Source organism: Primulina eburnea, chromosome 10 (genome assembly GCF_022965805.1).
Source record: "Primulina eburnea isolate SZY01 chromosome 10, ASM2296580v1, whole genome shotgun sequence".
Taxonomy (NCBI): Eukaryota; Viridiplantae; Streptophyta; class Magnoliopsida; order Lamiales; family Gesneriaceae; genus Primulina; species Primulina eburnea.
The window spans coordinates 10171435-10243523 of NC_133110.1; the positions used below are offsets into that span (position 1 = coordinate 10171435).

The 72089-nt window shown below is 35.7% G+C and overlaps 6 protein-coding genes across 7 annotated transcripts; 5 read left to right on the plus strand and 1 right to left on the minus strand.

Moving 5' to 3' along the window:
- The first annotated feature begins 5425 nt into the window (after positions 1-5425).
- Positions 5426-8403, plus strand: LOC140803085 (G-type lectin S-receptor-like serine/threonine-protein kinase SD3-1). Its single transcript, XM_073158781.1, has one exon. The coding sequence runs from the start codon at positions 5740-5742 to the stop codon at positions 8137-8139; it is 2400 nt and encodes a 799-aa protein (XP_073014882.1). The 5' UTR covers positions 5426-5739; the 3' UTR covers positions 8140-8403.
- A 5061-nt stretch (positions 8404-13464) lies between these two features.
- LOC140842879 (protein FAR1-RELATED SEQUENCE 5-like) lies at positions 13465-14196 on the plus strand. The gene has a single exon (XM_073211081.1). The coding sequence runs from the start codon at positions 13465-13467 to the stop codon at positions 14194-14196; it is 732 nt and encodes a 243-aa protein (XP_073067182.1).
- A 20784-nt stretch (positions 14197-34980) lies between these two features.
- Positions 34981-37221, plus strand: LOC140803086 (uncharacterized). 2 transcript variants are annotated; one of them, XM_073158783.1, is made up of 2 exons: positions 34981-35282; positions 35430-37221. In XM_073158783.1, exon 2 carries the CDS (start codon positions 35442-35444, stop codon positions 37104-37106), a length of 1665 nt encoding a protein of 554 aa, XP_073014884.1. In that variant the 5' UTR covers positions 34981-35282; positions 35430-35441; the 3' UTR covers positions 37107-37221. The 2 variants fall into 2 exon arrangements, with proteins under 2 accessions (XP_073014884.1, XP_073014883.1); XM_073158782.1 differs by having other exon boundaries at positions 34982-35278.
- A 4653-nt stretch (positions 37222-41874) lies between these two features.
- Positions 41875-42738, plus strand: LOC140842880 (protein FAR1-RELATED SEQUENCE 5-like). Its single transcript, XM_073211083.1, has one exon. The coding sequence runs from the start codon at positions 41875-41877 to the stop codon at positions 42736-42738; it is 864 nt and encodes a 287-aa protein (XP_073067184.1).
- A 15-nt stretch (positions 42739-42753) lies between these two features.
- LOC140842881 (protein FAR1-RELATED SEQUENCE 5-like) lies at positions 42754-43814 on the plus strand. Its single transcript, XM_073211084.1, has 2 exons — positions 42754-43287; positions 43404-43814. Exons 1-2 carry the CDS (start codon positions 42754-42756, stop codon positions 43812-43814), a joined length of 945 nt encoding a protein of 314 aa, XP_073067185.1.
- Positions 43815-65614: 21800 nt separating this feature from the next.
- Positions 65615-66277, minus strand: LOC140842882 (uncharacterized). The gene has a single exon (XM_073211085.1). The coding sequence runs from the start codon at positions 66275-66277 to the stop codon at positions 65615-65617; it is 663 nt and encodes a 220-aa protein (XP_073067186.1).
- Positions 66278-72089: the final 5812 nt, after the last annotated feature.

Below are 72089 nucleotides of genomic sequence, written 5' to 3' on the forward strand. Positions count from 1 at the left end.
ACTGATAACACGAAAACAGCAACCAGTTGGGTTTGAGCAGCTGTGGTATTTTGGTCGTATCTCTCATATCGGTTATCGAAACGTAGCGATTCAGTATGCGTTGGAAAGATAAGACGAAGATCTACAAATCATTTTGAGAAGTCAAAGTCTGAATCGAAGCTTACGATGATGATAAATGACGATGAAGCTACTGGTTCTGCACAAATTGAAATCAGCTAGGCTGATTTCAGCACACCAGCTGAAACTGAACCAGCTGCTGACCTACTGACCAACCAACTGAACTGAACCAGCAGTTGACCAACTGAACTGAACCAGTTGTTGACCAGTTGAACTGAACGACCAGTTGAGTTGACCTGTTGACCAGAGTTGACCAGTCGGGAAAATGCCCAGCAAGCTGAATTTGACCGTTGCAATCTCGGAAACAGTACAGAAACTTTTCAAACGGTCATATTCTTGTGTCTAACGTATATATCATTGTTGGGGCTTATAAATACAACATATTGAAGATCAAACAACAGCTTTGAAGTGGATTCAGTGCATGGGCAGTTAGCATGAAGAAATCTGCTAGTTGAGAGCACAAGCTCTTGTGTGAGGATACATTTGAGATGTACACCGTAACTGATAAATTCCTCACACACAATCACTCACACATATACAAGAGAGTTGAACTTCAAAGATTAGTTGAGTGAGTCTTGCACAAAGACAATAAACTTGTGTATGTAGTCTTTGCATATGAGACATTAAACAATATGCTGATTGTGAGGTGCTGCCTACAATCTTGAGTGCTAGGAGTTCTAGTTGGGTGCTGCCCTTCCGGAATGGGTTTGTACAAGTAGTTGTATAAATCAAAGTCTTCTAGTGGATCCTTCCCAAGGGGAAGAAGGGGTGACGTAGGAGTGTTGAAATCTCCGAACATTCATAAACAAATTCATGTCTATTTGTTTATTGCATTTACTTATCATTTTCGTTGTTTTTAAAGGATGCATTGTTGAAGCATTTTATTTGTTCTTTAAATACCAAAATATTGTATACCAAGTGTTTGATAAAATGCTTCAACTGAATATTTTTACTCATTCAACTTGCATATATTTTATATGGTTTACAAAATATTTATTCGGTTTCTACGAAGGATTATTTCGAGTGTTTTCCGCTTGATTTCATATCAAACTTGATTTAATTCATCGGTGTTCAATATTTCAAGAACCGAGCTATTGTAGCTCATCGATTTACTCCCCTAACCTATCCTAACACTAAACGACTTCCTAAATAAAATAACCGAGTTTAGTTGAGAACACGTCGAATGTTGGAATTATTTTGTGGGTTCGCATAATTTAATTAATTGTACATAGAAAAATTATCTAATAAAAGATTAAATAATACAATCTAATTAATTATAAGTTTCCAAAATATTGAATAAGTTGATATGGTCTACTTATAGCTCAATTAAGTCTTTTATGATTGGTCGAAAACTGTTAATTTTATATAAAGTTATGATCACTGAGGCACATAGAACAATATAGAATATATACGACACACATATTTTAGACTACTCTCGGATTCTGGTACGTTTTACTATTATTTATATTTTTTTATTATTCAACATGAATCATTGGGCTGTTTTTATATATGAATTCTATCACATGATTTAAATATTTATATCTAATCTTTAACAATTGGTATCAAAGCCACATTCGTGTTGAATTATGATGATTTTATTTTTTTGATTGATCGAAACACAAAATTAAGTGTTATTATCATATCTGAATCAATTTTCCAGTCTATAATATAAATTTTTGGTTTCATATCTGGTTTTTTTAAGTTTTGTGAATTTTGGATCTGAATAAATTCACCTTTTTGGATCTAATATTTTCAGAGTTTATATCCAAAATTCAGATTTATTTTCGATTTAATAAAAAACCTGCAAATTCGAATCTTTTTTGAATTAGGGGTAGAGTCGCCATATTCAGGGCAATCGGACATCCTCCGGCCACTTTTCAGCGGAGAATGTTTAGGCTTTTTGCTCGCCACACTCCGGTGCCACTACAAGAATAAATGTTTATGATGACATTCATAAATGACAAATGTCATCATATTCAATATTTAGTGACATTTAAGTTTTAGTGACACCTCCAATAAGTGTCATCTATTCCAAAAAAAGGTGAATTTATTCAGATCCAAAATTCATAAAACTTAAAAAAACCAGATCTGAAACCAAAAATTTATATTATAGACTGGAAAATTGATGACCCTGATATTTAAATGTATCACTTAAAATTTTTTATTTTTTTCAATGACTAATTATCAATATTGTGCTAGATATTTTTATGGGCCTACCACCTCCATGCATATATTTTTGTGATTTATTAATTTAAACATATGAATGGACTATAATTTATTGTGCGTTTTTGTTCTATTTTATTATAACATCTTCTATATATAACATTCAAATACTTAATGATTCAAACTTCAAGAAATGAAAAGAACATATCATGAAATAGCGAACAAAAAAAAGTCGAGACAAGTACCACTCTGACTTAACTTTTCTCAATACGATACAACGAGAAAGGGAACATAAGAGATTACATAATGGAAATATCAAATCTTGTGACTCGACTAAAAGCATTCAAGTTGGAATTGTCGATACTCGTGTATTTAGTATTAATCTCTCTGCTGCATAATTTAATCAATTCAAAATAAGTTATAATACCAAGAAGGAAAAGTGGACTTTGAATGAGCTTGTTGTGCAGAGCGTTCAGGAGGAAGAGAGATTAAAATAAGATATGATTGAAAATTCTCGCTTGACATCTAACTATCAAGGTAATTGCATCAATAAGAAAAAGAAATGAATCAATAAGGAAGGAAACTATTGAATTTCACAGCAAATAGAGCAACAAAAATAAGATAAAGTGATCACTTGTTTGTTTTGCAAAAGCACTGATGGGCATGTGAAGAAGAATTGTCCCAAATACGCCAATTGACGTGCAAAGAAAGAGTTGCATACAGAGTTGGTTGCAAACTGATTGTTAAAGAAACATCTAATGGAAAATGACAATAAGATTGTTGGTGTTTTAAAAACTTTATTTAAGAACCTTTTTTTCACCCCCTAATATTTGAATTTGGAAAAACTTTTGTTGGACTGCTTTTTTTATGCAATTTGATTTTAGTATTATGTTTGGACAAATCAAGTTTTTTCTTTTATCCATGTGGTAATAATACTTTTCAATTTTTCGAAATTCAAATATTATTTGTATTGACTCCTTGACTGATAAGCTTTATAAATTGAACATCAATATTTTAAATAACATCGATAGTATGCATGCATGTATTCATGAAATTAAATGCAAATTAATTTTGTTACTGACTTTAGTGTGAGTGAATAAATTGAAAAGTCAACATTGAGAATAATATATTGATGTTTATGTCACATATGTTTTAGTATAAATTTTATCAAGTGATAATCTCACTCAAATTTATAGAGAATACCGTTGGAAATAGTTGGATAATTTATGTGGTACATATATATAGTGAGCTAATGATTTTATGCTCACACATCAGAGATATGATATTTGGAAATAGTTTGATATTTGTACTCTGAATAAAGTTTTCAAGTTTTATCACTGGCAATGATCATTGGTCTAAGAAACCATTAATGATCAATTGGGATAATAAATTCGCTATACTATATTTAAAGAACAATTGAAACTTTTCAAAGTCAATATATATTGATACTAAGATTATAGTTGGAAAGAAATAATTCAGAGTGATTGTGTGTCAATTGAGCATGTTATTGCAAATTCTATAATTGTAGATGCGTTTGTTATGGGTTGGCCACCAAAGATCTATATGGGCATGTGACACACATTAATATTGTCCATATAGATTATATGCATGTACAGTGGGAGTTTGTATTCAGTTTGAGCATTGACTCATCTGACATGATTTAAGTTTTTGTACAAACTAAAATTTATTTGAAATACCCTGAAATAAAATGATGACTTTCATTGCGGTTTAGCATTGGGTGAAAGTCTATTATTGGACTCTTTGAATCATTAGGAGGAGCATTTGAAAATTCAGGTTTTATTCTTGATCACATTTATGTATTTCTATGCTAAACATCTATACTTCATCTGTGTTATTGATTATGCTAATATTGTGATAATTCATGGATCTAGTAATTGATAGACTAGATTGTTAAGGAATATTTTGGTTTAGATAACAAGAGCTTAATCTAATTTTTGCATGTGCAATATACATATAACTTATGTATCCCAAATGGTGGATTGTTGGAATTATTTTGTGGATCCACATAATTTAATTAATTGTAGATGAACAATCTATCTAATAAAAGACTCAATAAGATGATCTAATAAATTTGAGTTTCCAAAGTATTAAATAAATTTGTATGATCTACCTTATGTGTAGAAACCTAGCTTAATTAAATCTCTTTATGATGGATCGAAGATTGTTAATGTTATAAAAGGTTATGGTCCATGAAGTATAGAGAATAACATAAAATATATATGACACATATATTATAGATCTCTTCCATTCTCTCTTTTAAGACAAGAATAAGATGATAGATTCTTTGTTGCTTTGAAATATTCATAATTAACATCAACCCGCGTTTACTGTTATTTATATTTTTTAATAATTCAACATGAATTACTGGTCTATTATGATATATGAATTCAATTTGTAGATTTAATTCGTTAAATCTCCAACATCTAAATGACGGGTCGGGGCAAGTGGTAGGTTGCGGGCTGTCAAAATTGCTAGATCCACCTTGTCACATAAAATAGATGAAAAGCGTTAACAATTTCGTAATAACATATTTACATATAGGGTAATGTTGTACATAATTAAAATCTCTTGTTAGACATGGGTTACATTATTATAATCTTATCACAAATTTACAAGAATTATACGAATATGGTATCTGATTTTCAATATTTTAACTACGATTTAATTAATTTCTAGTAGTTTCCTCCTCAAAGCATCTGAATATGAATTTGAATCCAAAATATCGATGTGGGGTGGGGACTTTCTTGAAAGATCCATAAATTATAGACGACAATTTAATCATATAGTTCTTGCACTTTCACATTTCCACTCGCATAGTCACAGTAGAGACTTCCAGTACAGTAATCGAGTTGCTCATTTTGGCCGATTTAGAAAATTGGTCCCAGCATTTAATTCTCACCCTCCAACGTGCAGTTGTCGTTTTCTTTCTCATGTGACCTTATTTGCAGAGGACGATTAATTATAACATGCGTCGACACATGATAATCCACCTGTAATGATGCCTTAATTCTTGTGTATTTGCATGAGAAAAGAAATCATTTTTAATTCGGAGCATGCTGATGGACTTGCTCGAATCCAAGAAATAAAGGTCACGTGAAAAGTAGAGAAATATCTCATTAGCAGTGTTGACTGTTTTCAGTGGGAGCAAACTCAGCCCACTGAGTGAGAATCTTGGTTCTCTCACATCAAAGATTTTAATCTTGTTTTTCTTTCACACTTTCACACCTTCCATTATTATAGGTTTTGTTTCAAGATTCAATTTTTCTCAACCTTTCTCCTCCCTCTCTCATGAAAAAGGCCATTACCCACAAAGTTTTGCATATTCTCGCTTTCTTTTTATATCTTTAACAATATAATTTTACTCATATTCAATCCTACTCCATACTGTAGACATATTTGTGAGCGCACCCTTTCCTTCAACTGTTCTTGGCGGTTGAAATGTGTGGTTCCTGGGTTATTCCATTACATGGTAAGAGTTGTGAAAGATGTTGTGTTCCTCTTGTGCTCTTGTTCTTGTGTTCTGTTATTTCGGGTATATTTTCAGATGATTTTGGTTTAGTATCCTTGCCTCTCGGTTTCGAGGTTGATGCCTTTGATAGAAATAAGAATTGGGTGTCTGAAAATGGGGTTTTTGCATTTGGTTTCTTGGAGATAGATGGTGGTGGTGATGATGAATTTGTGGTTGGCATCAGGTATAACTTGGAGGATAAAGCTTCAAACCTCCCTGTTTGGACTGTTGGCGGGGGCCTTAGTGTTTCTGTTAATTCTACACTTAGGCTTGACATGGATGGGAGACTAGTATTGATTAACAATCCCAGTAATATTATTCTGTGGAGTAGTAATACCTCTGGTTTGGGTGTTCAAAAAACTACTCTTTTAGACAATGGAAACTTGGTTCTTTTGGGGAGTAAAGATGAAGTGATTTGGGACAGCTTCAGCAGTCCCACAAACACTTTACTTCCTGGACAATCACTTTCTTATCCTCAAAATCTAAGAGCATCTTCTACTAGATCAATTTCTAGCTACTATAATTTGGTGATTAGTCAGTCTGGTGAACTTGCACTTGTTTGGGAGCACAATGTGACATATTGGAGGAGTCACGTTGGCTCCTTTGTGGTTGCCAAGGAATCAAGGTTTGATTCAAATGGCGTTTTAGGTCTATATGATGACGGTGGCAAGGTCATCTGGTCTGTGTCAGCTAGGGATTACGGAGATTCACTGGTTACTCTGAGACACCTTAGGATTGATCGGGATGGAAATTTGAGAATTTACTCATGGGACAATGTGAATCATGCATGGAAAGTAGTGTGGCAAGCTGTCCAAGATCAGTGCAAAGTTTTTGGTTCTTGTGGCTTATATAGTGTTTGTGGGTATAATTCTTCAAGTCCGGTTTGTGATTGTCTGTATTCTGATTCTTTAGAATGGGGAATCGGGGGTTCTATCGGTGATTCAAGTGGTTTGGGCTGCAAGAAAATGGTGGATCTGGGGAATTGTAGGATGCACTCCAGCATGTTGGTGATGAAACAAACATTTCTTTATGGTCTTTATCCACCACACGATGTCGATATGTTGTTAAGTGAGACGGCTTGCAAAGAATATTGCTCGAACGACACTTCTTGTATAGCTGCAACTTCAATAAACAATGGTTCTGGTTTATGCACGATCAAGAGGACGACTTTTATTAGTGGGTACAAGACTCCCAATACCCCAGCTATGTCATTCTTGAAAGTGTGTTCCATTCCACAGGCTGTTGCGACTCAGGGTGTGAACCAGCTTAGTAATTCAGATTCAAATGAACTTAGTGAGAGGATGGGAAGCCGTAAAAAGTTAATTGAAGTTATAGCACTGATAGTTTTGCTGACAATATCTGTAATTTTAGGTATCCAGGTTCTAATTTTCTTGGTCCTTTACCGGAGACGAGAGATTAAGCTGAAAACAAGGATATCCTTTGGAAAGGATGCTCGAACGAACGCACATTACAGCATGCTGATCAGATTATCATTTGAGGAAATTAAGGAAATCACAAAGAATTTTACCAGTCAACTTGGAACTTCTGTTTTTCAAGGTGTGCTTCCAAACAGAACTCCTATAGTTGCCAAAGTTTTGGAGGATGTGGTTGTATCAGAGAAGGAATTTCGAGTTGCTGTTTCTGTACTGAGTGGGACGCATCACCGAAATCTTGCATCGATTAAAGGCTTCTGTTTTGAACCATCAAACAAAATTTTACTATATGAGCATATTCTAAATGGTTCTTTGGACAAGTGGCTTTTTAACCCGAAAGAGAAGTGCGATAGCCAACTGATTTGGCGACAAAGACTTGATATCGCTCTTGGGGTGGCTCGAGCCATAGCCTATCTGCACACGGAGTGTCAAATATGCATAACTCATGGCAATTTGAAGCTTGAAAATATCTTGCTAGATGAAAACTTGGTCCCAAAAGTGACAGATTTTGGACTTAAAAACTTCCTCAAGAAGCAAGAAGTTTCTACAACAGAATCTCCATCAGAGAGAGATATATACATGTTAGGAAAAATTTTCTTACAGCTCGTCACTTGCAAGAGAGATGTCCCGGGAGAAAACATGCAGCAAATACTTCACCAAGTTGATCAAGAGTGTAAATTAATGGGAGATGATAGTATGCAAACTATAGAAAGGATTACTAGAATTTCGTTCTGGTGCATCCAAAGCCAACCGTTTTTGAGACCTTCAATAGGTGAAGTGGTTAAGGTGCTTGAAGGAACTTTGTCGGTCGATCGCCCACCATCAAATTTTACTTTTAGGCATGATGATACGATTGAAACTGAAGTTGAGAGAGATGAGTTGAGAGAATGCTGTTAGTAGGGAGTAAATTCTAACTGTGTCCAGCTCCAAACCTCTACCATTTTATCAAAGGGATGGTGCTTTAAGCTCTTTGAAGAGTTGTAACTTTTCAGATAATAGAACCTTAGAGTGTATCGAATCTTCATATGGCCTTATCATCTAAATGTTCATTTCTCATGCAACATGAAATCTCATTCATGCTCTGGCTAATGCTCGGGATGTAAATTTCTTTGCTGAATATATGCATATCTGCGCAGTGTTTGGCTGCTTTACATGCAACTTTAATTGATCCCATATGTTTTGGTTCATTGATGGATCTCGATATGTTTATTTTACCCTCGAATCCAAAACGAGCGCAAAGTTTCATGAAATGGATAGCTAAAATGTCTTTTAGATTCCCTTTCTAACTAGCAAATATACGACATTTTGCGTTACTCATTGTATGATAAACACTTCTTCCATCAGGGGAAAGACGAAACAGATGAAAGAACGTCGAAGCAATTTGATTTGAAATAAAATTAGTTTCTAATAAATGAAAATCATGATGATTACGTAATTTTCAATAAATGTTAATCATTCATGTCACTTAAAAAAACGTATGATTTTTTTTTTCATTTTAAAATTTTACCACTCAACTTTTTGTCATTTTTTTAAGAGAATACAAATATTTTCTTATCGTATTCAATCTTCTATATTTGTATTTTTATGGTCATCGATGATCTGAACACTTGTATTATTATTATTATTATTATTATTATTATTATTATTTTTGTGATTGTTGACAAAATTCACATTTTGGTAATATTCGACAGTACAATGTCAATCTTTCTTCTTTGTTTATTTTTGCCACGTTTTTTTTGAGACACACATAGTTGTTCATCCAATGTTTCAATGATCACAATAATATCATATTCAGCCCTTTGAGTAGTTTAAAAGGGATCAAATTTATGATTTTTTTTTACACACATCATCGCATATTTGTTTCTCTGCGATTTTGATAATCTACTTGTCAAATTTCACTCTGAATCCTTTATCTTTGTTTTTTCAATAATTTACTAAACACACATTAATTTGAAAAGAATGACACATTTGCAAATAACAATTTACTAAACGCATATTAACTACTAAGATAAATATACATTTAAACTTTCTCAAAAAGAAAATAAAAATTAAAAACAATAATTAATTAATTAATTCGTTAAGAACATCACAAACAAGCAAGAAGTGGCACACAAAATTTAATTTTTTAAATGAAAATAGGATACCGAACAAAAAGACTCACTTAGTCAATTCACCAAGTACAAGTAAAATTATAGCAAGTAACACAAGATGATATCTGAAAGGTTCTGATTTGAACTTGAGAATGTGCTTATGATAATTTCAACAATGCTTTTGAGTTGTAAGAAAATGATCGTGTAAATATATCATGTTGAGGATAAGAAATAGTCTTATATAGATGATCTTCAAACGTTTGGATTTGAAAGACTATAAATTTGTCGAGTTTTGATAATTAATGCACTTGTATAAACTGTTAAATATAATTTGACCTGCTCCAAAAGTAGAATATGATATTAAATACTATGTCGTCAAATCAGTTAGATGTTGTTTTCCTTAAATAGAGTGGTGAGCATTCTGATTGTTCGATCTGATGAATTTATGCTCCATTAGGTACAAGGATAAATAGTATGTTTGTAAAATGACCATTGTCGATATTTAGTAGTGCTTATTCACTTAATTTGATAGACCATATTTTCCGTATCATAAGTGAACGATCGGTCAACTCCATTTTATTGGCTACTGTTGAATTGTATCTTTAGCTGAGTTTTAAGGGGCACGTCATCAAAGCTAAAATGTTCTAACAATTTTCCCTTTTTTGATGATGCCAAAATTCAACAATAAGATTATTCAAATACTTCAATCCATTTATTTAAGAAGCAATCAAGAGTACAGAGCATATTGAAAAATAATTCAATGGTTCTGAATTCATATAAATATCTATGGTAGAATTTGAACTTTTTGCCTTTCCTCATTTTTGGCATCAACTTCCTTAAAAAATAAAAACAATTCAGAAATCTGAGATGTAAAGGAAGCCTGCACAAGATCCATATGAGAAGTAAAAAAGGCCTACAAATGAGCAATTTTATCATATATCTCCTGGTGGCTTTGTTGCTGATTTTCCACTAGCTATTGATAACTCAAATTATGAGATTCAAGCTAAACATTCTGTTTTTCCATAACAGATTCATGAGATTCAATCATGGCTGCCTTGAGTTGAACAAAGGACTTCTAAAGTGATATTAAATCACCTTGATAATGCTCCATGTCCCTTATTACCCTTGTTTTGAAAAGATCAAACCCAGTCTAGTGTCAGTGACACCTTAACGAGTATCCCTGATCATTGTTTCGAGTGATCTGGCCACTGTCTCCTGAAGACGGAGAGCTCTAGATTCTGCTGTGTCATCTTGATGAATGAAAATATCAGTTTCAGTAGAAGGACCATCATTTGGCAGAGATTCTTCGAGAATATTATCAGACTGAGGAACACCGATAAATATAGTCAATGTGTGATCAGTGTTTGAGGTGTCTTTAGCCATATCAATGTCAGTGTTTGGGAGCTACTGATTCATGGCTATTTGAGATTTCAACATTTACTTCTTTTTAGTATCAACTGTTTCTTCTGTAGGTGGAAGCTAGGGGACTATTGGAACATTTGGAACATCATTAGTCTCTAGAGCCTGAACTAAAGTAGGTTTTGGATAAGGAAGTGGAGGTAGTGCAGATACTAGCTCAATTCTAATTTGATCCTGAGGAGGATCAATAGTCGTGCCTTTAGTAAAAATTTCTAATTGAGCAATTGATTTAACCATATTATCCACTGTGGACAAATTCAGATCTCCAACAGATAAAAGAGATGAAGATTTTTGCGGTTACTGAGATTGGACAACATTGATTGGTGAAGACACATGATTAAGTGAGACTCTGATAGTCATATTTGGCTTTAAGAGTACTCAGAGTTTCACTAAGCATGGAGATCTTTAGTTTTTGCAGTAGGCAGTCTCTCTTTGTCATTGCTTTGGCAACAATGTTGGTTTTGGTCTTTGCAAAGACCAATGCTTCCAGTTTGACAGCCTCACTCATCTTCTTTGTGTTCTTCTGAAGAACTGAGTCATCTCGCAGTCCTTATAGTTACCCACTCATCAAAATAAATTACTCATGATCAACAAAACATCAAATCTCCTACATGTGGGGATCAATCTGGATCAGTACAGAGGATCTAGGAACATCTTCATCTTCACTGTCTTCAGCAGTGGGATCAGCTGTTATATTTCCTTTTCCTTTCCACGAAATAAAAGGGTGATCCAACCCTAAATGGAGTGTATTACGGTAAATGACTACTCCTTTTGATCTAGGAGGAAAGATGGGACCAGATGAAGAACTTGCCTTGTGGGGTACTGCTGAAATGGGTTGGGGTAAAACTTGGACTACTGGTACTTTCTCATTAGTGCTAACAGTTGATAGAGAAGCCACAAAAACATTTTTCTTTGATGCTTTATCCTTTGTGGTCCTAAGTTTCTTCTGTAGTAGCAATGAGATTGGTAGTACAATTGCTCCGAGTCACTAGCCAAAACCAGCTTCCTCTTAGATTTCTTCTTGGTGGCTGATGCTTGAGGCTCACCAAGTTCCTTTTGATCTACATAGTAGAAATGAGGGGAATCTTGGGTCGGAGGAGAAGAACATTAGAAACATCCCTCATTTTGGTCTTGCTCTAGTCCTGTGCTGTAAAGACTTGCTAATCTGAAAAGCAAAACTAGTTGCGTGTTTGGTGATCATGTATGCCAAACATTATAGAGAACATTGGACAAGTTGATTCTTTTTCCTGCCGTGCCTGTGGCCATCACCAAAAACCTTTCTTTGGTGCTGGCATTAAAAGATCCAGCCTTTACCAGTAGAGCCTTTGAGATAACGTCCATGAGAACTTGATATTCCATTTTCATCTCCTCTTTATTGCAAGAAATGGAGATGCCAGCATGAGAGAGAGGGAGAACTTGTTCTTCATCTGAGAAATAATTGAAGGAGAAAGCTTGGAGAAGTTTGATAGTCCTTCGGTAGGCAAAGAGAAGGTAGAAGAAAACAAAAACTTCATCAAACATGTACGTCTGCTCAACAAAAAGAGTATGAGATCTGATTTTAAGATGTGACTGATGCATGGGAATAGAAATCCAACAAGGTGGTCTTCATAAATAATAACCGGAAGACTGAAAAATGGACGGATTCCAGTGTTCTCTAGGGTTCTGAAATTTTTTGTCATTGATGCATCTTTTACTCCATAAACGGACTCAAAGTTCACCTGTGATGAATTCATTCTGTATGCTGCATTTCAGTAAATTGATTGAGAGAAAGCTTTGTAAAAATGGGTTCACTCGATACTACCATTACGGGCACACACTGCCCCCATCCAATAATTTTTTGACATGTGTCAGTTATTTTTTTTTTATTCTACCAACATGCTCTGAACCAGGGTTGGGTAATTTCAAACTGTTCAATTCATGTCTCAACAACCGGTGTCTCGTAATTTAAAATTTTTGAAATCTTCTTTTCTGAAGGTTAACCTCATCTCTCCCAGAAGTGAAATCTTCCTCCGTACCTCCACCATGGCGGTTCCGAAATCCACCGTTACGACACTGAAGCCAGGTCCGTGAACAATATTATGTGTTCTATTTTGCTTGTAAATTTTGTAGAACATGAAAATACCCATTGTGTTGTGATGTAGTGTGCGTGTTTATTATTCTTGCAAAGTGAAGTAAAAGTTTGTATAAAGCTTCGAGCTTCAAGTTCCGATCACTCCTCTCCTCCCATTTATTTGTCAAAAAAGTAAGCAATGTGTTTCCTCTACCACGGTTCCACGCCATCAAAATCAAACTGCCCAGCTTAATTACCTCTCTCGACATATTAGCCCATCTCAGATTCTCGTTCACGATCGTACTCACTCGTCTGAACCCCGAGTATATAGAAATGTGTAAAAATTTAGGCTTCTGTATAAATGTGTAATTCATTTAGGCTTCCGTATAAATGTGGAAAATTTTATTTATTAAAAAAATAGTTGATAAGAGTTAAAATACATGAATAAATAAATGACAGATAGAATAGCCCTTCGAGACAGGAGCAATAGTTGACACTAAATATACTTGAATGTGACAAATATCAAATTGTGTACATTGCTCCTTTATTTTTTATTCCCAAATTGATTTCTCATATTTGAATGTGGCAGATATCAAATTGTGTGCATTTCATCTAGTTTGTTTTTTTTTTTTTTAATTGATCCAGTTGTTTTCTGGCTTGAAAATGGAAGATAACATTAAACTATCACATGAAGAGGTGGAAGGACACTACAATGAAGAAGTTGAAAATGTTGAGGTACAAAATGAAAATTCTTTTGTCCATGTTTTGGAGAGTAAATTGGAAGTGGGGCAGGTTGTGAACAGCGTTGAAGATGCTTATTTGTTGTATTGTCAATATATGCATGCTAAGGGATTTAGTGTGAGGAACAGTGATCAACGATATTTTTCTCATACCAATGAACTTCAATCAAAAGAATTTCATTGTTCATGTGAAGGTCTGAAAGATGAGAAATGTTCTAGTAAAAGGATTCCAGTTTATCAAAAGCCGGTCATCAGAACACAATGTAAAGCCAAATTGAAGATTACAAGGGAAAAATGGTATATATGGGGGGTGAGTAGATTTTTTGAAGAGCATAACCATGAGATATTTGCAGCTGATCAAACTCACTTGCTAAGATCGGCACACAATATATCACATGCAAAAAATTCTACTCTAGAAGCTATGGTAAATGCTGGAACATCTGTTTCTAATGATGTCTCTTTTATGGAAAATGAAGCATGTGGGCCACAAAATTTAGATTTTATTATAAATGATGCATATGACCATATGAGTCGGTTGAAAAAACATACCAAAGTTGATAATGATGATGCCACTGCACTTATTCAATATTTTATAAATAAGGCGAATAAGGAGAATTATTTTTACTGGAATGTTCAATTGGATGATGATGGTTGATGAAATTTTTCTTTAGGGATTATAGATACGAGGTTGATTATGAATATTTTGGTGATGTTCTGTCGATTGATACAACATATAGAACAAATAAGTATAATTTAATATGTGCTCTATTTGTTGGTATAAATCACCATATGCAGAATGTATTGTTTGGCTTGGTATTTTATGTTAGATGAAACTCAAAGTATTTTTGAATGATTGTTTGCAACATTTCTTGATTCTATGAATGGACGAAAACCACAAACTATCTTTTCAGACCAATGTCAAGCCATGATGAATGCCATTGAAACAATTTTTCCACTTTCACATCATCGTTTATGTCAATGGCATATAAATCAAAATGCTCCTTCACACTTTGGGAGTTTAAATGGTGATTCTGCTTTTAAAGGATTGTGGTATAAATGCATGAATCATTGTGACTCTGAAGATGAATTTGAGAGCACATGAAAATATATGATTGAAACATATGATTTGGATGGTCATAAATGGTTGAATGAAATGTATAAGCTTAAGGAGAAATTGTGCTTTTATGAATTGAAGGTTTAGTGCGAGACTTTTGGCTACTTCGAGAAGTGAAGTCACGAATATGGTTTTAAAAAAAAGGCAGGTAACAAAATGAGTTCTTAGTATGACTTTGTGCTGAATTATGCAAAGATTCAAAATAACTGGCAGGAAATGGAGAAGACCGAAGATACTCGTTGTCGCCATGGTAATCTTGCACAGATTTTGAAAAACCATCCATTGTTGATTCATGCTACTAATGTTTATATGATGTCTATATACCATCTATGTGAAGTTTAATTGGTTAATTCCTTGAATTGCACATTGGTTGAACCACCATCTTGTTTTGGTAATGATTGGAATTGGATTCAAATCAAAGTAAAATCTCATGATGAAAACTCAAGGGTTGGGCACGTGGTGTTCGATAAGCAGAATCATGAAATAAATTGCAGTTGTCATAAGTTTGAGACAATGGGCATTTTGTGTAAGCATGCTTTGATGGTGTTTAATTGTATGGATGTCATTGTTATACCCAAATGTTATATTTTGAAGAGGTGGGTGAAGAATGTAAGAAATAGAGTTAAATCTAATTTTGACAAAAGTGGCAGGGGTGGTGCTGGTCATGTATCTGAAGTGGTGTTTGTCAACGAAATAATGAGATCAACCTATGATCTATCCCAACGGAGCAAATCTCATGAAGAGGCAAGAAAAATATTATATGGATTGGTTGACATTACAAAAGATGAAATCTCCAATCTTGTATCAAAGTTAAGTGTAGATGATGAGACACAATGCGATGATATTTGAAGTGATGGAATATGCATATGTAACCCACTTACTGCTAAAGCCAAAGGAGTTACTAATGTTAATATTACACGACACTGGGATACTAAGAGCAAAAAAAGAAAAGGAAAAGGAAAGGAGAAAACAGAAGTTTCAAGTAAGTTTTCATATTTTCAATTAAGTGTACACACTGTTTGAATTGTTTTGCTTACTTAATTTCTATATTATACTAAGTTTGTAACTTTGTTTGACTTGCTAGGTGCTAAAGGAGGAAAAAAAGGGACAAAGTTCGCAAAAAAACCACCAACACACGAGAAATGAGCTATGGAATTCATCACAACACTCGAATTTCACATTATCACATTTTCCTTCCATATTTGGAGACACTCAACATTTCTTTTAGTCGCCAAATCAAATGGCAATAATTTTTTTTTTTAAAAAAAATCATTGTTTATAATGTATATTTTTTTTTCTGTTTAAGATACAGGAGGGTAATGCAAACAGCTATTTGGGTGATCAAATGAATTTATTTACTTATTATTTTGGGGATCCTCATTCATCACAAGTAAGTAATTTTGTCTAAATTTGAACTTTTTTATAAATTGTTTCTCATTAATGTTTTAATATTGTTCAGGGACGTGGTAATTGAAGGAAGACCCTTTGTGCTTGCACAACGTTTCAGTAGTGTCATCTTATAATCTCATGTTTTGTTGTTTCTGTAATTTCACAACAAGACAAGACAATAGTTTCCGTAGTACCATGTTGTTTTCTGTATTCTCATGTCTCTGTAATTGCACACCAAGCCAATGTTTCTGAATATTTATGCAGACTTTTGGTGTGTTTTGTATTCTACAAAGTTTATTTATGCTAGTTGTCGAGATTGCTTGTTAGATCATATTTATTTTATTGGGGCATGTTGATTGACTTCTGTTAGCTGCAAAAATTATGTTAGCTGCAAAAATAGTCGTTTTATTTGTTTAAGTTGGTAATTAGATTGCAAAGTGGACAGATTCATGTAATTCTGTTAGACATGTATACCGATCATATTGAATCAATGAATGTCGTTTTCACGCTATGGCAGAACTGTTTGATGCATTTTCTGGAACATCTATGGATAACATTTGATGCATCATGACGTTAGAATTTTATACCAATGTATGGGGTGCTTATTTAATATTTCACCTTTCAGTTTGCACGCATACGAGGGACTAAAACACACATGAATAATATTCTGCTTTCTGTAATATTCACTTGTCAAATATGAATTTGATATTTTAAAAGAAAACTCCATGACTAGCATTGATGCTTGAAAGCGTATCTGCAAATAGTACAACCCAATAAGATATGGCAGAAGGAGACATCTTCTCAAAATTCATCACATAAATCAATATAAGATGAAAGAGAACTAACAAAAATTTATTTAGAAAATAACATCAGGATTTCTCCATACAGTACACAGAAGAAAAATACAACCATACCAGTAGTTGTAAGATGTGAATGGGATAATGCATTGAGAAAAAAATATCTAATGATCACTATTATTTTTCAGAGATTCAATTTTTTTTATCTTCTCTGTCATCTCTACTAAATTTGAAAGAGCAACTTCCAGTTTAACTATCTTTTCAGCTTGAGTGACACTTGCACTTGCACTTGCACTTGCGTTTGCACTTGAACTAAAAAGTGCGTACGACGTTTCTTCAAAACTAGTAGTAGAGGAAGAAAATGCAACTTGATTGTCCATATACGAATGAAAAGCTTTTAATGCATCATCCCTAGAGGAGGATGACCTGTTAGACGCACCGCTAAAGTTATTAATTGTTTTTTGCCTCTTCCCAAGTCTCATATGCACCAGGTTTATGCCCAATGAAAACTACATATGATTTCCGCTATATAACAAAAAAAATAAAAGAACATTAAAAAATTTACACTAAAGAATTAATATAATTAATAGAAAAAATTTAAAAAACAAAGGCGCTCACCATAAACGAAAATAATGGTATACCAAAGTGTTTTTTTTGTTTTACTGCAACAAAAAATTTGAGAGTCACTACAAATAACAAATAATCGCATATAATCGCATTCCAAGTACATGCCTCTTTTACAGTCATCCAATCAAAAATTTTTATTGCATAATTTAAACATCCTGTTTTTCCGTAAAAGGATATCAATGATGTTCCAAGAAAAACACTCGACTTCGTATTCCGATACAAGTATCCATGAACTTGCTTCCCTAAACATAATGCACAAACATAATCCAAATTCTCACAAGCAGAGATGATGCTTACAAATGTAGCCTCATTTGGCCGTAAAAGACCACAAATTACCATCCACCATCATTTTTCTAAAAAAAGGCAATTGCTTCCCTAAAATGATGAATAACATAAGCCCGAGCTTGCATGATCACGAAATTAATATACAATTGATCAAATCTAAATTATCTTAGTGGCCAAATAGTCGAAGAAAGGTAATGAGTAAATATTAATATTCATTTAAGCAAGTGCATAAAATGACACTAACAGCCTAGACAAGAACATAAATTACCCAAAAAACACATAAAACTAAACAAATGTTAAATCAATTTATTTTTTATATGATTCTCGGATTATAGAAGACAAACATCGATTTTTTTATATTTATTATATGATTCTCGGATTATTTTAAATCGATTTAAAATGACCTTTTACGCAAATGTGTAAAATCGAATTATAGAAGACAAAAATAGGAGAGAAAATCTTGTCAACCAGTAGATTAATATAAAAAAAGCATAATATTACAAAGACAAACATAAAATTTGAAGGGAAAGCTAACTCGGATTTTGGAAAGAACTCCCTTTCTTCTCGGGAGGATGAGTATCCGTCGAATTTTTCTGCGCTTGAGTTGGGAAATGGTGAAAATGGACTCTTCAGTTCTTCTGCACTTTTGTTGAGCAAGGGTGAAGATGGAGTCTTCTGTGCTTGCAATGGGGAAAACTTATGCAGACTTGAAAAAAAAAATGAGCTTACCCATCGTTGGGTTTTCAAAAAGTGGCAAATATATTATATTTTAATAAAAATTTAATGCATTTTCTTAAAATATAATATATTTGTCACGTGTCAGCCTTTGGGTGGATGGAGGCAGTGCCCGTGAAGGTAGCATCGACTCAACCGTAAAAATGCAAAGGATGCAGAGAGTACTGTTAACAAGAATTCAAAAGGTTTGAATGAGGTAAAACGAGGAAGTTGATGTGGCGAAAGAATATATGAACAACCAAAAGAGAGGCAGACACGTTTCCACATGTCAATGTGTGAACGATTAAATTCAAATGAGCAAAAAAATAATTTTGAAACAAATTTAAATATTTGGAAAGAAATAATTGATCAGTTGCCCTTACAAATTAATAAATAAATCTGAGAATTCGAACCAGTTACACTATTTGATAAAAACTACTGAAACAAAAGACTGCTGAATATTTTAATAGACGTCTTTGTTCAGAAAACCACTCAATACAAGAAAATATCTCTTCAACAACACTCAAAAGATAACGATTTATTGGAAAACCGTTGTGTTTTTACTTTTAACAACGATTTTAACAAAAATCGTTGTGAATTAGCGTGTTTTTTGGACAAACAAAAACAGTTTTTGTTAAAACCATTGTGGATTAGCGTGTTTGTTTGACAAACGATAATGGTTTTAGAAAACAGTTGTGGATTAACTTGTTTTTTGGACAAACAACAATGGTTTTAGCTAACCGGTGTTTATTGTCATGTTTTTTTTGGAGAAACGACAACGGTTTTAGTGAACCATTGTTAATTAGCGACGGTTTTAGAGAATATTTAACAATGGTTTTTGCTCAAAAACCGTCGCTATTTTAAAAATTGCGACGATTTTATTAAAGTTGTCGTAATTTTTAAAATAATGACGGTTTCATATACAACTATCGCTAATAGCGACGGTTTTACCAAAAACTGTTGCAAATTGTCTATAAATATTCGCGTTTTAGGTCTAATTTCATCTACATCGCTTCACATCTACAATAAAGTTTTCTCTCTTAGATGATTTTAGTTCGATTCAAGGTAAGTTTTTCGTTTCAATTCTTGTTAAATTTCTAAGTATTAGTTAAGATTATGAATATTGTTAGTTTAGTCAGATTGTAAGTTTTTTTGGTAGATTTATTAAATTATAAAAGTAATTTTTTTTATTTTACTGAAAAATTAGCAACGGATTATGTCTATACTGTCGCTAATTAGCGAGGGGTTAGTAAAAAGCCGTCGCTAAAATTAGCGACAGTTTAAATGACCTACGATAACGGATAAAATCCGTTGTCTTTTAATGTTTTTGTGGTAGTGGATTTATTTTATCAGTGGAATCAATAGGGACATTTTCAGCAATTATTTGTGCTAATTGTTGAATACCAAACAAAATTCCACTTATAAATATGCATAAATTTACAGTAAATCAATTAACCTTAAAATATTCTTGAAATAGATAAACTTGGCACGGTAGCGGTTTGGTGAAGATATCAATAGCTTGTTGTTCAGCATACACATTCTACCATGATATCTTTTTCATAATGTGATATTTAATAAAGTGATGACTAATATCAATATACTTGGTATCAGAATGAAATATTGGATTATATGTTATTGCAACTGCACTGGTGTTGTCATATAATATAGGTGAGTCAGAAGTCTGGATTCCATAATATAGTAGCTGATGTTGAATCCATAACATCTGAGAGCAGCAACTTCCAACAGTCAAATATTCTGCTTCTGCAGTTGATGTGGCAATGGAAGTATGCTTTTTGCTAAACTAAGATACTAATCGATCGCCTGAAATTGGAAAGAACAACTTGTACTTTTCCTATCTAATTTGTATCCTACATAATCAACATATGGATATCCAATTAAATTAAATGTGGAATCTTTTGGATACCACAATCCAATATTTTGAGTTCATTTTAAATATTTCAGTATTCGTTTGGAAGCAATGAACTGAGATTGATTGGGGTTAGATTGAAATCTACTACAAATGCATAATACAAAAACTATATATGGTCCATTCGAAATTAAATAAAGTAAAGATCCAATAAGACCTCGATACTGAGTCACTTCTACTGAAATTCACCATTCATCTTTATCAAACTTAGTGGATGAACTTATTGGGGTTGCTGTCGAAGAACATGTTTCCATACCAAACTTTTTGAGCAACTTTTTAGTGTACTTTGCCTGATTGATGAAGTATCATCTTCTAGTTGTTAGACTTGTAAACCAACGAAGAATGGTAGTTCTCTCATCATACTCATCAAATTTTTCCTGCATTAACTTGAAAATTTTTTCGCTTACTTTTGGGTTAATAGATCAAAAAATATTGTCTTCCACATATATTTGCACGAGTAGATAAACTTGGCATCGGGTAGCGGTTTGGTGAAGATATGTAGCTGATGTTGAATCCATAGCATCTGAGAGCAGCAACTTCAAGCAGCCAAATATTCTGCTTCTGCGGTTGATGTGACAATGAAAGTATGTTTTTTGCTAAACTAAGCTATTAATCGATTGCCTGAAATTGGAAAGAACAACTGGTACTTTTCCTGTCTAATTTGTATCCTACATAATCAACATATGAATATCAACATATGAATATCTAATTAAATTAAATTTGGAATCTTTTGGATATCACAATCCAATATTTTGAGTTCATTTTAAATATTTCGGTATCTGTTTGGAAGCAATGAACTGGGATTGATTAGGGTTAGATTGAAATCTACGACAAATGAATACTACAAACACTATATATGGTCCAATCGAAATTAGATAAAGTAAAGATCTAATAAGACCTCGATACTGAGTCACCTCTACTAAAATTCACCATTCATCTTTATCAAGCTTAGTTGATGAACTTATTGGGGTTGTTGTCGAGGAACATGTTTCATACCAAACTTTTTGAGCAACTTTTTAGTGTACTTTTCCTGATTGATGAAGTATCAGCTTCTAGTTTTTAGACTTGTAAACCAACGAAGAATGATAGTTCTCTCATCATACTCATTTCAAATTTTTCCTGCATTAACTTGAAATTTTTTTCGCTTAATTTTCGGTTAATAGATCAAAAAATATTGTTTGCCACATATATTTTCATGAGTAGAATATGACCATTTTTAGAAAATTTGAATAAAGTATTTTTAACTGATCCAATAACAAATTCATGATTGATAAAAAAAATTGATACAAAGTGGCACACCATGCTCTTAGTGCTTGCTTTAAGCCATATAAAGCTTTATGCATCTTGTAAACATGATTAGGCAAAGTACGATAAGTGAATCGTGGAGATTTTTTCAACATGCAACTCTTCTTATGGAATAGCTTATAACCTAGCTACTGATGCAAAAGTTTCATCAAAGTCTATACATTCTTTTTTGTCTAAAACGGCGAACCACTAATCTAGCCTTGTTTTTAATTACTGAACCATCTTCATTTATTTTATTCCTGAATACCGATCTAGTACAGATGATGATAGGGTCTAGAAACTAGATACCAAACTTATTCCTCTTGAGTTGATTTAGTTCATCTTGCATTGCTTCTATCTAACTAGAATTAGTAAGGGACTAATCATTTTTCTTATATTCTAATTTAGAAATATAGGTTGCCTAGATAAACTCATTAATTATTTGTTTTCTTGTTCTAAGAGTTGCTAAGAGATTATCGATTACCAGTTAAGGAGGATGAGTCTTACTCCAACTGTAACTTGTTTAAGAGAATATGTTTTCTTGAGTTGGATGTTTACATTGTAATGGAATTTCTTCAGTTCCCTATGGGATGATTTGATCAATAGTCCCTTGATCATGTCCCATGTGATTATATGTTGTTGGTTGCATCCTAAATTGAACAGATTTTTGAAGAACTTCATCTTCATTGTCTTCCTTTAGCTAAATATTGTCCGTTCTAATGCTCAATTCATTCATGTTTGATTGATCAGTAGTCTTAAACAATTCATCAAAAACTACATGCACATTTTCTTCAACATTTAATGTTTCCTAATTAAACAATCTAAATGGTTTACTGACTGAGAGATAACCAAGAAATATATGAGCATCTGATTTAGAATCCAAAGATATCAAGTGATTCTTCCCATTGTTGCGGATATAACATTTGCATCCAAAGATAAATAAATAGGAAAGATTTGGCTTAATCCCATTCAATATTTCATATAGTGTCTTTTTATTTTCTTGTTAATCATGGTTAGGTTCTAGTATAACAGGCAATGTTTACTGTTTCTTTCCAAAATCTTTATTTGTTCTGCTTCCTTCAGTGTTTTATTTCTTCGTCCAGCAACTCTGTGTTGCTGAGGGGTTTTGGCTGCTGAATACTCGTTTTGAATACCCTATTCTGATCGATACATCTCAAGAGTTTTCTTAGTAAATTCAATACCGCGATCACTTCTGATCTTGATTACTGAAATTGATTTTTTATTTTTTCCACATTTAAAAAACTTAATAAATTTAGAACCTATATGATTCTAACTATTTAGAAATATTACCCATGTAAATCTGTAAAAATCGTCAATAAGGACCAATGTGTGCATAATTCTCCCTAAGCTCATTATGGGTATGGGTCCAAATAAAACCATTGTGTAATAATTCTATGCATCTAGATGTTAGTTTACTAACTTTATTTTTAAATCTATATCTAACACTTTTTCCTAGTTGACATGCAGACGTGATTCTTAACAAATTCTATCTCAGGCAGTCCAATAATCAGATTTAATTTTTGCAAGTTGTTAATCGATCTAAAATTGAAGTGATTCAAGCAATTATGACCGATGCTGCTTATTTATAGCAACTAATAGCACGTCATTTATAACAATATTTCCATGGATAATATTACACTTACCTATGGGTTTACCTTTCGAATTATCACCAAAAATAATATTTGGTAAGCTGCAACTGGTGACTTCGGAAAGTATTATTGCCTAACCAGTCATGTTTTTAGAGCATATACTATCTAGATACCATGTTGACTTCTGGATATCAGTAGTTCACTTGTTTTCATAAAAACACAAGATTTAGTAATTGGCACCCAATTTATTTGGGTCCGAACTAGATTGGTCCCTTAGGAATCCATATTTCTACTACCCTAAAGGATCTTGTACTTTGGATAACTTCTAGGGTGTGTGAAATAGAAGATCTAAGTCCATTATGAACAAACTTTACTCTATTATTTTGTCTTCCCCTATTCTTTTCTACTAACCTATATCTCTTCTAAACATGTTTGAAATTATGATATCGGTAGTGTCTTTCCTTCACTGTCTATGCTACTAAACTTGATATGCTACTGGATCCATTCTACCAATAGGCTTTCCTCTCGGGCTTAACATAACCTAATCCAAAATGCCTACCATTTTTTGTTTGATTTATAGGTCTTTCAACTTGAACAATAACCTAATCCAAATGCCAGTAGTCTTTACTCTCGGTCTGAATCAGCATCGGCCATCAGACACTGAATTTTTTTATCGTCGCTTTCACTAGATTGACTTTTTAAATCGGAGGATTAATATATGGAATCTGCTTGCTTAATTTTTTTTTTCTTCAGAAACCATCCCTTACACTCCTTGTGAGACTTCATATTATTTCTCTTGTGACCTTTCTTCTTGTAATCATCTTTCTTCTGCTTTGGGCAATCAACAATGACATGAGTAGTCTGCCTGCAGTTGAAACATGCCACGTCACTAGATTGTGACTCCTTCTTGTAGTTTCGATAGAGATTCTGGTAATTAATGTGGTTCTTTCTCATAAATTTTGAGAACTTTTTGATAAGCAATGACATAACATCATTGCTCAGTTGTTCAACAGTCTTCTCCTAGAAAGGTTCACTAATGGTGACAACAAGAGCTTTAGCTGGATGATTTGTGGTAGATTCTGTTAGAACATTTCATATTCACAATCTTGATTTTGATGATAACAAAACTTGTTATTTTGTTTCTAATGATTTTACCTAAGTGCGTAGATACTGGAACTGATCAGTTATTAAGCCAAAAAACAGAAGCTATCGAGAAGCAAACTGAAAGTTTCAACTGACTGATCAAACTGAATCAGTCCAACTGATGTATCAAGAGTAGTTCCACTGATTGTTAGTTGATAGGTGATTCAGCAGAAGACCTTCAGAAGCCCGTCCAGCTGATGAAGAGCACAACTGATGATAAGCCCAACTGATCAGTTCAACTGAATCAGTGAAATCATTTCAGCTGACGAGCCAACTGATTTCACAAACTAGTTCAGAGCATCAGTTAAGAACCAATCAGTTGCAGAACTCGACAAGCTTGTTCTATGTAATCCATCTACGTACAAAGGTACAAAACCAACTATACTATCAATAGTACAATACTGGAAGTTGCAGCAAAGCTTAAAGACAAAAAATTCCAGCATAGATGTCGGAAAATTCGAGACACGAATTTCAAGGAATGCATTCAGCTGCAACGGATACAATAATTGAGTGTCACTGTACGTTCAGCCAAACATTTATAAATAGAATCTGAAGATCAATGAAGAAAAATATACATACAATACAAAAAGTGTGTGAAGATACAAAGAAAAGGCGCGCTTATTGCATATCAGCTTACAAGAAGCAATCAGCCCAGAGGGAACACTTCATCGTGTTATCAGCATAGTTTAGAAGCATATTTCCCTCAGAGTGTGAGAACACTTTTGGGTAGTTTTCAGAGATCAGTTCTCACACACACACACCACCACTCAAATATAGTCTTGCACAAAGACAATAAACTTGTGTATGTAATCTTTGACACAGACGATAAACAAGTGTTGACTAGAAGGTGTTGCCTTCAGCCTAGTCTAGAAGTTCAGTTAGGCAGTAGGTAAGTCCTAAGTTGGGTGGGTTATTACACTTGCAGTAATTAATCAAAGTCTTCTAGTGGAACCAACTCGAGGTGGTAGAAGGGGTATCGTAGGAGCAGTTGAAGTTCTCCGAACATCCATAAACATATCTTGTGTACTCTAACTGTTAACACCTAGCTTTAAACTGACTTGATCAGTTCGAGTATCTATCTGTTCAGTTCTTACCATAACTGAACGGATACATGCGAGAACTGATCCCCATTATCTTCAGTTATTCAGTTACAAAGAATATAAAATATATTAATGTTTCTTAACGAATGATTACTTCGAGTATTTTTCACTTGGTTTGTAACCAAACTCGATTTAATTCATCGGTGTATATGTTCTTAGAACACGAGCTATTGTAGTTCATTGATTTATTGTGTTCGAAGCACCTCAAGGTGCCTAGAACGTGATCCATCAATTGGTATCAGAGCTAACTGTTCTAAGAAAGACATTTGAAAACTGACTAAAATTATTTTACTTTAAAATATTTTTAAAAAAATTTAAACGTACATCATATTATTTTCAAAACAATTTGAAAATATTTATCTAACACTCATTGCGAAGAGTTGAGAGAGGTGACTCTGCAACTAACATTGTAGCTACTTCTCTCGAGTCCGAGCTTTGGGGCTTTAATCAGCCTGCAGGGGTATGAGTCCTACATGTTGGCTATTCAACAAAACTGATTGGAAGACAAGGTTTCAGCTGCCAACCTTCCAGTTGAAGCTGATATATAGACGAAGCCCAGCTACATTGAGATGTTTGATGATTAAAGTGGAGCTTAATCATCAGCAATATGCTGCCGCTTAACTACCATATCAGATCAAGTAGATGATCAATTCGGTTCAACATCAGCTGAGTCCAGTTTTAGTCAACCCGACAAGTTTGGCAACACAAAGATCATGTCCAAGGCAGCTAGCTGTTGTCTAGCAAGAAGACTCAAAGTCGTTGCAGCACTTCAATAGTATAAGGCAACCAGTTGTGGGCATATTCAGTTTTGTCATGCATAAACTGATTGATATTTGATGTTTTTTAAAATATGCTATTGCAGTGGCAGTTTTCCCTTATAACCGATGATGTACTTAAATGTTTAATAAAAGATAAATCTATTTGATTAAATAAACATCATGATATCTCCAAATTCTTGCCTAAACTTCTTGAATGATTAAAGCTACTAAATTTTGGCGTAGATAATTATTTTTAAGGAGGAGTTTTCAATTCAGTTAGTGAGAGGGAGTTTTATTTCACATGAACTGAAAAATGTTTTAAACTTGGTTTAACCCGGTTTTAAATTCAGTTATTGAGGGGGAATTTTCTTATCCCTCGAACTGAAATTTGTTTTAATCATTTAAATATTTTCGATTCTCACAAAGGGGGAAAATCGGTTAAATTTTTTTCTTTCTTTTCTTTAAAAATCGCTTTAACTGTTCAAGTTTTGTGATCATAAAAAAGGGAGAGATTGTTGGTACATTTCATGTTCGCAATCTTGATTTTGATGATAACAAAACTTATTATCTTGTTTCTAATGATTTTACCTAACTGTGCAGATACTGGAACTGATCAGGATTCGAACTGATCAGTTATCAAGCCAAAAAAAAAACTGAAGCTATCGAGAAGCAAATTGAAAGTGCCAACTTATTGATCAAACTAAATCAGTCCAACTGATGTATCAAGAGAAATTCCATTTATTGTTCAGTTGATAGGTGATTCAGTAGAAGACCTTCAGAAGCTCGGCCAGCTGATGAAGAGCTCAACTGATGATAAGCTTAACTGATCAGTTCAATTGAATCAGTGAAACCAATTCAGCTGACGAGCCAAATGATTTCACCAAACCAGTTCAAAGCATCTGTTAGGAACCAATCAGTTGCAGAACTCGTGTAAGGACCGTGCATCGTATTATCGTAAATCTCATATGATTATCGATAATTAATGAAATTGTCATGGATTATGTATTTGATGTATATCGTGACAATGAATTGAGAAATGAGATTGAAAAATGAAAATTGGATATGAATTGACGTTGTAAGAGCTCGATTGGAGGCCGGACGCCAAAAATAGTACAAAAATAAAACATTTGTACAGTACGAGTGGCGCCCGGGCGGTAGAAAATTACCGCCCGAGCGCCAGGGCTTATGAAGCGTGTTCTCGGGCAGAACATGCCGCGCCCGAGCGGTAGTTTTTGACCGCTCGAGCGCGGCACAAATGCGATCCGGGGGCAGAATGTCTCGCGCTCGGGCGCGAGAATTCTACCGCCCGAGCGCGAGAGCGGTGGAGATAAGAATGAGTTTCTTTCTTTCGTTTTCTTCATTCTACATTTCAGAGTTTCGAGAATAACCGAGAGATTTCGATTTTCTTTCGCCCGAATCGACTTCGAGACGCTGTCCAAACGCGAAACAAATTATATATTTGTGATCGTCGCGTCGAGGGCTTCTGACTGAGGTAATTTTCTTCTGGTTTCAGCAGCTTTAAATATCAAAGTGCTGGAATAGCATGTATTTGAAGTTGAATTTCTGATATGTAGTAGAATAACCGACAATAAACTCGTATTCGAAGTCGGAATTGAATTATGATATGATTATGATTTGATATGAATTATTGAAGTTTCAAATGATATTTGAAACTCATATTAATGGTTTTGGAGCGTGTTATTGATTGGAATGAGTATGTTATTGATGTAGATCAAGTATTATATCAATATCTTCAGACTACATCAACTGGAACGAAGAATTGAGGTATGTTGCGACCGGGTAACATACGACAGGTATCTGTATTATATGATATATGATTGGATTGATTTGATTGGATTGGATTGGAATACGTGTCTATGTGCCTATTTGATGATTTGATGTGGCATACATGACATGGAGATTGGAGTATCGATGTATAAAATAAATGTTTTGTTAACACACATCATTTTATGCATACATCGATACATGACATGCACGTTGAGCTATGATCCTTGGATACCCTGATATGATTGGATTGGATTCCGGGGTTTGTGAACACAATCGCTATGTCGGTATTATATGACCCGTAAAGCATAGACAATTGTGGCCCCATATGATTGGATATGAGATGTGGGATTGACGACGCTTCGTCGACGTTGTCATATGTGTATTCCCATATCGGCCGGTGTGCCAGCTCGAGCATTGATTTGATTTGATAGCGATTCGATTGATTCTGACATGTGCTCAGTGGATGGGCATTTGACCTGATACCTCCACGACATACATGCATTGCATACCATATATCATTGTTTAGATATCTGTGGTATATATGATTGGTTGTTCCATACGGAGCTTTGCTCACCCCCAAGTGGGGCTATTGTTGTCTTTGTGTGTGGACAATGGCAGGTACTCCAGGATATCAGGAGACCGGAGAGGGTACTTCTGGTGGGAGCCACAGCTTGGGCTGAGGTTTTATGTTTATGTCTGATTCCCAGTATATATGTATATGTATCTATATACTGGGGCATGTCCCGAGGATATAAGATGTTTGTATGTGATTGATTACGTGTGGGCGTGTTTATGATTTGAATTTAGATACTATTTTTAGTATTTAAATATCAGAAGAGATATTTTGGGCTCATTGTAAAGAAATTTTAAACCCGTTTTCCGCTGTGATTACTTAACCCTAATCAAATTGTGTTGTAATAACGATTAGGAGCTAAGGGCCCCACAACTCGACAAGCTTATTCTATGGAATCCAGTTACGCACGAAAGTACAAAAACAACTGTACTATCAATAGTACAATATTGGACGTTGCAGCAAAGATTAAAGACAAAAAGTTCCAGCATAGATGTCGGAAAATTCGAGACACAAATTTCAACGAATGCATTCAAGCTGCAATAGTTACTATAATTGAGTCTCACTGTACGTTCAGCCAAACGCCTATAAATAGAATATGAAGATCAATGAAGAAAAATATACATAAAATACAACAAGTGTGTGAAGATACAGAGAAAGGGCACGCTTATTGTATATCAGCTTATAAGAAGCAATCATCCTAGAAGGAACACTTCATCGTGTTATCAGCTTATATTAGAAGCATATTTCCCTCAGCGTATGAAAACACTTTCGGGTAGTTTTCAGAGATCAGTTATCTCACACACACACACACACACCACCACCATTGAAATGTAGTATTGCATAAAGATAGTAAAATTGTGTATGTAGTCTTTGATACACAGAAGATAAACAAGTATTGATTGGAAGGTGCTGCTTTCAGTCTAGTCTAGGAGTTGAGTTAGGCAGTAGGTAAGTCCTAAGTTACGTGGGTTATTACACTTGTTGTAATTAATCAAATTCTTCTAGTGAAACTTACCCGAGGTGGTAGAAGGGGTGACGTATGAGCAGTTGAAATCTCCGAACATCCATAAATGTATCTTGTGCACTCTAACTATTAACCCCTAGCTTTAAACTGACATGATCAGTTCGAGTATATATCAGTTTAGTTCTCACCATAACCCCTATCTTTGATTGGTATCTTTTGAATACAAAAGTCTCAAGTCTGTCATTCCTCGTAGATAACAGGATATATGTTTAATTCTCTTCCAGTATCTCTTTGTTGGATATGAGATAAATCTTGTCAATATATTTACAGCAAAAGATATATCAAGTCTTGTACAATTTGCAAGATATATAAAGGCACCAATAACACTTAGATATAGTATTTCTGGACCAAAAATAACTTTATCACCTTCATATGGACAGAATAGATCATTTTCTATGTTTAATGATTTAACAACCATTGGAGTACTTAAAGGATTTGATTTATACATATTAAAACGTTTAAGGACCTTTTTTCTGTATAATTTGACTGGTGAAAAAATATCCAACGTTCTTTTTATTCAATTTGCAAACCCAAAAAATATTTTGTTTTTCCAAGATCCTTCATTTCAAATACGACACAACTTCTTGAATTTCCTTATTCGTTCTAATGATGTTTAAATCATCAACATATACAACAATAATTACGCATCCTGATGTTGTTTCCTTAATGAAAATGCAAGGGAATATTGAATTGTTTACATATCTCTTTTTCGTTAAGTGTTCACTTAGTCGATTATACCACATTCGACCGGATTTATTTAACCCATATAATGATCATAGCAATTTCACAGAATAAAATTTCCTGGGTTTTGAACTTTGTGCCTTAGGCATCTTAAATCCTTTAGGGATTTTCACACACACACACACACACACACAGATATATATTTATATATATATATATATATATATATATATATATATATATATATATATATATATATATATATATTCATAAGACGCATTTCTAAATTTTCATATACCGTAATTGCATCCATAACAGGAGAATACGTTTCTTCATAATCAGTTCCAGGCCTTTGAGATACACCTTGTGCAACAAGTCGAGCTTTATATCTTACTATTTCATTTTTCTCATTTTGCTTCCGAATAAAAACTCATTTGTGCCCAACATGCTTTACACCTTCAGGTGTAAGGTTTATTTAGCGAATCCAGTTCAACCTGGATGACGCCTTTCCATTCTATCCAGTCCTGACCATTTTTTCATTCACCAAAAAATTTTTGTTCATGATCTTCATTGTCATTTATGATGTCAAATGTCACATTGTAAGAAAATATCTCATCAATTTCTTTTATATCTTTTTGTTTCCATATTTTTCCAGTATTAATATAATTGATAGAGATTTCACGATTCTCATCAGTTTGTGGTTCTAATAGAACATTTTCATCATCATGTATTTCTGCCGGAATATCATTCTCTATTTTGTGTTCATTGTGTTTCTCTATGCTTTTTCTTTTTCGAAGCTTTTGTCCTTGGAACCGATTGACCTTCCACGCTTCAAGCGTTTTATGACATCATGAGTGTCTTCAATTTGTTTTTTTCGAATTTCAATTCGAGCATGGATATTTACAGCATATATATATGATTTAGTTACCCCTTTTGTGTCTGCAAATGCATCTGATATTTGATTTACTATTCTTTGCAAGTGCACAATTTGTTGTACATCCTTTTCACATTGTTTAGTTCTTGAATACAGATATAACAATGATGATGTATACCATGTAATTTCCTTTTTGATATGTTTTTTTTTTCCCCTCTAACATTGGGAAGATTTCCACATTAAAATGACAATCAGCAAAACGTGTTGTAAACACATCGCCTGTCTCAGGTTCGAGATATCGAATTATTGATGGGCTATCATAACCAACATAAATTCCGATCTTTCTTTGAGGCCCCATTTTTGTTCGTTGAAGCGGTGCAATAGGCATGTATATCATACATCCAAAAATTCTCAGATGAGAAATGTCTGATTCTTTACCAAAGACAAGTATCAAGGGGGAGTATTATGATATGCACTTGGTCTGATGCGAATTAATGTAGCAACATATAAAATTGCATGTCCCCATATAGAAATAGGGAGATTTGTTTTCATAATCATTAATCTAGCAATCAGTTGTGGATATTTAATCAATGACTCAGTTAATCCGTTTTGTGTATGTACATGAGCAACATGATGCTCAACAATGATTCCCATTGACATACAATAATAATTGAAAGTTTGGGAAGTAAATTCACCAGCATTATCAAGTCAAATTTTCTTAGTTGTATGATCGGAAAATTGATTCCGCAATTTTATTATTTGAGCAAGTAATTTTGCAAATGCCACATTTCGAGTTGATAATAAACATGAATGTGATCATCTGCTGGAGGCATCGATCAATACCATAAAATATCTAAATGGTTCAAATGGTTGATGAGTTGGCCCACAAATATCACCCTGAATACTTTCAAGAAACATAAGTGATTCAGTTTGGATTTTAGCTGATGATGGTGTTATAATAAGTTTTCCAAGAGAACATGCTTTGCATAGAAACTTATTATTTTGAAAGATCTTCTGGTCTTTTAGCGGATGACCATGTGTATTTTCTATAATTATCCACATCAATGTTGAACTAGGATGATCTAATCGATCATATCAATTGATTAATATTGAAGAATTATCAAATGTTTGATTCAATTGAACTTATATGTGTATAATGCAATCTAGTAGGAAGCATTGATGGTTTTTCAACTACATATTTCTTTCTTGATTTATATTACTATATTTCTCATTTCTTTCATTTATTGTCTGAGTATCATACCCATGAAAATATGTCATTAAAACTCAACAATTTCTTTTCGATTGTGGTGAAATACAAAGCATCATTTATCAGAAATTTGTACCATTAGTTAACAAAAAAATGTATTTTACCACATCCTTTCATCAAGTCTACATGACCTGATATTGTATTCACCATTGTTTTTGTTGGTTTTAGTTCCAATAAATATCTTTTATCTCGGAGAATAGTGTGTGTTGTACCACTATCAGGTATATAGTTCCTTGTTTAGCTTTATTCATAGCAGTTTTCATATTTGAACTTCAAAAATACGCAATGAAAAAAATTACTGACAATACAAATATAATTTATTGAAAGGCATATCATAATTACAATAAAATGTTAGCATATGAGCACATGAAAAATAAAATATTTTACATTTCAATTCCACTAATATATTGATCATTTTCAGAGAAATCATTCAAAAAATCTACAGTATCAAAATGAGTTGAATCACTCAAACGGCCACTGTATTCAGTGAAGTTGGTCTCTTTTTCTTTTCCCTTTATTGATTCTTTATAGAGCTTACAAAGGTGCTTGGGGGCTCGACAAATATGAGACAAATGTCTTGGAGTGCCACATCTAAAACAAGAACTTTCAAATCGTTTTGAGTTATTTTCATTAACACTCATGTTTTCATGATGTCTTTTCAGTGGGTGATTCGTGGGATCCTTTTGAGATGAGTTATAGAAAATAACTATCTTGATTGTTTTCAAAATCACGGCCGCGACTACGACCATTTCCACGTCCACATCCACGACCACGACCTCGACAGTTTCAGATTTAAATTCATTTTTACTTACAACATTTACTTCTGAAAATGCTTTTGATCCAGTGGGTCGGGACTGATGATTTCTCATTAACAACTCATTGTTCTTTTCCACCATAAGAAGACATGTGATAAGTTCAGAATATCTCACAAATCCATGCACTTTATATTGTTGTTGTAGAGTTATATTTGATGCGTGAAAAGTGGAAAATATTTTCGAGCATTTCCGATTTCGTAACCTCATGCCTACAAAATTTTAATTGCGAGATTATTCGATACATCGCTGAATTGTAATAACTGAATTTATTAAAATTTGGAATCTTAATATATTTCATTCTTCAAGGGCGGTCGAAAGTATAAATTCTCTTATATGTTTAAATATTTCTTTTAATCCTTCCAAAAAGCCATGAAATCTTTTTCAATGAGATATTTACATTTTAATCCTTCCTCAAGATGTCGATGCAAAAATATTATAACTTTTGTTTTTCCTTGTGATGATGAGATATCATTTTCTTTAATGGTCTCACTTAAACCTAATGACTCAATATGTATTTTTACATCGAGAGTTCATGGCATATAATTTTTTCCCGTGATGTCGAGCGCAAGAAATTCGAGCTTTGCCAAATTGGACATGGTGGTACAAGAAAAATAACAGTGTATTTTATTAGAATTTCTAAAATCTATTAATATGACAATAAAAAGTAACGGATAAATTATAAGTACAAATTCTTAAAAATAAAGAAAAAACGCGAGGCGGATATTCTCCGATAAATACAAGACTAATGAGTATAATAACCAAAATAATTATAAAAAATAACCTCGAAAGAATCACATTTTTCTTCTTCGAAAATTTTGATAAAGAAAATTTTTAGGGAGAAAGAGTAAGTTTGGAGTGATTGAATATGTTTGTAAAATCATATTTATAGGGTAAAACTAGCCGTTTATGACCGTTACAAAATCTTAAAAAAATAAATGTATGTATATGTTAATTTTATGGTAATAATATGATGTATATAATGTTAATCATGTTTAAATAATTATGTATATCACATCACAATTTTGTAATGAGGTGTCAGAGACTCATTTTATATAATACTGTGACATTATACAAATATATATATATATATATAATTTTTATATAACACAATAAAAATATATAAACATTAAATAATTACATCATGTTATTATAATAAGGTGTCATAGACTCTTTTTATATAATAACATGATATTATATATTAAATATATATATAAAATAAAAATAAGTAAAAAGTAAAATAAATATTCTTACTTTTGAATATTGTTATTTTTTCTTGTATTTTGGAACTTGGAAAAATATGGAGATTCTTCGAGTATCGTTATAAAAATAAAAATTTACGGTAAAAAGTAAAGATCTCAAACTCACAAAATATATTAAACTACATACTTTATAAAAATTTGTCTATTGAATTGTATTTTTCTTCACAGATTGTGAGACATATTTATAAATTTTTTTGAAAATAATCCAAAAATAAATACATCATTACATACATTATCACATATTAATTTTCAATATTTACAACTCTTATTTTCAACAACTAATAATTTTAACTCTTATTTTCAACCGTTTATGTAATTTAAAATTTTAATAATATTTTCGATTTGCTTAGTTAACAGAGTAATTAAATTCATCAAATCACACATAAAATCCGTCATGAAAAATAAACAGTTTTGTGTGATTGAAGTTGAATAACAACTATCATCAGCTCACCTAATTTGGAAGATTCAATCTTCCTCCGAGCAAATCCAATTTCTTCAACTCTAATCTTCGAACCCTGCCCTTTTCTATGCCTCTCCTCTACGCATTTACTGCTTTACTTTCCTAATTTCGCTTCCAAGATCTGATGTTTTTCGACTATTTTATCCGGCACATTTGAAGGTTTTATCCCAGATCAGTGGCGACTAAAAACACCCTGCGATCCAATTTCTGTTTAACAATCTTCGGCGTGAAGGGTCACTCTCAGATCGTAGGTTATTTCTCTGCTTTTGTGTTTTGATTTCAATGCAGTTGTACAGTTTTTGAGTTCGATTTCGGCATCCCATTTTTAGTGTTGACTTCATAAAGTAGTATTGAATTGATGTTTGTGAATTTGATTGGATTATATATCGGATATTCAGGGCTCTGCGTAAATGAAGGAATCGACAGACCCCATCGGCCAAAATCTGATAAAGTTTATAAGCAATGTGTGTTTCTCGGTTTTCGTATTTTCAGTGCTCATTTTTACTGTAATTGCCATCACATACCAACCCCCTGATCCATGGGAATCCTCCAGAACATTAACTAAGGTTTTCACGGAAGTTGAAAATGCTACTTTTCAAACCGACACCTCTGTCCTAAAAACTGGCGAGGACGTTGCTGCTGCTCCGGTGGCAATGCCTGTGGGATCACTGGCACCTATTACTGAAGCTACTATAGAGAAATCTGAAGAGGGGCTTACAGATACCGTGGCCTTGAAATCCGGTTGTGGGGATGTGGCAGTTGTCAATTGTTCAGATCCTAGAGTTTTGACGGCAATTCAGAGGTTTAACTTGAAGACTTTTAAGGCAATTGCATTTTTGGAGTACCAAACTCCTGTTAATGGATCTAATCCAGATGAGTGTGACGTGGCTTGGAGGTTTAGAAACAAGAAAGAGAAATCTTGGAGGAAGTATAGGGATTTTCGAAGGTTTAAGATGGGTTTTACAGATGATTGTGCTTACAAGGTGGTTCATCCAGGGCGCTGGCATTCCGGTGTAAATGCTCGTCGTCCAGGGATTAGATTCAATCCGCCGACTGACAATGAGAAAGCTAAAGTTCTTCCGGCAATTATGGATGATGATATCAATGACACCATTCCGGTGTTGGCATCAGATTCTGCTTTTCGTAAGGGAAGGTACTTGTACTACTCGAGGGGTGGGGATTACTGTAAAGGGATGAATCACTATCTGTGGAGCTTTTTGTGTGCTCTGGGTGAAGCCCAGTATTTGAACCGGACTTTTGTGATGGATTTGAGTATATGTTTAGCTTCTACATACACACAGACCCACAAGGATGAGGAAGACAAAGATTTCAGATTCTACTTTGATTTTGAACATCTGAAAGAGGTGGCTTCAATTGTGGAGGAAGGTCAGTTTCTAAGAGATTGGAAGAGATCGGACAAAAGTCATAAGACGAAAATTCCTGTTAGAAAAGTGGCAAGCTATAAGGTGACACCAATGCAATTGAAGAAAGACAAAAGCTCAATCATATGGCGGCAATTTGATAGTCCCGAGCAGGAAAACTATTGGTATAGAGTATGTGAAGGTCCAGCGGCTAAATATATAGAGCGGCCATGGCAAGCTCTTTGGAAATCAAAGCGACTAATGAATATAGTTTCGGCTATTAGTGGGAGCATGGACTGGGATTTTGATGCTGTTCATGTGGTTCGAGGAGAGAAGGCACAGAATACGGAGATGTGGCCTCATTTAGATGCGGACACATCCCCAGATGCCATTGTTTCTAAACTTCATGGCATAATCGAACCATGGAGAAATCTATATATTGCCACCAATGAACCCTTCTATAATTACTTTGATAAGCTGAGGTCTCATTACAAAGTCCATTTACTTGACGATTACAGCCATTTGTGGGGAAATACAAGTGAATGGTACAATGAGACGACAAATCTGAATGGTGGTCGATCCGTCGATTTTGATGGTTACATGAGAGTGGAAGTGGACACTGAGGTCCTTTATAGGTCAAAAACTCGGGTAGAGACGTTCTATAACTTGACCAAGGATTGCAAGGATGGAATCAATACATGTGAAACAGGTTAAAGTAGCTATGTAATCGTTTGCCAACTTCTTGTATGTTGATTCAACCTCATTTTACCCGTCTATTACATATTGTGTTGATGTACCATTCTATTTCTTGGCATTTACCTTCTCCTTATTTTCTTCCTTAGAAGCTTATATCTGTTTTTGTAAGGATGTGTTCTTTGTTCCAGTTTGACAACAAATGTACTTTCATTATTAAGCCACATTTGATTCAATGGGGGAGGGGGAGGTCAAATTCATTTGAAGCATTTGTTTGGGATACAAATGATCCATAGTTGCAATATCTGTACAGTAACCAAAACGTCTATATACAGTGGTAATTAATAAAAATGACAAGCATAGAATTTAGAAACGGAAACAAAGTTTTCCATTCTCCCGGTCTTCTATATTCCAACTTCTACTCTAACACTTGACGGTGCAACGGTGCATAAGCCTGCATCAGGAGCAGATGCAGGTCATGTTTAACCCCACTCCATAGTAAATAAACCAATTCCAGTCATAGAGCCGAGTCTTTTGTTTTCGAGAGACAATCTTATTCTTACCCTGTCACCCATGATTATTAGCCGTTGATTCAATGCAGTGTGTAACGGGGTTTGCTTGTTTGTTCGACACGTCATTCTGATTCTCAGTTTTGGGTTTACATTGATTAGAAACCATGCATTTCTTTATATTTGTTAGGATCTTGCAGTTATTAGGAGAATGAACTTGAAATGAGACCAATTTTCATGTTTGCAGAATAATGTTGAAAGCCTAGATTTCAATACCTCCATCTTATCTATATCACCACCACAGCTGTGTGGGCTGATATTACGATATTTCTTGCTGAATGTAGGGTGAATCCTTCCTCCGCACCTTTTTCAAATAGTCCAAGCAAGAAGTCATGGGTATCCATCAGTGTTCAACATGCCTACCTGTTTAAGGAAAAACACAAAGAACTCTGAATATTTCAGGTTCTATACAAAACAATATTTGTAAATTTCTTTATTGTTCACATTTAAGACTAATTTTTTATTTCTATTAGAAGAACAAAGTAACTTCCATTAATGAACAAACAGAGCTTGAGGCTCTGAACTAAAGAACAAAAGTTATGAATTGAATTAAAGAAGTAACGAGAGTATGCCAAGCTATTTATACAGTGGGGTAGGTGTGTGTGCGTGAAGTCAATGACAATCAAGTAAACAGAAGTGAGAATGAAATCGGGCCAATAAACTAGAGGGATATTGGATTGGAAAAGAAGTGCCCGAGCCACATTAAGAATGTGCTGATGTTTGCGTTCAACAACAGAGTTTTGTTGTGGCCTTTCAACAAAAGAATGAAAATGAACAATCCTTTTTTGAAGGAAAAATTTGGTAAAGTTGAGTTCTGGAGCATTATCACTCCGAACCCCTTTAATTTTGGCACTGAATTGAGTGTGTATCATTTGGTAGAATGCTGGGAAAATGTGTTGAACATCACATTTAGCTTTCAACATGTATGCCCAAGTAAAACGAGAGTGATCGTCTACTATGGTCATGAAATATTTATATCCCTCAACTGAAACTGAACTAAAGGGCCCCCAAATGTCAACATGCAAGAGTTCAAAAGATACAGTACACATATTATGTTGAGAATAAATGGCAAGCGCTTCTGTTTTGATAAGTGACAAATGGAACAAGGTATATGACGCTGTTTTGCAAAGGTAGAACCCAAATGTTTATCTAAAACAAAAAGCTTATCAAAAGAAGGATGCCCCATGCGAAAATGCCACAAGTGCGAAGAATCAACAGAAGTATTACAATTGGCCGGAGAGGAGGTTTTCCCGAACTTGCTCAGCACATAGAGATTTCCAACACGTCTACCCATCCCAATCATCTTGGATTGATTGATATCCTGAATTTTACAGACGTTAGAAAAGAAACAAACTGAACATGAAAGATAATTAGTAAGGGAGGTTATTGAAAGTAAATTGATCTTGAATTGTGGCACATATAAGACATCTGAAGAACAAGTTCACTGGTTAACTGAATGGTGCCAACATGAGTAACATGAATGGAGAAATTATTTGGAAGAGTCACTCTTGAACTTATTTGTCTAATTGTGGTAAAGAGAGACATGGAGCAACATATGTGATGTGTGGCTCCCGTGTCTATTACCCAATCCAGGCGCTGTATTGCAGGAATATAATCAAATAAGGAAAAAATACCATTGAAGCGGGACGCTGATGACTCTTGCTGTTGTTGTTCCATGGTGGATGTATTCAATGTATGAATTTTTGAGCTTAAAAACTCAATAAGTTGATTACATTGTCCATGTGTGAGGGAGTCGACGGAGACATTTGAAGTAGGCTCTGGAGAAGCATATGTGTGACATGCTTGTGCTTGTGCCTTTCCAAAGAACGATTTTGTCCCAAACTTAGGATGACCAGGAGGAAAACCATGCAATTTGTAACACTTATCAACTGTATGGTTAGTGTAGTTGCAATGAGAACAGACTTTATCACTTTTACCTCTGGGATTAAAAAATTTCTTGACAGTACCCACAGCAGTAGAGGCACTCGGCACGAAGGAGGTGTTAATATCTGATGTGGTAGTTCCAGTGGTGATAGACCGTTGCCTCTCCTCCTGGACCACGAGGGAAAACACTTTAGTAATGATAGAATGAGGATCAACCAGCAATATTTGTGCACGGATCTGCCCATAGGACTCATTTAAACCCATGAGGGACTGCATAACACATTCCTGATTATGATAATTCACCCAATATTTCATCGACCCGCAGTGGTAGAGTGAAGCAGGTTGATAGTCTTTCAGTTCATCCCAAAGCGTGCGCAATTTTGTATAATAGGAACTGACACTCAATGAACCTTGATTAAGTGCACTAAGTAACTTTTTAATTTGATAAATCCTTGGAGCATTGCTCTGTTGAAAGAAATCACGTAGATCGACCCAGACCTCATGGCAAGTCGACATGTACATCAAGCTATCAGCAATCTCACGAACAACAGCATTTAAGATCCAAGAAGTGACCATACTGTTACATCGATTCCAAGCACCGTATAGGAGATCATCAGGTGAGGGACGGGTGATAGTATTATCCACAAAACCTAATTTATTTTTAGCAGTCAATGCCATGGCCATAGCTCTACTCCAAGTATTGTAATTCGAGCCAGAAAGCTGATGAGATACGATAATGAGGCCTGGATGATCATCATTCTGCAGAAAATAAGGATTGCTCGAATCCTTAGCAAAGGTGCGATTGACGAGAGCTTGATTTGCATTATTGTTAACCGCTTGACCACCGCCTTTCACCATTGTCAAAAAACGTGAAGTAGGGCAAGTGATGCGAAAGCTTAGCTGAATATCGATAGCAAATTGAGGATCGAAGATCGATGAGAATTGATCAGGGAAAAAATATCGATCGGAGTTTTCTCCTTTATTGCTCTGATACCATATTAGAAGAACAGAGTAACTTCCATTGATGAACAAACAGAGCTTGAGGCTTTGAACTAAAGAACAAAAGTTATTAATTGAATTAAAGAAATAACGAGAATATGCCAAGTTATTTATACAGTGGGGTAGGTGTGTGTGTGTGTGAATTCAATGACAATGACTTATTAATAACTCCAACTCTGCTAATAATTTCCATTTGAGTTCTGTTTTGAAACTTTTTGTATGGTTTTGTACTGATTGGGCTTTTTATCGAAGAGTTTAGATTTCCCTTGTTTCTATCAAGATTGGAAGGCAGTCCATTCGAAACGACTTTATTATACATAAATAAAAAAAAGATGCCAAATATTTATTTAATGTCGGTTTTTGTTTTCCATAAAGTCGTATTTTTTAAGAACTTTCTTGAATTTGAAGTGAATTTTCAAACTTATCGAACCAAGTGGAAAATAATGGAGAGACTTAAAAAAACTAGTTATTTTGCACACGTGATGCAGGTGTGCATAATTTTTTTTTATAATTATCGAAGAATCAAAGTGAAATTTGACAAATTATCGAGAGGCTAAAGTTTTATTTGAATTGTTGAAATAAAAAAATAAAAAAAAAAGAAATATTGGTATCATATAAGGACAAAATTGAAAGAAAAAATTGATGTTTATTTTTGTTAATTGTTAAGCGCAACCTTTATATATATATATATATATATATATATATATATATATATATATATATATATATATATATATATATATATATACACCTCTTGGGTGAGCTTTCGTGAGCGACAGCCCATGTGGCTGTGTACACTTGGAATTTGTTTTTTTTAAAAAAAATTTTAACTTCATGTGTGGCCTGTGATATATTAAAGGCTACCAGCCTGGAATTTGTGTTTTGATTTTTTTAAAATTGAATAATTTTGTGTGTGTGGGCCTGCGAATTAATTGAAAATTAAATTTCCATCTTCTTCCAAATATTTCCAGGTGAATATCGTGCATCATTCTCCGACCAACTGAAACAGAAAATCACCCCAGATCTACGTAGATTCACCGAACTACCTGCACAATAGTCCTAGCGTGGCCAAAGAAAGTCCTCGACACCACCGTGCTCGGATAATCCCCAGACAATCCTCGCCAGCACCTTACCGCCCGCAAAGATTTTCGAGCACCACCCCACATCTGCCTAGCGCCACTGTAGATGAAATGGATCAATATAGTGGAGATGAACAATCGTACATCCCCCAATTCGGTGATGATTAGAAACCACAGATTGGTATGAGATTCGATTCGTTAGAGGATGCATTCTCATTCTACAACCAAGATGCCCGAGAATCCGGTTTTAGCGCAAGAATGAGTAATAGTAAGAAAAGTAAGAAAACGAACGAAATTATATGGAAGAAATTTGTATGCTTTAAAGAAGGGCATACATATGATATTCGATGGAGCAAACAGACAAGAAATGATCAACCAAGAGAAGAAAGAGCCCGTGGTGAGACTAGAACCGGATGTTTGTCCAAGATTTCAGTTGTGAAGGAACAAACAGGTCCAGGTTGGTTTGTCGGTACCTTCATTGAAAGTCATAATCATCCATTATCGACTTCGTCGAAGGTGCATTTGTTACGCTCGCATCGTGGTATTTCTGCATCAAAAAAATTGTTGAGTCAACAATTTGCAGAAGCCAATGTGCCAACTTGTCAACAAATGAGATTATTTGAGATAGAGTCTGGAGGGCCTGAACATGTAGGTTTCATAGAAAGAGATATGAGAAACTATGAGAAAAGTGTTAGGGATGAGCATAAGGGTATTGATGCAGAAACATTGGTCGATTTCTTCGAATCTGAGAAAGCGAAGAATTCATTGTTCTTTTTTGATTATGAGACTGACTCGGACAACAGATTTACCAGGTGTTTTTGGACTGATCAAGTGTCAAGAAGGGCATACACAGCTTTTGGTGACGTAGTTGTGTTTGATACTACATACAACACCAACAAATATGTGATGATTTTCGCACCATTTGTAGGAGTCAATCATCATCATCAGACCATTCTTTTTGGTTGTGGATTGTTGAGTGACGAAAAAATAGATTCTTTTGTTTGGTTGCTTAATAAATTCCTAGAAGCCATGTGTCAAGGTGCCCCAAACTTGATTATCACTGACCAAGATCCTGCTATGACGAAAGCCATATCACAAGTTTTTCCTCAAACAACACACTGATATTGTTTGTGGCATATGCTGAACAAATTCTCTGAGAAATTAAACCCAGTGACTTTCCGTGATCACTACGAAAGCATAAGGAATGCCATTCTACATTCCTCAACACATGAGGAATTTGAGAGTTCCTGGGAAGCTGCTATGTATAATGCTAACTTGGAACAACATGATTGGCTGTCGTTGATGTTTGAGTTGCGACATAAATGGGTACCAACATATTTTAATAATGTATTTTCTGCGGGTATGTCAAGTAGCCAGCGGTCCGAAAGTTCACATGTTTTTTTCAAGAGATATATATCTAGCAAGAACTCATTGATGGATTTTATCATTCGTTTCAATAAGGCACTTCGGCACCAAAGACACAATGACTTAGTTGCAGATCATATTGATAAGAATGAGCGTCCCAAGCTACAGTCCAAATGGCCAATGGAATCTCAGATTGTGAAGATTTATACGAAAAAGAAATGGTTGGAGTTTCAAGAAGAAATGAGTCAAAGTCATGGTTATTACGTGCAACTAGAATCTGTGGGAAATGAGTTTGGGATTTACAAGGTGATGAATTTTCAAGTTTCTTCTTCTTCGAAACCAAGAGTGCTTACACATGTCATACAAGGGGATGATATATTGTACAGTTGTATGAAATTTCAGTTTGAGGACATTCCATGCAGGCATATGTTAGCTTTTTTCGTATAAACCAAGTCTTTCATTTTCCTGATAAATATATACTGAAACGTTGGACGCAAGCTGCAAAGAATGTAGAATTTTTTCCTACAGATGAGCAAAATGTGGTTGAAACTCCAGAAAGATGTTTGATGTCAAGACATTTGAGGTTATCCTATAAAGCTTCTGCATTAGTTGATATTTCATCATTGACTGTTGAGGGAACAAATTTCTTGAATGCACAGTTTGATTATATTGACAACAAAATGAAAGATTTGAATATCACTACAACAGTAAGCGGTGGAAGTCAATGTAGAAGAGCCACAGATAGGGCTATTGGTATCATTGATCCTCAAAAAATTAGAACAAAGGGATGTGGGAAGAGATTAAAGTCATCAAAGGAGAAGGCAACCACATAGGGAAGAAAACGTCGTGGGTGTGGACGCCGAGGTGTGCAGCATGACAAGCGTAACTGTACAAATTTGCAAGACGGGTATGTGTTTATCACCAATTTATATTTTTAGTATTTTTGTATATATTTGGTTAATCATCAAAATTAATATATTTTGGCATACTCAACGTTCTTCTGGTCAACTATTAATAATAAAAACGAAGAAGAAAGCTCTGATGACGAAGATTTTGGATCGATAGATGGTCATTTAAATCTCTAAATATATGTGGTTAATCATAAATATTTTTTTTTAATAATTGTTTTGAATTTTGTAGGTTCTAACAACTGGATTTGATAAAGGTTATTATTTTATCAAGTTGTATATCTGCGAAGAGGTAACCATTTTATAGTGTTTTGTTTCATATATATAAATATTCATAAATCTGAGTTCTCATATATCTGTGTTTTCAGTGTTTGATTTGATATATATGAGTTTTCATATATCTGTGTTTTCGGTGTTTTGTTTGATATATATGGTTTTTATATCTGGGTTTTCTCTTTTTGGTTTCATAATTCTGATTTTTCATATCTGTGTCGAAGATAGAAGTAACCTTGCTGCAAAAATATTCTACAATCAACAAATGGATCCAAGCAGACGCCAATGTCATCTCACTGGAGAATAAATGGCAAATGAACAAAGCATAAGAAGTTCAGTTCCAAGTTGATTACTGTTTTCTTGGGTGTTTAAAAATACAAACAATTGAATGTAATACAGTAGACATCTACAATGTAAGGTTTTTTTTCAGGAGTCCATGACAGATATGCTGCTTGTATGCTGCTTGCCACTAATTTCTTAGTCTGCATAACAGATTGCAAATTTTAAATAGAGCAAGGTTACTCAGAACTTAGTAGCCTTGTGCATAGAAAAAATGGAGATAGCTTTTGCTTTTTAAATCTTCTACTACATTGTCTAAATGACATGCTTGGAAACTAAATAGGAAGACAACAAAATGGAGATTGCTTTTAACTGGACATTTAATTCATCGATACATACACCACAAAAAGAACCAACTAGTTCAAACCATAGAGACGAAGCCATTTCCAGAATAATAAAGGATGCAAAATTTTTGACTTAAATTGAATAACTCATATTAACTATTTGAATAACAATACAACTAACATTCATCAAATATTATAAACTGCACAATACTGTTTTTGAATTGCAATATAATCATCTGTCAAATATTATCTTCATCAAAACAAATACAACGGTTGCAAATACTGTCAATAAATTACAATTATTTATCTAATCATCTTTATTCAATTTTAGTGCTTTCAAATTTTCTTATATCACCTCCAAGCAGTTCAATATCTCATCTAATTTTTCGGTCTGGGATACTTCGCCTCTTGAACTTGAACCTGCACTTGAACTTTCGTTTATTGTATTTTGGGAGGACGTCGACGTAGATTGTTTCACCGATGCGGCATTGTAAGCTTTCTCGGCCTCCTCTCTGGTTCTGAATGATTGGTGGACAGCACCCTTATACCCGATAACATTAGAGCTTGCTTCTGCCCACGTGTCATAAATGCCAGATGTATGCCCAACAAATACAACGTATGTTTTGCCCTACATTGTAACGCAAATTGTTTCAAAAACAGAGAATGTGAATACAAATAAACTAAACCAAAAATTATATTATTTCAATTCTTGACCAAGAATTAACAGACTCCATAACATGAGATCTCTGCCACAACTTAAACTTCTGAGGAGATCTAATAATCAAAGTAGCCAATGACAATAAAGACTAGTTGGGTTTTTCATGGTCCTCCACCATTCCCTTGAAAAAATAGAGGTTTTAAGTCAATCTTCATTCTCTGTGTATCATAAGAGTACGCTATGGCAAGCAATTAGAATGCGAAGGATGCTGGCACAAATGTCTACAAATTATTAGCTCCGTAATGTGACTGCTGAGACGAAAATTTTAAAGATTGTGAAGGATGAGCAATTGTATAGGTCTATAGTCAGCACTAGAAGCCCATAATTAATTTAATTGCTCGCTTTATATTCCCCAACTCGTCGAAATCTCGCTTTACACAGTGGCTCAGCAAGTCCATCCCAATTGTACACAAAACAACACAAATCACAGAATTACATTCAAATTGTTGCCATCCGAACATCAATTACAAACTAACAAACTCATTTTAAAACAATAATTGTATAAAGTTTGAAAAAAAAAAATTGAAAAAAAGAAGAATACCATTGAATGTTGTGACACCGCACGATTTTCCTGGGTTCTCCTTTTCTGGCGTCGGCAAATGGTGGCGCTCTCACGTCCGGTGTTGGCGTCGGATGTCCGGTGGAGTAACCCGAACAGGGTTGGTGAATCGGCCACAAAAATTAAGGCTTCGCAATGAGTTTGTTTTGGGAATTGCTTTTTCTGTGCTGGGATATAGTATAGTAATGTCCACACAGAAAGTTAAAAAATTGAAAAAAAAATAAAAAATTCTAAGTGTACAGCCACATGGGCTGTCGCTCACGAACGCTCACCAAGGGGTGAGCTGTGTATCATTTTCGTATATATATATATATATATATAGTATAGATATTTATTCTCGGCTACCTGAATATATATATAGTATAGATATTTATTCTCGGCTACCTGACTCTGGAAAGGGCTGTCAAAGACTGGACAGATAATATTCTTTTAAACAAATTGAGAGGGGAGGGGAGAATAAAATCATTTTTATGCCACTCTCCCCCGCCTCCTATCAAGCCCTCAGTTTACCTTATGAAATATAGAAATAGTTATATGATATTGTTATTGTATACACACATTACAAAGTAAAACTTAAGTAAATTAATAGTATTATAACCACAAAACTTTATTAATTTAAAAAGATATCAACGAAAATAAATTTAATTACATATAAAAAAAACATTGTATTGCATTCATGTTTATATTATATTTGCGAATATCAATATAAAAAATTCACAATAATTGTATAAGTAATTACTCGCCAAGTAAATCAATTAAGATTTTAAATTTGAGTTTATGGATTTGACTCACATTCAAAAATACTATCAAAATTTTTAGTTTCACTATGTCAAAAACTAAGAGATTATCAAATCTAAATGTAAATCAAACAATTATAAAAATTGATTGTAAAACGATGTGGTTGGATGGGGAGATTTGATGATTTGAATTTAAACTTCACGGGTTTAAAACCATTTTGATGCAGCTAAAATTAATGAGTTGCGTAGACTATATATGTGAGATCCGACTAGGTAGGGAACCGGTCCACTTGGCTGGTAAATGAGCTCACCTGGCTGGTAAACGGATGCACGTAGGCAATATACAGTTAATTTGCGGGGCGTCAACTGCGTCACGAACATTCGTTAAGTGGGCGTCGGGAGGGTTTCGGGCGCAGAAACTCTGGTGCTCTAGTCAGTAAGCAATTCAAAGAAAACTCAGAGAACTAGAGAACTTTTATCAAAATGATAGCCCCTCCTGAAATGTCAAGAAATTCCTCTCTTGATAGATTTTTAAGAACATCTAATGGGCTTGGGCTTCTGCAAGCATAATCAATAATTTGGACCTCAATAGTGCTAAACTCAATTGATTTTATTAACCCAACAAATAACCTCAATAGTGCTAAACCCAATTGATTTTATTAACCAAACAAATAATTGGTCTTATACCCATCATAGGCCCCCAGTCTCGAGCACCTGTAGGTAAATGGAGGTGATATAGAGTATAAAATTCATAGGAAAATCATGCAATCAAATAACCAGATTTTGGTACAAGAGTATCGTTGATTTGGAGATCTTGACAAATATACTACATGATTTTTGTCTTTTATTTTACTTTCTCTCTCTTGCAAATATTGGTATTATTATTACGTACGATATTTATATAGATTATCAATTGAAAATACTAACCACATAATTGGTATGACTGTAAATAGTGACCCTTGATTTATCTGTTTCCGGTCTTTCCTTTTAAAAAAAAAAAATTAATTCTACGTTTTCTTGGTTTTAGTAAATCAGTATTGCATATTTGGAATGAATGATTATTTTTCCTTTGAATTGAGATGGAAACAAAACTTATCCGTGTGATCATAAATAGGAGTAGGTATGAAATAAAATAAAAGCAGACAACAATAACAAAAAGATTGCGAGTCACGTAATTGAAGAAATGGGATGCATTGTCTTTTCCCTCTATTCATTACTTTTGGATCGTTTTACGACTTTCAGGCTTATACCGTCTTTTTTGTCTCGTTATTACTATGTCTTATTTTTTCTGTTCCTATTTGTTTTATTGTACAATTGATAACTATTTGTCTTTACTCACGGTTGGAATAAAATTCGAAGGCTCCTCCTCTGTGTTTTTTTTTTTTTGTTTGAGCTTTGAGCGATACTACTGTCCGTAGTGATGGTAGGGGCGTGGCTGTGGGCAAGCAACACGTGCGGCGCCGACGGAAAATATGAGGAAGAGATCGGCGAGGGCGAAAACGAAGACGAATAATCCGGGTTCTCACCGCTATTGTGAACCATGGAAAAGTTGTGTATCATCAATGAGCATACAACTGATGCTATTGCTTACGGTCTTGACAAGAAGGCGATCAGTGTTGGGGAGAAAAATGTCTTGATTTTTAACCTTGGAGTGGTACGTTTGATGTTTCTCTCTTGAACGTTGGGGAGGGCATCTTTGATGTGAAGGCTACTGCTAGTGATACTCACCTTGGAAGTGAAGGCTTGGACAACAGAATGGTGAATCACTTTGTTCATGCGTTCAAGGGGAAGAACAAGAAAGACATCAGTGAAGACCCTAGAGCTTTGAGGAGATTGGGTACTGCTTGTGGGAGAGGAAAGATAACTCTTTCATCTACTGCTCAAACCACTATTAAGATTGACTCACTCCATGAGGGTATTGATTTCTACTCCACCATTACACGTGACTGATTCGCAGAACTCAATATGGATTTGTTCATAAAATGTACGGAATTTACAAGAAGGTGCATGGTCTTTTGCTTCTGGGTGTCACTCCTCTTTCCCTTGGTCTTGAAACTGTTGGCAGTATCATGATTGTATTGATTCCAAGGAACATCACCATTCCCACCATCAAGGAACGTGTCTTCTTGATGACTTTAAATTTTTCGATATAATTTTAGATTTGCTCAACTGGGTATTGCTTGTATGTATTATTTGTTTTTTTAATTGAAAAGTATGTGCAGGTTGTGTTCCTCGAGGGAAGGAGTATTCCTTGCTAATGGCCAACCGACGGATTAGCCAAACTTTAATAAGTAGCTCTAGCGAGAGTGATGATTCTGATAGTGACTCTTCAAAATCGGATGCCGCCGACTCCTCAGGTGGTTCGGGTTTTTTTAGTGACTCCAAGACCCGATCTGTAGCCTCTCGTGGATTCCCTTGGGGATCTACGCTATTAGAGAATCCCTTGTTGGGTGATGATCTTGAATAGAGCGAACCTTTAGGCGGTGACGATAAGGACGCTCTGTTTGGCCAAGATGTCGGGGGTTTGTGCGAAGTGCTTGGAATAACACCCGAGTGTGACATTAAGGTTCCGAGACCTCGAGATGATTGTCATAACCAGCCGCCGGGTTATTTCACCCTTTTCCTTGAATACTTTACTGGTGGACTTATGTTTCCTCCGCAACCGTTATTAGTGGAGTTGGTTAAAACCCTCGGTATGAGCTTTAGTCAATTGACTCAAAATGTCGTTATAGTTTATTCGGCCTTTACTCATAATATAAAGGAAATTCACATGCCTTTGTCTGTAGAATTGTTCCACTCACTTTTTTCGGCGCGTAGAAGCAAACCGGATTTGCACTTTACTTCCAACCTCGGGACAAATGTAAATTTTAGTCCCGAATTCCGTCTCCTAGAAGTTCTTGGAAGTTTCACTTTTTCTATGCCAAGGACTGCGGGTGGGGTATACCCCTGGTCTGGAGTTCGGGACTTCGAGTGATTGAGATGAGAGGGACTCGCCGTGCACTTAAACTTCAATGTCGTGATTTAGGTCTTTTTGAAGAACTTTGTAATCCTAGGAATTTAATTACTGCTGGTATTTTTTGTACTCTGTGTTTGTAATTCGTTTCTGCTCTTTTTCAATTTTGCATTATAATTTGTTGTTTATCTCTTATTTATGTGACTTTTTCGACGATTTTTCATTTGAAAGTGATAGATTTGACTTGGCCACGATCCGAGCTCGCAAGACCACTTTGGGGAGGCAATCCCCGCTTGTTGGGAATAGTATAGCGCCTGCAAATCATCTTGTTCATGATTTTCGTGACACTATGCGTAGGGGACTCCCACCGGCATGCTCTAAGCATGTCTGCAGGTCGGGCCCTAACTCGTAAAATAAAAATAAATCTTCGCCATCAACAAATCTTTGGATATTAGGCCCCTGAGTGGGGGAGGAGGAGAGGCGAAAAAACGAGGATATGAAGGGGCGGAAAATAAAATGGATGAGGAAGCACAAAAAAATCCTAAGAGGACCCCTGCGGATGACCAAGGAACAGCTTCCAAGACTCTGCTTTTTAAGAATATATATGTTGACGGGGTGAACCATAACGAGAAGGCTGACTCTTTCTGAGATTTGGATGACCCAGAGATAGGATGGAAGAAAGGATGGAGCATTGTGGGAGACTATGACATGGTTCGTTGCCACCAAACTTAAATTACTACTCTCTAAATAAAATTAGCGTAATGATGAGCAGGGTCGAATCCACAGGGAACGGAAGATGATTTCTTTCGAGCAAAATGCAAATAAAGGGGGGATTTGTTTAATAAAAACTAATAAAGTACTATAACTAATTTAACATGCAAGAAGAAATAATTAATTAAGATGAAAACTAATGAAATGTAAATTAATATTACTCACTCGATTCAAAGGATTTCTACTATTCAATTGTATCACTGTTCATCGGCTAACATATATTTATTCATGCAGATACAAGCAATTAACCTTAGAATTATAGGGAAAGTCGCTAAAATTCTTGCGTTTTCCTAATTTAATTGACCAAATTACCCATCATCCAGTCAAAACTTATTAATAATTAACTGGGCACGATAACGTTCCATATTAATTAAAAATAGCATTTTCGTTTTGTGAAAACAGTCAATCCTAAAATCTAACAACCGAGATAGCTGCAATTGGAAGATTTAGTTCCGTCGATTTATTTAGATTAAATATATTATGATAGCACAATACATATAATCTATGCTACTCATGTTCCAATCGTTAATGACAATTACGGATCAGTGAATTCATGGATAGCAGTAGAAAATTATATATCGAATTAAATTGTCAGATTAACCGAGATACAAATTTCGTATAAATAAATCATAAATCAACAAATACTTGAACAAAACACGAATATTAAATTAAATCACAAAAGCCTCACAGTGATAAATTGAAATAGTAAAAATATCCACTGAATAGAAATAAAACTTAGCCTAAGTTGTGGAGAGAACTGGGGAGAAAATCTTTGCCCTTTCTTTTCTTCTCTTCACGTGAGATTAGTGGAAGGAATTGTGTATTGTGTGAAAATCTGCCGCCTCCCCTCTTTCACGTTAGTTTTGTAGGTTTAAAAGACAAATTGGGCCCAAAATTATAAAAGTCTAATAATCTAAATTTAAACCTAATCACTAAAAACTAAAAGATCTTAGGAAATATCCTATTAATTATATAGAGTTTCTTTATGGAAAAACTATATCTTCTATTTATTCCTTATTATGAATATTCCTCAACTCTCACTAGGCAGCCGAGAAGTAGTCACAAGGCGTGGTCATGCCTTATGTAAAAACATCTTCTGAATTTTTCTGCTCCACGTCTTCCACTAAGATTATATCGGCAACTTTAATTGTGATATAAAATCACTCTTTTTAGCCCGAATTTATCGCAAGAGCAGAAAACTTCCTCCTACAATAAAATCACACAAAAATGTGTTAATTAAGCACGCTGGTAGTGGTAACAATGAGAGATATGACAACAAAAATGCAAACTATTACGAGCCTATCAAATCTCCCACACCTAAACCATGCTTGTCCTCAAGCATAAAAGAGTTCAATTCATTGTCTTAACTCATTATCCTCTTTCTGCTTCATTTACTTGTCCGTAAAATATTTTTTTCATGCACCAAAGAAATTTAATTGTTGTGCATCTGATTACCAACATCATGAGCAATTGCTTCCATCCGAATGTGTAGAAATAAAATGCATAGGGTCCAAACACTCCTCACAGGATTCGCTCATTTCACTCGTAAGTGTCTAGGTATGTATCAAGGAGCTCTCATGTCAAAACACTGAAAATTTTTACCATAAGCTTGCAAATATATCACATCCTCCACCAAATGAATGAATTAAAATGCATAAACAAGGGCTGTAAATGGGTTGCACCGTGGCTAGAGGTCATGTAGGAAAGAAGTACAACGGTTTATGGAACTGAAAAACACATACACACTTTCCACGGAAACAATTGCATTCTGCTAAAAATAACATCTTCAATCTCATTATAACATCCAAGAACATTTTTTTTTTCCGTTGATCTTATTTTCCTTCTCACTTCTTTTTTTTTCTTCATTTTTTTCAATATAAATATATATTTTTTTCTCTTTTTTATTTTTTTTTTTTCATAAGGAGTTTTTGAGACAACGATTTCGAGCATTAATCCTCGATCTCAACAATTTGCACTTTCTTGGCTCAAAGCGTTGTTAAATGCGAAAAGTTTGTATGATTCTCCAATTCAAGGTTCAAATAGAGGAATAACAAAAAAAATGGATTTTATCATGGCTTGTAACGTGGTTATTTTCCAACAAATAGGCTCAGGCTCGAACTTGGCTCACTAGGGGTAAATGAATCAGGGTAGGCTCAAAAAGAACGGCACTGATGATGTGAAAAAAAAAAGGTTTGAACCTAATGCCTTTTACTTTGTTTATGGACCTAATCCATCACAAGGTATCAACAAAGACATGTATAACAATGCAAGTTCTAGAAAAATCAACAATGTATGACTAACACACAATCAAGAAAAAATTGGAGCATGATATGATGATTGCTCATAGGCCCAAAGCTCACAAAAAAATGGTATGTGTGTTAGACCCCATACACTTGTCATTTCAACACATCATCAAGAGCAATTTCCCATAAATGTAGCAGTAAGAATGCAAAATCAGTTGCACACAGAGAATACATCAATTTTTTTTTCATAGACTCGCATCAGAGGCATTCAAGATTCAAATGAGAGAGATAACGAATAAACACTAGATGCTTTATGGATCAAACAAATTCATTTTGCCAGACTCTCTCCTCTCTTTCTTCTTTATTTTTTTTTCTCGAATAAACATGCAAAAAAAATTGAAAAAAATAGAACTTGAAACGAGAAATAAGGCTATATACCCCCTTCCCATACCTATATGTGGCAATGTCCTCAATGACACAAAAATTAGATGCACAACGTAGACAGTAAAAACGCAAAAGAAGTTAGAAAACTCCCCTGAAAATTGTTGGACATCATGGAGCAAAACTTTATATTGTTGTTGCGGTGTTAACGAAGCCTGCGAGAGAAGATGTGAAAAGGGTTAGAACAAATAATGTTAGATAAAAGAAAAGTAAATTTTAAATTTTTTTTTCAGAAGATGTCTTCGGACAGGGCGTGACCACGCCTTGTCAAAAGACATCTACTGTGTTTAAGGCAATTTTTTTTTTTTCAGAAGATGTCTTCGGACAGGGCGTGACCACGCCTTGTCAAAAGACATCTACTATGTTTAGGGCAAATTTTTTTTTTTTTTTTTATAAAAAATTCAGCAGAGGTGTTTCAACAAGGCGTGGCCACGCCTTGTGCGAAATCCTCTACTGGAATAAAATTAAAAAAACAAGAACTAAAATTTGGGTTGCCTCCCAAAAGCGCAATTTTTTTAAGTCGTTATGCTCGACATCAAAAGCACTCATTCAAAGAGCGGCTGACGCCCAAAGTACGTGTCATATGACACCATATATGGGTCTTTGTTCCATGTGCCCTCAAGTTTGGCTTGATGTATGCCATGTAAGCTCGTCTCGTCAACAAAACGTGACTTTAAATAATAGGCATGAGATGAGAGTATCATCGTTGGCTCTTGAAGAACAAAATATGTTGAAATATGCAATGGAGAAAGACAAGGATCTCCTAGATGTATGTATGATAATGATATCGACGAGCTCAAATCGATAGTCTCAGGAGCTTGTTCATCTCTCAACTTCATTGGTGTCTCATCTTCGTGTGAGATTTCAACCAAAACTTCTTCAGACTGAGGTTCAACAGTTTCCTCATTCAATGTCACGCGCTTGTTTACCATATCATTTAATCGACTTATGATTATTTCAAGACTATATCCCTCATCTTCTTGATGCTCGAAGGGTTGGTCTGTAAAATCAGATTGGCTAATTTCTGGAGTGTATTGGTGGCTCCAACTCTGCAGTGAAGGATCCCAATACTGATGGTAGTCAAAGTCGGCCATATCATTTAGCAAATATATCACACTGTCTTCACATCGACTAAGTAGTGGACTATCATTTGTTAGTGCTCCATTAAATACCCATCTTCGTGTAACTGTATCCAAACCTTTAAGAAAAAGTCGAATAAGAACATAGTTAGAAAAAAGCATGGTTCTTGAATGTTGTTACCAAATTATTGAATCTCTCCCATGCTACATAAAATGTCTCTCCGTTTTGTTGGGCAAAAGTTGTGAATATTTGTCGATGAAACATCTCGAAGTATTTCACAACAAAAAATTCTTAAATTCTTCTTCTCTCGATGAATCACCTGTACAAGAAGAATGAGACATAAAAAAATAATAATAGCAAAACTGTAGGACCGAGTGCTTACCGCTTTACCAATAGCTATAACTAGTGGTAATGGTGCAACTCAAATCTTTTAAACCGCACAACAACTCAAGCACCACGGTTCGATTGCTCTACCAAGCAGGGACAATTATTGCACCCAACAATCTCCCTCCCAATAATTGCACTCCTTGCAATCAATGGGAATCGAACCCGTGACCTTGGCTCTGATACCAATTGTAGGACCGAGTGCTTACCGCTTTACCAATAGCTATAACTAGTGGTAATGGTGCAACTCAAATCTTTTAAACCGCACAACAACTCAAGCACCACGGTTCGATTGCTCTACCAAGCAGGGACAATTATTGCACCCAACAAAAACTCGAAAAAACTAACCTTGCACCGTTCCCCGGCAACGACGCCAAAATTTGGTGTGCTATCGTTGTACCACCAAACTTAAATTCCTACTCTCTAAATAAAATTAGCGTAATGATGAGCATGGTCGAATCCACAGGGAACAGAAGATGATTTCTTTGGAGCAAAATGCAAATAAAGAGGGGATTTGTTTAATCAAAACTAATAAAATACTATAACTAATTTAACATGCAAGAAGAAATAATTAATTAAGATGAAAACTAATGAAAAGTAAATTAATATTATTCAACTCGATTCAAGGGATTTCTACTATTCAATTGTATCACTGTTCATCGGCTAACATATATTTATTCATGCAGATACAAGCAATTAACCTTAGAATTATAGGGAAAGCCGCTAAAATTCTTGCGTTTTCCTAATTTAATTGACCAAACCCAGCATCCAGTCAAAACTTATTAATAATTAACTGGGCACGATAGCGTTCCATATTAATTAAAAATAGCATTTTCGTTTTGTGAAAACAATGAATCCTAAAATCTAACAACCGAGATAGCTGCAATTGGAAGATTTAGTTCCGTCGATTTATTTAGATTAAATATATTATGATAGCATAATACATCTAATCTATGCTACTCATGTTCTAATCGTTAATGACAATTACGGATCAGTGAATTCATGGATAGCAGTAAAAAATTATATATCGAATTAAATTGTCAGATTAACCGAGATACAACTTTCGTATAAATAAATCATAAATCAACAAATACTTGAACAAAACACGAATATTAAATTAAATCACAAAAGTCTCACAGTGATAAATTGAAATAGTAAAAATATCCCTTGAATAGAAATAAAACTTAGCCTAAGTTGTGGAGAGAACTGGGGAGAAAATCTTTGCCCTTTCTTTTCTTCTCTTCACGTGAGATTAGTGGAAGGAATTGCGTATTGTGTGAAAATCTGCCGCCTCCCCTCTTTCACGTTAGTTTTGTAGGTTTAAAAGACAAATTGGGCCCAAAATTATAAAAGTCTAATAATCTAAATTTAAACCTAATCACTAAAAAATAAAAGATCTTAGGAAATATCCTATTAATTATATAGAGTTTCTTTATGGAAAAACTATATCTTCTATTTATTCCTTGTTATGAATATTCCTCAACTCTCACTAGGCAGCCGAGAAGTAGTCACAAGGCGTGGTCATGCCTTATGTAAAAACATCTTCTGAATTTTTCTGCTCCACGTCTTCCACTAAGATTATATCGGCAACTTTAATTGTGATATAAAATCACTCTTTTTAGCCCGAATTTATCGCAAGAGCAGAAAACTTCCTCCTACAATAAAATCACACAAAAATGTGTCAATTAAGCACGCTGGTAGTGGTAACAGTGAGAGATATGACAAACAAAATGCAAACTATTACGAGCCTATCATTCGTCTGGTGTCGCTGTCTACGGATTCATTTACTCATTCCCTTACCTGGATTTAATGTCAGGTATTGTGCTTATTATATTAGCATCTTGCAAGTTTTTCTGCTTTTTTTATCGTTTGGTTTTCTCTTTTTAGAGTTTGTCGTTAGCTAGCGTTGTGCGAGTTAGGGAGGAAAAATTGCGCAATTATCAAGATAAGCTACGAGAAGAGGTTTTTCGTCTGAAAGAAGAGGAGCTTCGTCTTACTCAGGAGAAAGAAAAGGCCAGTGTGGAGCTGCTGCAAGTGCAGGGAAAGCTTGCGGACAAGATAAAAGAATTTACGATCCTTGAAGGAAGTATTCTACTGAGGTGAAGACTGTACTGAGGTGAAGACTGGTGGTCAATTTCTTGACTCAGAGGCAGACAATAATCTTTTGACAAGTACTAAGGAGAAATGCGCTCAGAATTTCAAAGCATCATCTGCATTTCGAGATGAGGTACTTGATCGTGCCATGATCATACATGATGAGGTATTGCTAGACTGTTGAAACCAACTGAGGAAGAAACTTGTGCCTGAAGATATAGTGATGATTATTGAGCCTAGCGTCTTGGAGGTGGGCAGAGGCTCCACGTTTGATGTCCCTTCGGAAAACGCTGAGATGATTGAAGCCTTGGAGCTCCACCCCGCTGAGGAGGAAGCATAGAGTTAAGTTGCATTTATTACTACTCCTTAGAGTTGTTTATTTTCATTTGTTATTTATCGTAATATCTTTTATTATGCTTTCGCACGATTAGATAGTCGTTTCATTTGAGCCCTAACGCCACGGTACTTTCATAATGGTTGACTTCAAATATGATTTCTTTCATATTGTGCGCATGTGGTAGCTTTGTTTGTGATGACGTAATTCTTGTTTTTACGTGTATTTGGAAAGAGATAAATCTCCCAAGATTTTGTCTCAAGGGGAAGTCCTAAACCCCCATTAAGGGTGGTGAGGTATTGATAAGTGCAAGATTTGCCTTAATTTATATTAGAATCCATTTTGAATTATGCTTGTTTCGAACAGAATTATGCGGTCTTTGGTTTGTTTTTGTTGTCATTCCAGAAATGAAGAAAATAGTGGAACAAAGCCAATTGGACCAGGAAAACAGAGTAGGGCGCAGCCGAGACCACACGCAGGAACAGAGGTGCGCTCGAGGCCGTGCCACTTCACGCGCAGCCACGCGCACATACACGCAAATCATCAACCCAAGAGGCGCACGCGGCAGCGCCACTTCTCGCGCGACAGCGCCCGCAGGAGCATAGGCGAGGACCAGTAGTCTGCACGCCACTGCGTGCCCATAGCAGCGCCAGTTCTCGCGCGACCGCGCGCGCACACACAAGCAGATGAGCAGAATGGCACGCACTGCAGCGCCATTTCTTGCGCCACCGCGCGCGCCGCGTTCTCGCAAATTATAAAAGCGCGATTCTTAGGTCAGAAGGGGGGCCGTCATTTGGAGAAAGAACTCCACGAGAGATTCAGCAGTCCAGGGAGAAAATGACACGAGGGAACAAGAACAAAGAAAAGAACGACGGATCTGGGGACAGAGACAACACTTCCGGTTTGTTATCTGATTCCTTCATCTTTATTTTCTACTGTGTCGATGTCTAAATATTCAAACATGTTTTGCGTTTATTTAGAATTCGTCATGAACTAATTTTCTAGTCTAGAGAATGACGTAACTTTGTGGATACGATGATCTGACGCAGTTGTTTATTTAACTGAATTCCGCTTTTGTTTAATTGTGTTCTCTGTATTCATGTAACTGTAATTTAATGGCCATAAATTGTTTATTGTTGATTAATTCTATAACTCGGGAGAGGGACGAGGATTATAGATCATTAGAGACACATCGTTGAATGTTTATAGCGTTCGGAAGGCATATAACTTTAGCGAGGCTTAGGTAAGAACATCGTTTGTATTTATCAATTAACTTAAATTTTATTAGGAATAATTGAATCAAAGTTTGATTGATATAATTTATTCGTCACTTGGGAAAGAGGGAATAAAATAATTAAGTGTTCTTGGCCATTAAATACTTAGAATTCGTGAATATAAAGTTAACTGGGAATAATTATCGTGGAAACTTGGTGAAGTTATTTCTCTAGATACGTTATCTCCTTGATATTTTCCTCAATCCGGTATTAGATTAATTATTTGTTTTCAATCTATTCGTTTAAGTAAATCAACAATTCTATTGAATTGTCTAGATAAATTTTAGACTATTTTAATTGCAAGCACTGATATATATTTATATATACACTCCTCGTGGGATCGATATCTGTACTCTAACCAGTACTAAAACTTGACACCGTACGCTTGCGGTAGCGAAAAAAGCAACAAGTTTTTGGCGCCGTTGCCGGGGAGTGTCAAATTTGAATTTATATCAGTATTGTTACCAATTAGTCTAGATTTTAATTTAGAGCTTTTATTTTATTTCATTTTTGATTTATTCACTTTCTCTGTTTGACAGTGCATGCTAAGATCGCACAGCCCTGATTTGCTTGCTTTTGATCCGGAGATCGAACGAACTGCGAGAAGATTGAGAAAAGCGAGAAGGGAAGAAATCAAAGCGATGGCTGATAACAGAGAGAATGACCGACAGATGCTGCCTGAGGCTATACCAATCAGATATCACTTCCGACCAGTGATCAACAATCATTATTCTGGAATTGCCCGAGGGACCATCAACGCAAACAATTTCGAACTGAAGCCCGCCCTGATCAATATTGTTCAACAAAACCAGTTCGCTGGAACTACTACTTCAGATCCTCACGTTCACCTGAGAACCTTCTTGGAAATCACAGATACGGTAAAAATTAATAATGTTCCTGACGATATTATTAGATTGTGTTTGTTTCAATTTTCGCTTAGGGACCACGCTAGAGGATGGCTCCAATCATTGCCACTGGGGAGCATCACGACATGGCAGGAGCTGGCGACGAAGTTCCTTTCTAAAAATTTTCCCCCTGCGAAGTCCGCGCAATTAAAGATTGAGATCAGCACTTTTAGACAGACTGACTTCGAGCAGTTGTATGAAGCTTGGGAAATGTATAAGGATTTGTTGAGGAGGTGCCCAAATCATGGTTTTGAAGACTGGGTACAAATCGAGATTTTCTATAATGGATTGAATGGTCAGACGCGTACAACTGTGGATGCAGCGGCAGGTGGCACAATCTTCGCCAAATCTCCTGCTCAAGCCTATGACTTACTTGAGCAGATGACTATTAATAGATACCAATGGCCGTCTGAGAGGGCAGGAGTACCGAGGACAGCTGAAGTTTATGCTGTGGATCCTATCACATCACTCACTGCACAAGTATTAGCATTGACTATACAGATAGAGACTATGAATAAAGTGAGTACATCAAACAGTGAGGGAGCATCATTTGTTGTTGAAGAATCACAAATTCTTGAAGAAGTGCAATACATCAACAACAAGAATTTTGGAAGCTATGGAGGATATTGAGGTAACCCTCCCCCTAATACTTATCATCCGGGACTGAGGAACCATGAGAATTTTTCATTTGCAAACAATAAGAATGTATTTAATCCTCCACCGGGGTTCAATACATCAAATGGGGAAGGGAAGCCATCATTTGAGGACTTGGTTGGGACATTCGTTTCAGAATCTGGTAAGAGGATGGCTAGGACGGAGTCTAGGCTTGACAACTTAGAGACCCACATGGCAAGAATTGGTGCTACCTTGAAAATTCTTGAATCACAAGTGGGGCAGATAACGAAGCAACTCACGTCTCAACAGTCAGGCGCTGTACAAAAGAATGCAGACCCAAATCTGAGAGAGGTGAATGATATTTTTATGCAGCATGAGGAGATTGGAGTGGTAAGCAAAGAAGAGAAAGTTGATCAGCCGACTCCAAGCAAAAGGAACCGAGGTAAGAAAGGTAAGAGTTATGATTTTGATCAATGCGTTGATATTTCTTTACTTCCCTACCCCCAAAGATTTTTACAATTGAAGGCTGAGTTTCAAAAGAAAAAAAGGTCTTGAATATCTCAAGAACCTACACTCTAACATTCAGTCTGCAGAGCAGGAAGATGTGGCATTTATTGGAGGAGATGATAAGGGCAGGAAAGGAAATCTTCCTCAGAAGCTACAAGACCTCGGGGAATTTGTTGTACCATATGAAATTGGAAGTCAATCAGTGAATATCTGTGATTCAAGAGTGAGTGTGAACATAATGCCAAGTTTCATTTACGAGAAACTTGGATTGAATAGGATAAAGCCAACAGGACTAAGCTTGCAGATGGCAGATAAATCAGTTAGGACATCGCTGGGTATTGTGGAAGATGTTGAACTTAAGATTGATAAAATAAGGTTTCTAGCAGATTTTGTGGTGCTTGACATGGGGAACAGTCAGAATGTTCGTGCTATTTTAGGACGAACATTTTTGGCTACTGCTGGAGCCGTCATTGATTTGAGACAAGGAAAACTGACCATGGCAGTTGATGTTCAAAACATAGAACTCAAGGCTTCCAAGATATCATACGATCCACCATGAACAAGATTGGTATAGTCGGGCTGATGACGTTAAACCAAGCGCTGTGTGGGAGGCAACCCACAATTTATTTTCTTTAGCATTCATTTTGTTTTTATTATTTTATTTTATTTTACGTCCTTAGTTGTTAATTTTACCCACCACCAGATCTATCACCGCTGCAGCCCATGGACATGGATGACACAGATGCTGCGGACAACAACTCGAGCGCCCGAGTTTTGACACTCGTGTGCGAGGTATGTGTTGTCGTGTTTTTTATTTCTATATATTGAGGACAATGCATAATTTAAGTTTGGGAGAAGGGTAAAATTGCGTTGCTTGTTAGAATATATATAATTTTTCTGCAAATTTTTTGTTTTATCGCACAGAAGTTAGTTTGATTTTTTATTTATTGCAAGCTAGATTTGTTAGGTAGAGTCATGGATAAGTAAAATGTGTGACCGATGATGAAACTGAATTGCGATCCTGAAATATATATGTGTTCATGATAACTTAGGAGTCACAATTATTTTTGCACTGTCGTGTTTGTTGATACTATCGTTGCTTAGAGACAAGTTGCATGCATGTGATGCTAAATAGATGAGGGAGATCTGATTCTTGGTAATTCTTGCATGACATTGATTGACACTTTTGCAATCATAGGAATGAGCTAGGCAATTTTTCACAATATCCTTGGGCCTATATTCTTTGCTTACTGTCAATTGTAGCCCTTTGAGCTTCAAGATAATTGAGATGCTTAAATTTTCTTCGTGCACCTATTTCATCTATCATTTTTATTGAAAATTGCATGTGACTGGTTTGTATGAGTTGAATAATGGATTGATGGAAGTCTAGAACTTGTTTGAACACTTTTCGAGGCGAAATACGGATAATATGTGACATAGGAATGATTTAGGCGATCTTTGGAGCCGTTTTGAGCCTTCGAGCCTACCAAACGAAAATAAAATATCCATAGTGTCTCATTTTGAGCCTACTAAAAAAATCAAGTGGTGTATGTCAATGACATACAATTAGCCCCCACTTGTATTTATTCTACTTCCCACAACGACTACCTAATGAAGCTTATACACTTACTGTCTTACCTAATTATGAGAAAAATAAGTTCATGGGTGTTGTAATGATTCAAATACTCCTTGAAAAGAAAAGAAAAAGTTAAATGTGCTAAAAGGAGTTGAAAAAAAAAACATTCAAAAAAAAATGTGAATCAAAAGTGATGAAAAAGAAAATATATGGGAGATGAAGGATATGAATGAGAAGAAATCAATAAAGTGATAGTGAATGAAATGATAGTGAAAATGATGAAGATTGGATTATTTCTCTCAAATTTTGATGTCCATACCCTTTATTGTAGCCGTGAGCCGTGGCCTGACGTTACAGGCTCACAAGACCTATTAACCTTGTCACATTTATCCAATATACTAGTGGAGAAAAATTGTTCAAATCAAGCCTATGGATGCCTGAAAAACATTGTCAACGAGTATAGACTTTAATCACTTGCTTGCAAGCATCTCATTTTGTGATTTCATCTTTGGCATACTTGTGATTGACCATCTTTCGAGCCAGATAATCACCGATAAAGTCCTATGTGATCTGTGAATGCAAATTTATATTTTGATGAAATGTGAGTTGAACTGAACTGAGGATTTCTTGATTTTGTAAGGCGAATGGGCATTAAAACCCTATTTGAGCATTCGATGAGGTAAACGAACATTGACATATCACACACACACGTGACTCTTGGGAAATCGTGAATTACATGAAATTAGATGAGTCGGAGGTCAATATCACTTTTCGCATATCCATGACTTTAGTAGTGGTGTTAATCTTTTCCTTAGTAATTAGCTTTTATTCTATTTTGCTTGGGACTAGCAAAAGTTCAAGTTTGGGGGGTTTGATAAGTGCAAGATTTGCACTTAATTTATATTAGAATCCATTTTAAATTATGCTTGTTTCGAACAGAATTATGTGGTCTTTGGTTTGTTTTTGTTGTCATTCCAGGAATGAAGAAAATAGTAGAACGAAGCCAATTGGACCAGGAAAACAGAGTAGGGCACAGCCGAGAGCACACGCAGGAACAGAGGTGCGCGCGAGGCCGCGCCACTTCACGTGCAGCCACACGCACATACACGCAAATCATCAACCTGAGAGGCGCGCGCGGCAGCACCACTTCTCGCGCGACCGCGCACACAGGAGCATAGGCGAGGACCAGTAGCCTGCACGCCACCACGCAACATCATGCGCGACCGCGCGCCCACAGACGAACATGGAATCCCGAGAGACACGCGCGGCAGTGCCATTTCTCGCACGACCGTGCGCACACACACAAGCAGATGAGCAGAATGGCACGCGCTGCAGCGCCACCGCGCGCGTCGCGTTCCAGCAAATTATAAAAGCGCGATTCTTAGGTCAGAAGGGGGGGCCGTCATTTGGAGAAAGAACTCCACGAGAGATTCAGCAGTCCAGGGAGAAAAAGACACTAGGGAACAAGAACAAAGACAAAGAACGACGGATCTGGGGACAGAGACGACACTTCCGGTTTGTTATCCGATTCCTTCATCTTTATTTTCTACTGTGTCGATGTCTAAATATTCAAACATGTTTTGCGTTTAATTAGAATTCGTCATGAACTAATTTTCTAGTCTAGAGAATGACGTAACTTTGCGGATACGATGATCTGACGCAGTTGTTTATTTTACTGAATTCCGCTTTTGTTTAATTGTGTTCTCTGTATTCATGTAACTGCAATTTACTGGCCATAAATTGTTTGTTGTTGATTAATTCTATAACTCGGGAGAGGGACTAGTATTATAGATCATTAGAGACACACCGTTGAATGTTTATAGCGTTCGGAAGGCATATAACTTTAGCGAGGCTTAGGTAAGAACATCGTTTGTATTTATCAATTAACTTAGATTTTATTAGGAATAATTGAATCAAAGTTTGATTGATATAATTTATTCGTCACTTGGGAAAGAGGGAATAAAATAATTAAGTGTTCTTGGCCATTAAATAATTAGAATTCGTGAATATAAAGTTAACTGGGAATAATTATCGTGGAAACTTGGTGAAGTCATTTCTCTAGATACGTTCTCTCCTTGATATTTTCCTCAATCCGGTATTAGATTAATTATTTGTTTTCAATCTATTCGTTTAAGTAAATCAACCATTCTATTGAATTGTCTAGATAAATTTTAGACTATTTTAATTGCAAGCACTGATATATATTTATATATACACTCCTCGTGGGATCGATATCTGTACTCTAACCAGTACTAAAACTTGACACCGTACGCTTGCGGTAGCGAAAAAGCAACAGGTATCCCGAGACTTGTTTCATCATAGACCTTCTCCAGAGCCGTCATGTCGGCAATCCCACGAGGTTAGCCAAACCTCTTCTCTTTCTTTTTTGGAGCCTTCGACGAATACATAGGTAGGTAAAAATATAAGAATACGTATTCAGAGTATTTCACAAGAAAAATGTCCTTTCTAACATTTGAGAATAGTAGATACATGGGCAAAATGATGACATAGGAAACAACAAAACATGAGCTATTATTTTCTTTTTCTACTACGTCCCTCTATACAAAAAACTTCTTCAAATTTGCTACATTCCATGGCTGAGGTAGTACTTTCCCATTTTGGTATTGCAGGCGATAAGTTCCCATCTTGATTATCTCTATCACTTTATAAGGGCCTTCCCACTTTGGGTCAAGTTTTCCGACGGGGCGCAATACATCAGCTTTTCTCATCACAAGGCCTCCTACTTGGAAGGATCTTGGATTTACTCGGTCATTGTAAACCTTAGCCATGCGTGCCCTATACCTTTCTGTCCGGATGGATGTTTCCTCTCACATTTTGTCGATTAAATACAAGGAGGCTCGAAGGTCCTGATCGTTCTCAAGCTGCTTGTATTGTTTAACCCTCAATGATGTTTCTCCTATCTCAGTGGGGGCTACAGCTTCAACACCGTAAGCTAGACTGAAAGGTGATTCCCTATCGACATGCGCGGTGTAGTTCGGTATGCCCACAATGCGCTCGGCAATTCTTCCACCCAGTTTCCTTTATCGTTGCCGAGATGGGTCTTCAGTTGCTGCAAGATAGTTAGTTTAGTTACCTCTGTTTGCCCATTTTCTTGTGGGTTACCAACCGATGTAAATAGTTTTTTGATAGAGAGACCCTGACACCACTCCTTTAATTTTGTTCCAGAGAACTGGGTGCCATTGTCCGAGATCAGTGCTCGGGGAATCCCAAACCTGCACACTATGTTTTTCCACATGAAACATATGACGTTTTTCTCCGAAATTTTCACCAATGGCTCTGCCTCGACCTACTTCGTGAAATAATCTACAGCAACTATGAGAAATTTTCTCTGCCCCGTAGTTTGGGAGAAAGGTCCCACTAGGTCTATTCCCCACTGGGCAAAGGGTAGGGGGCTTCCAAGTGGTTGTAACAACGTCGCGGGTTGGTGATGGAGATTGGCGTGCTCTTGGCAAGATCGACACCGTTTAACCAATTCCTTGGCATCTATCCTCATGGTTGGACAAAAGTAACCTTTTCTAAGGTTTTGCCAGCCAATGCTTTCCCTCCCAAGTGATTTCCATATATTCTTTTGTGGATCTCACGGAGAACGTAGTCGGCCTTGCTTGGAATAAGACATTTCAAGAACGGCTGAGAGTAACTCGTTTATAAAGCTCTCCATCTATAATCGTGAATCGCGCAGCTCTTATCGTTAGCTTATGTGTAGCGACGGGATCTCGAGGGAGATCGTCATGCATTAGATAGTTAACAATCTCTTCTTTCCAACTTGGTTCTTCACCTTCTACGCAAAAGATGTTGCAGCCGGCCTTCTCTGCCTCCTCCTTACTGATTGTCAGGAAAGTTATCGTTCTGTTGTCTATATTAGTCCAGGAACTGGCTATCTTGGCTAGATGCTTTGCCACTTCATTATTTGCCCTGGGCACTTGTTTTATCTCGTAGCTTTCCAGCAGAGCTAGTAATTCGTTAACTCGGGTCACATATTGGTTCATTTTTTCCTCTTTGGCTTCGTAAGTTCCATTGAGTTGGTTAACGATTAGCTGGGAATCATTGTGCACAACTAGACTTCTTGCTCCTGCCGACAGTGCCAACTTAATTCCTGCTACGACTGCTTTATATTCGGCCTCATTATTTGATGTGGGGAATTGAAATTTGATGGAATACATCAATTTATCACCTTGAGGGCTTTCTAGCAACACCCTAGCTCTGCTCCCGTGCGAAGTTGAGGATCCATCGACATGGACCACCCAAGTCGGGATGGAGCATTCTGCCTCCTTAGTGGTCATTTCGACAAGAAAATCTGCGAGAACTTGTGCTTTAATAGATGGGCGAGGTTTAAACTCAAGTCTGAATTCGCTCAGCTCAACGGCACGCTTAAACATTCGGCCCGGATGCCTCTGGACTAGATGCACTTGCATTAAAGGGTGATTGGTGAGCGCCACCACTTGGTGACATAGGAAATATGGGCGTAATTTGTTTGCGGCAATTACTAAGGCAAGTGCTAATTCTCAATGTTGGTATATCGGAGCTCGGCTCCATGTAACGTCCGACTGATGTAATACACAGGTTTATGCTCTCTTTCTTCATTCACCACGAGTATAGCGCTAACCACTTCAGTTGGGACCGCTAAATAAAGCATCAATGTGTCCTGAAATCGGGGTTTTGCTAGGAGTAGAAGTGTAACGTCCGAAAAATCAGTCCACGTAAACCGCATGTATGCAAAATTATTATAATTTCGTAACTATTTTATTTAATTGTTTTTAAATGTTTGCATGATATTTATTATATGATTAAATGTATGATTGCATGATTAAATGATAATATTTCATGTTTATATGAAATTAAAGATTTTACCCAAATATTCGATAATAGGCAGGGAAAAAGAGATCGGGGACGGCCAAGACAAGAATATGTATTTGTATTTAAATAATGGAAAAGCTATTTAAAAATGATTTAATTTTTCTAAAAAAATGTTGGAGTTCGAATTATGTTACGAGTCGAGCTCGATTTTTCCCGGGAAGCCGGTTTTGAACAAATAAGGAGTTTTAAAATATCAAAAATATTATTTTATGAAAACTAGTTTTATAAACTTTTATTATTTAATTAATTAAGTGTTATTGTGTCCAATTTAATTAATTTAAGTAGGCCAATTACCCTTAAGCATGCAAGCCCAAAACAAAAGCCCATTTAACTTGTTAATTAAATTATAAATAAGTGTATTAGGTCTTCAAAACCTCACAATACACCTTCAATCAGCCGAAATCCTCCACTTCCACACACAATAATTTTCGAAAAAATAAGGAGAAGAAAGCTTGTGTTCTTCGTCGCCTGTTCGTCCTTCCTCGCCGACGATTGAAAATTCGAGCGTTATAAACGTAAAGGCACGTTTTCTAAACCCTTTAAAACATCATGTTGGGTGCAATAATTGTCCTGCTTGGTAGAGCGACCGAACCGTGGTGCTTGTGCTGTTGTGCGATTTAAAAGATTTAAGTTGCACCATTAGCACTAGCTATAGCTTTTGGTAAAGCGGCAAGCGCTCGGTCCTACAATTAGTATCAGAGCCAAGGTCATGGGTTCGATTCTCATTGATTGCAAGGAGTGCAATTATTGGTAGGTAGATTTTTGGGTGCAATAATTGTCCTGCTTGGTAGAGCGATCGAACCGTTGTGCTTGTACTGCTGTGTGGTTTAAAAGATTTGAGTTGCACCATTACCACTGGCTATAGCTTTTGGTAAAGCGACAAGTGCTCGGTCCTACACATCATACAAATCATAATAGGTGTGTGTTAATTAATTGTGCATGAAAAATATTGGTGTTCGATTATTTTACGGTACGTTACGAATTTTCAAAGTTTTAACGATTTTATGCTTGTTTTGAAATCGTTTTTGAAACCAACGGATACGCTGCAAAAACATGATCAAATATGAAATAATTAGGGACAAAACATGATAAATTTAAAGGAAATAACAAGCTAGAAACGTAGGAAAAATACAGAACAAAGAACCATGAGTTTTTTTTAGGTTTGTGTGCTTGTTGAGGTTCCAGGCTCGTTTCTTTGCATGGGGGCTCACAGGTTGACTAGGGCTTGGGTTGGGGCCTGGGATAGACGTGGGTCATGTTCAGGGTCAGTTAGGGTCCTAGCATGGCTAGGGCTCAAGGAGAGTGTCTAGGGAAGATTACACTTGAGCAAGGACTTTCCCGAGCGTGCAAGAGGGAAGGGCTGAGAAAAGGGGTTGCGGCTGGCCTGGGCACGAGCCAAGCTAGTCCATCAAGGTCCTAGGGTCATGGACAAGGTTCGGGCCAGGGCTTGGTGCAAGTGGGTGCGCTGTTGTTAGAGCAAATCGTGAGGGAACCGCATGGCAGCAAAGGTGAACGTGCAGCTGCTGTTTTCATGAACAAGGTGGCTCGCGCGTAGGTTATATGGTCTGGGCTGGTCTGGGCGTGGTCCAGGGATGGTCAGGGTCAGGTGGGCTCGGTGGTGGCTCGGCTGGAGGTGACCTACGTTGACTAGGAGTCTACTAGCATGAGTTTAGGAGAGTGAAATTCCGGGTCTGGTTCCAGGAGGCTTGTGCATGGGTTAGGGTCATGTTCTATGGGCCAGGGATGGACAGTAGGGTGCCAAGGTTGGTTGGCTCGGGGTTGGCTCGAGGCAGCTCGGGCGTGGCTCGAGTATTTTGGGAGTTGGCTCGGTGGGTTCCTCGAAGGGTCAAAAACGAGAATTTAATAACTAAAATTGAATCTAGAGCTCCATGGGTGTGGATCATGAATTGGAAGGGTAGAATAAATAACAAAAATTCTATTTTTAAAATTTGGATCAAAATAATGAGTTTTGGATTTATCCGGGATTTAATCGCCGCACGAAACTTTAATTAAAGAATAAATTGAAAAGCCTAGTTTTATGCTTCATAAAATTATGGAAAAATATATTTAAGGTAAGCCCATGTCATTAAATGTGAGAAAAAGATAAATTCGAGAATTTTTACGTCCAGGGGCAAAACGATAATTTTACACTTAGGAAAATAAGTAAACGCTTGGCAGCGCCCGAAAAGATCATAACGCATGTTAAATAATATTTTATGATTTAAATGATGATTTGATGATAATATGTATTTTTATGATTTATGGTAAAGCTGTGCAATTTCTATTGTTTAAAATGCAATTTTTGGAAAGTTATGATATATTATGATTTTTAAAGAAAAGCAAAAAATATGATTTGTGGGGGATCTATTTATATTGAGGACAGTGAACTTACAATTTTATGGGGATGTCGTGAGGGAAAAAGGCCTCGAAGGGAACCCATTTACGGGAAAATGCTCCCGAGGGAACCCATTTATGGGAAAAGGCCCCAAAGGGAACCTGTCTTTGGGAAAAGATTTCCGAGGGAACCCCGACGATCGTATTTCCATGTGGAGCCTAGTGCACACCCCCATGAGCCATGTGGAGCTGAAGAGTGATCAGTCGACCGAAGGATAAAAATTATTAACTTTCAAGGATCAAACTTCACCCAAAATGATATATGATTGAAAGTTTATGATAAAAATGATTCTTATGATATTTGATTTATGATGAGGATGGAAGCTATTTTTAAAATGAATAATTTATACTTAAATCTTATTTTAAATGATTTGTAAAGGATTTATTTATGATTAAAGTTATTTTAAAATGATTTTATGATTTATGATTTAATTATACTAAAATGATTTTAAATGGTTTATTTATGTTCAAAAGATATTTTAAATAAAAATATTATTTTAATGCATGTATATGTATATGTATTATTTGCTATCCGTGTTTAGAACGTTTTGAGTCTTTAGACTCGCTAGGTTTGTATGATGCATGTTTGGATGATTTATGGGAGGTGCTGACGCTTGAGTGGATCGAGTGCAACAATATACACCCGAGGGCCTTTATGTTTCCGCACTAGTTAGATAGATAAATGATTTAAAGATTATGTAAATGATTTTTATTAGAGATATTTTTATGCTTAATTTTATTGTTAGCCGATCTTTTTAATGGTCGATTTAGGAATTTTGGTTAGTCGATGATTTAAGATCTTATTTATGCACTTGAGATTTCATATTTTAAGTTATTATGATTCATGATTATGTTAAATTATTTATTTAGTAATTTAAAATTTATTATTTAAGATTTTTTTAAAAAAAAGTAGTGGTCGTTTCAGGCGGTGTAGTTAAATACTTCTTTAAATCTTCGCCACTTGAATCTCTTTCCTTATCTTAGAACTTTGAAGAAAGGCAGGCCTTTGTCTGCAGATCTAGAGATGAAACTGTTCAAAGCAGTCATCCTTCCAGTTAATTCTTGTACTCCTTTCATACTCCGCGGGGGAGTCATGCTTAAAATTGCCTTTATTTTTTCAGGGTTTGCCTCTATTCCTCTTTGTGAAACAATGAATCCAAGGAATTTTCCACCTCGTACACCAAAAGAACATTTTTTCTGGATTTAGCTTCATGCGATACTTTCATAATATTTCAAAGCATTCTTCCATGTCCTCCACATGCTTGGTCGCTCGGACACTTTTTACAAGCATGTCGTCTATGTACACCTCCATGTTCCTCCCAATCAAGTTTTCAAACATCTTATTCACCAATCGCTGATATGTTGCTCCCGCGTTCTTGAGTCCAAACGGCATTACCTCATAGCAATAGATCTCTCGATCAGTGATGAAACTAGCCTTTTCTTGATCCTCCGGGTCTAATCCTATCTGATTGTACCCTTGGTGGGCATCCATGAAACTGAGCAATTCACAACTCGCGGTCGAGTCGACCAAAAAATCGACCCGAGGCAAAGGAAAAAGATCTTTATGGCATGCCTAGTTTAAGTCAGTGAAATCTATGCAAAGACACCATTTCCCTCCAGTCTTTGGAACCAACACAACATTTGCTAACCATTCCGGGTACGAAACAGGTCTGATGTATTTGGCCTTTACGAGCTTTCCCACCTCATCTGTTGTATGTTTATTTTTTTCTGGGCGAAAAGATCTATTTTTCTATTTAATCAGTTTCATTCGTGGATCCACATTAAGATGATGAAGTGCGTATTCTGGAGGTATCCCTTGTAATGGCCCGTCACCCCAAGCAAATGCATCGACGTTGCGCTGCAGAAAAATTTTCAAAGAGTTCTCCACTTCTGCCGGCAGATCTGACCCAATCTTAAGGGTTTTTCTTGGATCACCGGGAACCAATTCGACATGTTTGAGAGCTTCTGTTGCGATCATCCTTTATCTGTCATTTGATTCTCCATCCATGAGATTTATTCCCTTTTCATTTAAACTTGTTCAAGTTTTTGTTTCTTTCCCTTCAGGGAATCTATGTCGGGTCTATGTCTTCTTTGAGTCTCCACTGCATTGAGCAAAATAGATGCATGACATTCTCTTGCAAGTCTGCTATCTCGGACCGCCTCTCCTACCCCTTATAGAATCGGGAATTTTAGCTTCATGTGGTATATGGATGCAATGGCGCGAAACAAATTGAGGCTTGGATGGCCAAAGATCACGTCGTAAGCCGAGGGCGCTTTCACCACTAAGAACTTCACCATTATCATGCTCTACCGCAGGTAAGATCTCAAGGATATGGGTAGAGCGATTTCTCCAATTGCTTCAACTATTTCTCTGGAAAAACCGACGAGGGGAGTATTCAATTGCGTTAATTGCGCATTACTCAGACCCAACTTTTGGAATGCCCCATGAAAAATGATATCTACAGAGCTTCCTGAGTCCACAAATATTTTGTTTACCCAAAAGTTAGAAATCGTGGCGGAAATGATTAAGGCATCATTGTGTTCCCCCCGAGAGGATTCCAAGTCCTCTTCTCTAAAAAACACTTTTTCATCTTTCATTGAAATCTCGTTAATCGACTGAGTTACGGCTAAGCATGAGGAATTTTGATCACGTCTGGCGGCACATGCAAGATTTTTTCTTGCATTGTTTGAATCACCAAAGGCGCCCCCACCCCAGTTATAACAGATATTATGCCTCATGTCGGCATGTTCTCCTCCCTCTGCTCAGGTTTTTTGCCCCTCTCGCCCCGTTCTCGCTGTTGCTCGCTAAGCAGTTGATATCAGGATGCTTGTTGCCTCTCTGAT

Bases quoted from the DNA above. Each gene is read 5' to 3' on its own strand.
- LOC140803085 (XM_073158781.1), top strand. From the start codon at position 5,740: ATGTGTGGTTCCTGGGTTATTCCATTACATGGTAAGAGTTGTGAAAGA.
- LOC140842879 (XM_073211081.1), top strand. From the start codon at position 13,465: ATGGAAGATAACATTAAACTATCACATGAAGAGGTGGAAGGACACTAC.
- LOC140803086 (XM_073158783.1), top strand. From the start codon at position 35,442: ATGAAGGAATCGACAGACCCCATCGGCCAAAATCTGATAAAGTTTATA.
- LOC140842880 (XM_073211083.1), top strand. From the start codon at position 41,875: ATGAGTAATAGTAAGAAAAGTAAGAAAACGAACGAAATTATATGGAAG.
- LOC140842881 (XM_073211084.1), top strand. From the start codon at position 42,754: ATGCTGAACAAATTCTCTGAGAAATTAAACCCAGTGACTTTCCGTGAT. The intron at 43,288-43,403 runs GTGATGAATTTT...CATTCCATGCAG, and splicing joins ATGAGTTTGGGATTTACAAG to GCATATGTTAGCTTTTTTCG.
- LOC140842882 (XM_073211085.1), bottom strand. From the start codon at position 66,277: ATGACCACTAAGGAGGCAGAATGCTCCATCCCGACTTGGGTGGTCCAT.